We start from the raw sequence: 72089 nt of genomic DNA, 5'->3' as shown, positions 1-72089 counted from the left end.
TCCTGCACTGCAAATACATCCTAAAGCACAGCAAATGCATTAGAAAATGTGTAGGTGTTGTTACAACACTAACCCTAACCCTACCTCAGACACTTTTTGAACAGACTTCCAAATCCCTGCTTTAAAAACTGTGTTCAAAAAAGTCCACAAATGACTCCAAATTAGTCAGAATAATGTCACTGTCCAGTTCACAGTTATTGTTTAATGCATCTAGAGTGAAAGGGTTTCAATTCTGTGGCATTGCTTTTTTTACAAATCTGCTGCTGGAAAGACATTTCAAATATGCCATTATCGAGTGGTTTTCACGTGAGCATTACAATTACCAGAAAGGTTGGGCCAAAATTGTTCTTTCCTCTAGTTTTTAAAAATAGAAAAGAAGAAAGTTTAGCATGTTCATAGTGTGGATTGAGAATTTTGATTTTCGACAATTTTCGAACATTTTCGACAGCCGCTTAGCAAAAACGGCTTAGGCTTAGCAAAAACGGCAAAATTGGGTCAAATATGTTTTTTGAGGAAACAGCAAAACAACACTTTTCCTGCACTGCAAATACATCCTAAAGCACAGTAAATGCATTAGAAAATGTGTAGGTGTTGTTCCAACACTAACCCTAACCCTACCTCGGTCACTTTTGGAACAGACGTCCAAATCCCTGCTTTAAAAACTGTGTTCAAAAACGTCCAAAATGACTTCCAAATAGTAAGAATAATGTCAATTACCAGTTCAAAGTTATTGTTTAATGCATCTAGAGTGAAAGGGTTTCAATTCTGTGGCATTGCTTTTTTTACAAAACTGCTGCTGGAAAGACATTTCAAATATGCCATTATCGAGTGGTTTTCACGTGAGCATTAGAATTACAAGAAAGGTTGGGCTGAAATTGTTCTTTCCTCTAGTTTTACAAATAGAAAAGAAGAAAGTTTAGCATCTTCAAAGTGTGGATTGAGAATTTTGATTTTCGACCATTTTCGACAGCCGCGCAGCTTAGCAAAAAAGGCAAAATTGGGTCAAATTTGTTTTTTGAGGGAACAGCAAAACAACACCTTTCCTGCAATGCAAATACATCCTAAAGCACAGCAAATGCATTAGAAAATGTGTAGGTGTTGTTCCATCACTAACCCTAACCCTACCTCGGACATTTTTGGAACAGACTTCCAAATCCCTGCTTTAAAAACTGTGTTCAAAAAAGTCCACAAATGACTCCAAATTAGTCAGAATCATGTCAATTACCAGTTCACAGTTATTGTTTAATGCAGCTAGAATGAAAGGGTTTCAATTCTGTGGCATTGCTTTTTTTACAAAACTGCTGCTGGAAAGACATTTCAAATATGCCATTATCCATTGGTTTTCACTTGAGCATTACAATTACCAGAAAGGTTGGGCCAAAATTGTTCTTTCCTCTAGTTTTACAAATAGAAAAGAAGAAAGTTTAGCATGTTCAAAGTGTGGATTGAGAATTTTGATTTTCGACCATTTTCGACAGCCGCGCGGCTTAGCAAAAACGGCAAAATTGGGTCAAATTTGTTTTTCGAGGAAACAGCAAAACAACACTTTTCCTGCACTGCAAATACATCCTAAAGCACAGCAAATGCATTAGAAAATGTGTAGGTGTGTTCCAACACTAACCCTAACCCTACCTCGGACACTTTTGGAACAGACTTCCAAATCCCTGCTTTAAAAACTGTGTTCAAAAACGTCCAAAATGACTTCCAAATAGTAAGAATCATGTCAATTACCAGTTCAAAGTTATTGTTTACTGCATCTAGAGTGAAAGGGTTTCAATTCTGTGGCATTGCTTTTTTTACAAAACTGCTGCTGGAAAGACATTTCAAATATGCCATTATCGAGTGGTTTTCACGTGAGCATTACACTTACCAGAAAGGCTGGGCCAAAATTGTTCTTTACTCTAGTTTTAAAAATAGAAAGCAGAATGTTTAGCATGTTCAAAGTGTGGATTGAGAATTTTGATTTTCGACCATTTTCGACAGCCGCGCGGCTTAGCAAAAACGGCAAAATTGGGTCAAATTTGTTTTTCGAGGAAACAGCAAAACAACACTTTTCCTGCACTGCAAATACATCCTAAAGCACAGCAAATGCATTAGAAAATGTGTAGGTGTTGTTCCAACACTAACCCTAACCCTACCTCGGACACTTTTGGAACAGACTTCCAAATCCCTGCTTTAAAAACTGTGTTCAAAAAAGTCCACAAATAACTCCAAATTAGTCAGAATCATGTCAATCACCAGTTCACAGTTATTGTTTAATGCATCTAGAGTGAAAGGGTTTCAATTCTGTGGCATTGCTTTTTTTACAAAACTGCTGCTGGAAAGACATTTCAAATATGCCATTATTGAGTGGTTTTCACATGAGCATTACAATTACCAGAAAGGCTGTGCCAAAATTGTTCTTTCCTGTAGTTTTACAAATAGAAAAGAAGAAAGTTTAGCATCTTCATAGTGTGGATTGAGAATTTTGATTTTCGACCTTTTTCGACAGCCGCGCGGCTTAGCAAAAACGGCAAAATTGGGTCAAATTTGTTTTTCGAGGAAGAAGCAAAACAACACTTTTCCTGCACTGCAAATACATCCTAAAGCACAGCAAATGCATTAGAAAATGTGTAGGTGTTGTTCCAACACTAACCCTAACCCTAACCCTACCTCGGACACTTTTGGAACAGACTTCCAAATCCCTGCTTTAAAAACTGTGTTCAAAAAAGTCCAAAATAACTCCCAATTAGTCAGAATCATGTCAATTACCAGTTCACAGTTATTGTTTAATGCATCTAGAGTGAAAGGGTTTCAATTCTGTGGCATTGCTTTTTTTACAAAACTGCTGCTGGAAAGACATTTCAAATATGCCATTATCGACTGGTTTTCACGTGAGCATTACAATTACCAGAAAGGTTGGGCTGAAATTGTTCTTTCCTCTAGTTTTACAAATAGAAAAGAAGAAAGTTTAGCATGTTCAAACTGTGGATTGAGAATTTTGATTTTCGACCATTTTCGACAATTTTTGACAGCTGCGCGGCTTAGCAAAAACGGCAAAATTGGGTCAAATTTGTTTTTCGAGGAAACAGCAAAACAACACTTTTCCGGCACTGCAAATACATCCTATAGTACAACAAATGCATTAGAAAATGTGTAGGTGTTGTTCCAACACTAACCCTAACTCTACCTCAGACACTTTTGGAACAGACTTCCAAATCCCTGCTTTAAAAACTGTGTTCAAAAAAGTCCACAAATGACTCCAAATTAGTCAGAATAATGTCAATGTCCAGTTCACAGTTATTGTTTAATGCATCTAGAGTGAAAGGGTTTCAATTCTGTGGCATTGCTTTTTTTACAAATCTGCTGCTGGAAAGACATTTCAAATATGCCATTATCGACTGGTTTTCACGTGAGCATTACAATTACCAGAAAGGTTGGGCCAAAATTGTTCTTTCCTCTAGTTTTTAAAAATAGAAAAGAAGAAAGTTTAGCATGTTCATAGTGTGGATTGAGAATTTTGATTTTCGACAATTTTCGAACATTTTCGACAGCCGCGCGGCTTAGCAAAAACGGCAAAATTGGGTCAAATATGTTTTTTGAGGAAACAGCAAAACAACACTTTTCCTGCACTGCAAATACATCCTAAAGCACAGTAAATGCATTAGAAAATGTGTAGGTGTTGTTCCAACACTAACCCTAACCCTACCTCGGTCACTTTTGGAACAGACTTCCAAATCCCTGCTTTAAAAACTGTGTTCAAAAACGTCCAAAATGACTTCCAAATAGTAAGAATAATGTCAATTACCAGTTCAAAGTTATTGTTTAATGCATCTAGAGTGAAAGGGTTTCAATTCTGTGGCATTGCTTTTTTTACAAAACTGCTGCTGGAAAGACATTTCAAATATGCCATTATCGAGTGGTTTTCACGTGAGCATTACAATTACCAGAAAGGTTGGGCCAAAATTGTTCTTTCCTCTAGTTTTCAAAACAGAAAAGAAGAAAGTTTAGCATGTTCAAAGTGTGGAATGAGAATTTTGATTTTCGACCATTTTCGACAGCCGCGCAGCTTTGCAAAAACGGCAAAATTGGGTCAGATTTGTTTTTCGAGGAAACAGCAATACAACACCTTTCCTGCACTGCAAATACATCCTAAAGCACAGCATATGCATTAGAAAATGTGTAGGTGTTGTTACAACACTAACCCTAACCCTACCTCAGACACTTTTGGAACAGACTTCCAAATCCCTGCTTTAAAAACTGTGTTCAAAAAAGTCCACAAATGACTCCAAATTAGTCAGAATAATGTCAATGTCCAGTTCACAGTTATTGTTTAATGCATCTAGAGTGAAAGGGTTTCAATTCTGTGGCATTGCTTTTTTTACAAATCTGCTGCTGGAAAGACATTTCAAATATGCCATTATCGACTGGTTTTCACGTGAGCATTACAATTACCAGAAAGGTTGGGCCAAAATTGTTCTTTCCTCTAGTTTTTAAAAATAGAAAAGAAGAAAGTTTAGCATGTTCATAGTGTGGATTGAGAATTTTGATTTTCGACAATTTTCGAACATTTTCGACAGCCGCGCGGCTTAGCAAAAACGGCAAAATTGGGTCAAATATGTTTTTTGAGGAAACAGCAAAACAGCACTTTTCCTGCACTGCAAATACATCCTAAAGCACAGTAAATGCATTAGAAAATGTGTAGGTGTTGTTCCAACACTAACCCTAACCCTACCTCGGTCACTTTTGGAACAGACGTCCAAATCCCTGCTTTAAAAACTGTGTTCAAAAACGTCCAAAATGACTTCCAAATAGTAAGAATAATGTCAATTACCAGTTCAAAGTTATTGTTTAATGCATCTAGAGTGAAAGGGTTTCAATTCTGTGGCATTGCTTTTTTTACAAAACTGCTGCTGGAAAGACATTTCAAATATGCCATTATCGAGTGGTTTTCACGTGAGCATTAGAATTACAAGAAAGGTTGGGCTGAAATTGTTCTTTCCTCTAGTTTTACAAATAGAAAAGAAGAAAGTTTAGCATCTTCAAAGTGTGGATTGAGAATTTTGATTTTCGACCATTTTCGACCATTTTCGACAGCCGCGCGGCTTAGCAAAAACGGCAAAATTGGGTCAAATTTGTTTTTCGAGGAAGAAGCAAAACAACACTTTTCCTGCACTGCAAATACATCCTAAAGCACAGCAAATGCATTAGAAAATGTGTAGGTGTTGTTCCAACACTAACCCTAACCCTAACCCTACCTCGGACACTTTTGGAACAGACTTCCAAATCCCTGCTTTAAAAACTGTGTTCAAAAACGTCCAAAATGACTTCCAAATAGTAAGAATCATGTCAATTACCAGTTCAAAGTTATTGTTTACTGCATCTAGAGTGAAAGGGTTTCAATTCTGTGGCATTGCTTTTTTTACAAAACTGCTGCTGGAAAGACATTTCAAATATGCCATTATTGAGTGGTTTTCACATGAGCATTACAATTACCAGAAAGGCTGTGCCAAAATTGTTCTTTCCTGTAGTTTTACAAATAGAAAAGAAGAAAGTTTAGCATCTTCATAGTGTGGATTGAGAATTTTGATTTTCGACCTTTTTCGACAGCCGCGCGGCTTAGCAAAAACGGCAAAATTGGGTCAAATTTGTTTTTCGAGGAAGAAGCAAAACAACACTTTTCCTGCACTGCAAATACATCCTAAAGCACAGCAAATGCATTAGAAAATGTGTAGGTGTTGTTCCAACACTAACCCTAACCCTAACCCTACCTCGGACACTTTTGGAACAGACTTCCAAATCCCTGCTTTAAAAACTGTGTTCAAAAAAGTCCAAAATAACTCCCAATTAGTCAGAATCATGTCAATTACCAGTTCACAGTTATTGTTTAATGCATCTAGAGTGAAAGGGTTTCAATTCTGTGGCATTGCTTTTTTTACAAAACTGCTGCTGGAAAGACATTTCAAATATGCCATTATCGACTGGTTTTCACGTGAGCATTACAATTACCAGAAAGGTTGGGCTGAAATTGTTCTTTCCTCTAGTTTTACAAATAGAAAAGAAGAAAGTTTAGCATGTTCAAACTGTGGATTGAGAATTTTGATTTTCGACCATTTTCGACCGCCGCGCGGCTTACCAAAAACGGCAAAATTGGGTCAAATATGTTTTTTGAGGAAACAGCAAAACAACACTTTTCCTGCACTGCAAATACATCCTAAAGCACAGTAAATGCATTAGAAAATGTGTAGGTGTTGTTCCAACACTAACCCTAACCCTACCTCGGTCACTTTTGGAACAGACGTCCAAATCCCTGCTTTAAAAACTGTGTTCAAAAACGTCCAAAATGACTTCCAAATAGTAAGAATAATGTCAATTACCAGTTCAAAGTTATTGTTTAATGCATCTAGAGTGAAAGGGTTTCAATTCTGTGGCATTGCTTTTTTTACAAAACTGCTGCTGGAAAAACATTTCAAATATGCCATTATCGAGTGGTTTTCACGTGAGCATTACAATTACAAGAAAGGTTAGGCTGAAATTGTTCTTTCCTCTAGTTTTACAAATAGAAAAGAAGAAAGTTTAGCATGTTCAAAGTGTGGATTGAGAATTTTGATTTTCGACCATTTTCGACAATTTTTGACAGCTGCGCGGCTTAGCAAAAACGGCAAAATTGGGTCAAATTTGTTTTTCGAGGAAACAGCAAAACAACACTTTTCCGGCACTGCAAATACATCCTATAGTACAACAAATGCATTAGAAAATGTGTAGGTGTTGTTCCAACACTAACCCTAACTCTACCTCAGACACTTTTGGAACAGACTTCCAAATCCCTGCTTTAAAAACTGTGTTCAAAAAAGTCCACAAATGACTCCAAATTAGTCAGAATAATGTCAATGTCCAGTTCACAGTTATTGTTTAATGCATCTAGAGTGAAAGGGTTTCAATTCTGTGGCATTGCTTTTTTTACAAATCTGCTGCTGGAAAGACATTTCAAATATGCCATTATCGACTGGTTTTCACGTGAGCATTACAATTACCAGAAAGGTTGGGCCAAAATTGTTCTTTCCTCTAGTTTTTAAAAATAGAAAAGAAGAAAGTTTAGCATGTTCATAGTGTGGATTGAGAATTTTGATTTTCGACAATTTTCGAACATTTTCGACAGCCGCGCGGCTTAGCAAAAACGGCAAAATTGGGTCAAATATGTTTTTTGAGGAAACAGCAAAACAACACTTTTCCTGCACTGCAAATACATCCTAAAGCACAGTAAATGCATTAGAAAATGTGTAGGTGTTGTTCCATCACTAACCCTAACCCTACCTCGGACATTTTTGGAACAGACTTCCAAATCCCTGCTTTAAAAACTGTGTTCAAAAAAGTCCAAAATAACTCCCAATTAGTCAGAATCATGTCAATTACCAGTTCACAGTTATTGTTTAATGCAGCTAGAATGAAAGGGTTTCAATTCTGTGGCATTGCTTTTTTTACAAAACTGCTGCTGGAAAGACATTTCAAATATGCCATTATCCATTGGTTTTCACTTGAGCATTACAATTACCAGAAAGGTTGGGCCAAAATTGTTCTTTCCTCTAGTTTTCAAAACAGAAAAGAAGAAAGTTTAGCATGTTCAAAGTGTGGAATGAGAATTTTGATTTTCGACCATTTTCGACAGCCGCGCAGCTTTGCAAAAACGGCAAAATTGGGTCAGATTTGTTTTTCGAGGAAACAGCAATACAACACCTTTCCTGCACTGCAAATACATCCTAAAGCACAGCAAATGCATTAGAAAATGTGTAGGTGTTGTTACAACACTAACCCTAACCCTACCTCAGACACTTTTTGAACAGACTTCCAAATCCCTGCTTTAAAAACTGTGTTCAAAAAAGTCCACAAATGACTCCAAATTAGTCAGAATAATGTCACTGTCCAGTTCACAGTTATTGTTTAATGCATCTAGAGTGAAAGGGTTTCAATTCTGTGGCATTGCTTTTTTTACAAAACTGCTGCTGGAAAGACATTTAAAATATACCATTATCGAGTGGTTTTCACGTGAGCATTACAATTACCAGAAAGGTTGGGCCAAAATTGTTCTTTCCTCTAGTTTTCAAAATAGAAAAGAAGAAAGTTTAGCATGTTCATTGTGTGGATTGAGAATTTTGATTTGCGACAATTTTCGACAATTTTCGACCGCCGCGCGGCTTACCAAAAACGGCAAAATTGGGTCAAATTTGTTTTTCGAGGAAACAGCAAAACAACACTTTTCCGGCACTGCAAATACATCCTATAGTACAACAAATGCATTAGAAAATGTGTAGGTGTTGTTCCAACACTAACCCTAACTCTACCTCAGACACTTTTGGAACAGACTTCCAAATCCCTGCTTTAAAAACTGTGTTCAAAAAAGTCCACAAATGACTCCAAATTAGTCAGAATAATGTCAATGTCCAGTTCACAGTTATTGTTTAATGCATCTAGAGTGAAAGGGTTTCAATTCTGTGGCATTGCTTTTTTTACAAATCTGCTGCTGGAAAGACATTTCAAATATGCCATTATCGACTGGTTTTCACGTGAGCATTACAATTACCAGAAAGGTTGGGCCAAAATTGTTCTTTCCTCTAGTTTTTAAAAATAGAAAAGAAGAAAGTTTAGCATGTTCATAGTGTGGATTGAGAATTTTGATTTTCGACAATTTTCGAACATTTTCGACAGCCGCGCGGCTTAGCAAAAACGGCAAAATTGGGTCAAATATGTTTTTTGAGGAAACAGCAAAACAACACTTTTCCTGCACTGCAAATACATCCTAAAGCACAGTAAATGCATTAGAAAATGTGTAGGTGTTGTTCCAACACTAACCCTAACCCTACCTCGGTCACTTTTGGAACAGACGTCCAAATCCCTGCTTTAAAAACTGTGTTCAAAAACGTCCAAAATGACTTCCAAATAGTAAGAATAATGTCAATTACCAGTTCAAAGTTATTGTTTAATGCATCTAGAGTGAAAGGGTTTCAATTCTGTGGCATTGCTTTTTTTACAAAACTGCTGCTGGAAAGACATTTCAAATATGCCATTATCGAGTGGTTTTCACGTGAGCATTAGAATTACAAGAAAGGTTGGGCTGAAATTGTTCTTTCCTCTAGTTTTACAAATAGAAAAGAAGAAAGTTTAGCATCTTCAAAGTGTGGATTGAGAATTTTGATTTTCGACCATTTTCGACAGCCGCGCAGCTTTGCAAAAACGGCAAAATTGGGTCAGATTTGTTTTTCGAGGAAACAGCAATACAACACCTTTCCTGCACTGCAAATACATCCTAAAGCACAGCAAATGCATTAGAAAATGTGTAGGTGTTGTTACAACACTAACCCTAACCCTACCTCAGACACTTTTTGAACAGACTTCCAAATCCCTGCTTTAAAAACTGTGTTCAAAAAAGTCCACAAATGACTCCAAATTAGTCAGAATAATGTCACTGTCCAGTTCACAGTTATTGTTTAATGCATCTAGAGTGAAAGGGTTTCAATTCTGTGGCATTGCTTTTTTTACAAAACTGCTGCTGGAAAGACATTTAAAATATGCCATTATCGAGTGGTTTTCACGTGAGCATTACAATTACCAGAAAGGTTGGGCCAAAATTGTTCTTTCCTCTAGTTTTCAAAATAGAAAAGAAGAAAGTTTAGCATGTTCATTGTGTGGATTGAGAATTTTGATTTGCGACAATTTTCGACAATTTTCGACCGCCGCGCGGCTTACCAAAAACGGCAAAATTGGGTCAAATTTGTTTTTCGAGGAAACAGCAAAACAACACTTTTCCGGCACTGCAAATACATCCTATAGTACAACAAATGCATTAGAAAATGTGTAGGTGTTGTTCCAACACTAACCCTAACTCTACCTCAGACACTTTTGGAACAGACTTCCAAATCCCTGCTTTAAAAACTGTGTTCAAAAAAGTCCACAAATGACTCCAAATTAGTCAGAATAATGTCAATGTCCAGTTCACAGTTATTGTTTAATGCATCTAGAGTGAAAGGGTTTCAATTCTGTGGCATTGCTTTTTTTACAAATCTGCTGCTGGAAAGACATTTCAAATATGCCATTATCGACTGGTTTTCACGTGAGCATTACAATTACCAGAAAGGTTGGGCCAAAATTGTTCTTTCCTCTAGTTTTTAAAAATAGAAAAGAAGAAAGTTTAGCATGTTCATAGTGTGGATTGAGAATTTTGATTTTCGACAATTTTCGAACATTTTCGACAGCCGCGCGGCTTAGCAAAAACGGCAAAATTGGGTCAAATATGTTTTTTGAGGAAACAGCAAAACAACACTTTTCCTGCACTGCAAATACATCCTAAAGCACAGTAAATGCATTAGAAAATGTGTAGGTGTTGTTCCAACACTAACCCTATCCCTACCTCGGTCACTTTTGGAACAGACGTCCAAATCCCTGCTTTAAAAACTGTGTTCAAAAACGTCCAAAATGACTTCCAAATAGTAAGAATAATGTCAATTACCAGTTCAAAGTTATTGTTTAATGCATCTAGAGTGAAAGGGTTTCAATTCTGTGGCATTGCTTTTTTTACAAAACTGCTGCTGGAAAGACATTTCAAATATGCCATTATCGAGTGGTTTTCACGTGAGCATTAGAATTACAAGAAAGGTTGGGCTGAAATTGTTCTTTCCTCTAGTTTTACAAATAGAAAAGAAGAAAGTTTAGCATCTTCAAAGTGTGGATTGAGAATTTTGATTTTCGACCATTTTCGACAGCCGCGCAGCTTAGCAAAAAAGGCAAAATTGGGTCAAATTTGTTTTTTGAGGGAACAGCAAAACAACACCTTTCCTGCAATGCAAATACATCCTAAAGCACAGCAAATGCATTAGAAAATGTGTAGGTGTTGTTCCATCACTAACGCTAACCCTACCTCGGACATTTTTGGAACAGACTTCCAAATCCCTGCTTTAAAAACTGTGTTCAAAAAAGTCCACAAATGACTCCAAATTAGTCAGAATCATGTCAATTACCAGTTCACAGTTATTGTTTAATGCAGCTAGAATGAAAGGGTTTCAATTCTGTGGCATTGCTTTTTTTACAAAACTGCTGCTGGAAAGACATTTCAAATATGCCATTATCCATTGGTTTTCACTTGAGCATTACAATTACCAGAAAGGTTGGGCCAAAATTGTTCTTTCCTCTAGTTTTCAAAACAGAAAAGAAGAAAGTTTAGCATGTTCAAAGTGTGGAATGAGAATTTTGATTTTCGACCATTTTCGACAGCCGCGCAGCTTTGCAAAAACGGCAAAATTGGGTCAAATTTGTTTTTCGAGGAAACAGCAAAACAACACTTTTCCTGGACTGCAAATACATCCTAAAGCACAGCAAATGCATTAGAAAATGTGTAGGTGTTGTTTCAACACTAACCCTAACCCTACCTCGGACACATTTGGAACAGACTTCCAAATCCCTGCTTTAAAAACTGTGTTCAAAAACGTCCAAAATGACTTCCAAATAGTAAGAATCATGTCAATTACCAGTTCAAAGTTATTGTTTAATGCATCTAGAGTGAAAGGGTTTCAATTCTGTGGCATTGCTTTTTTTACAAAACTGCTGCTGGAAAGACATTTCAAATATGCCATTATCGACTGGTTTTCACGTGAGCATTACAATTACCAGAAAGGTTGGGCCAAAATTGTTCTTTCCTCTAGTTTTAAAAATAGAAAAGAAGAAAGTTTAGCATGTTCATAGTGTGGATTGAGAATTTTGATTTTCGACAATTATCGACAGCCGCGCGGCTTAGCAAAAACGGCAAAATTGGGTCAAATTTGTTTTTCGAGGAAGCAGCTAATCAACACTTTTCCTGCACTGCAAATACATCCTAATGCACAGCAAATGCATTAGAAAATGTGTAGGTGTTGTTCCAACACTAACCCTAACCCTACCTCGGACACTTTTGGAACAGACTTCCAAATCCCTGCTTTAAAAACTGTGTTCAAAAAAGTCCACAAATAACTCCAAATTAGTCAGAATCATGTCAATCACCAGTTCACAGTTATTGTTTAATGCATCTAGAGTGAAAGGGTTTCAATTCTGTGGCATTGCTTTTTTTACAAAACTGCTGCTGGAAAGACATTTCAAATATGCCATTATTGAGTGGTTTTCACATGAGCATTACAATTACCAGAAAGGCTGTGCCAAAATTGTTCTTTCCTGTAGTTTTACAAATAGAAAAGAAGAAAGTTTAGCATCTTCATAGTGTGGATTGAGAATTTTGATTTTCGACCTTTTTCGACAGCCGCGCGGCTTAGCAAAAACGGCAAAATTGGGTCAAATTTGTTTTTCGAGGAAGAAGCAAAACAACACTTTTCCTGCACTGCAAATACATCCTAAAGCACAGCAAATGCATTAGAAAATGTGTAGGTGTTGTTCCAACACTAACCCTAACCCTAACCCTACCTCGGACACTTTTGGAACAGACTTCCAAATCCCTGCTTTAAAAACTGTGTTCAAAAAAGTCCAAAATAACTCCCAATTAGTCAGAATCATGTCAATTACCAGTTCACAGTTATTGTTTAATGCAGCTAGAGTGAAAGGGTTTCAATTCTGTGGCATTGCTTTTTTTACAAAACTGCTGCTGGAAAGACATTTCAAATATGCCATTTTCGAGTGGTTTTCACTTGAGCATTACAATTACCAGAAAGGTTGGGCCGAAATTGTTATTTCCTCTAGTTTTACAAATAGAAAAGAAGAAAGTTTAGCATCTTCAAAGTGTGGATTGAGAATTTTGATTTTCGACCATTTTCGACAGCCGTGCGGCTTAGCAAAAACGGCAAAATTGGGTCAAATTTGTTTTTCGAGGAAGAAGCAAAACAACACTTTTCATTCAATGCAAATACATCCTAAAGCACAGCAAATGCATTAGAAAATGTGTAGGTATTGTTCCAACACTAACCCTAACCCTACCTCGGACACTTTTGGAACAGACTTCCCAATCCCTGCTTTAAAAACTGTGTTCAAAAAAGTCCAAAATGACTCCCAATAAGTCAGAATCATGTCAATTACCAGTTCACAGTTATTGTTTAATGCATCTAGAGTGAAAGGGTTTCAATTCTGTGGCATTGCTTTTTTTACAAAACTGCTGCTGGAAAGACATTTCAAATATGCCATTATCGAGTGGTTTTCACGTGAGCATTACAATTACCAGAAAGGTTGGGCCAAAATTGTTCTTTCCTCTAGTTTTAAAAACAGAAAAGAAGAAAGTTTAGCATGTTCATAGTGTGGATTGAGAATTTTGATTTTCGACCATTTTCGACTTGGGTCAAAAACAAATTGGGTCAAATTTGTTTTTCGAGGAAACAGCAAAACAACACTTTTCCTGCACTGCAAGTACATCCTAAAGCACAGCAAATGCATTAGAAAATGTGTAGGTGTTGTTCCAACACTAACCCTAACCCTACCTCGGACACTTTTGGAACAGACTTCCCAATCCCTGCTTTAAAAACTGTGTTCAAAAAAGTCCAAAATGACTCCCAATTAGTCAGAATCATGTCAATTACCAGTTCACAGTTATTGTTTAATGCATCTAGAGTGAAAGGGTTTCAATTCTGTGGCATTGCTTTTTTTACAAAACTGCTGCTGGAAAGACATTTCATATATGCCATTATCAAATATGCCTGTTTACTGTAATTAATTTTTATTTTTTTTATTTTTTTAATTAGACTCAACATCTTTCCCTATTATATGTAGGCCTAATGTTTAAAATATTTTAAGGGAAAAAAGATTGAATATGTTGAGTAGAAAATATTTAAACATTCACGTTTTCACGTGAGCATTACAATTACCAGAAAGGTTGGGCCAAAATTGTTCTTTCCTCTAGTTTTAAAAATAGAAAAGAAGAAAGTTTAGCATGTTCAAAGTGTGGATTGAGAATTTTGATTTTCGACCATTTTCGACAGCCGCGCGGCTTAGCAAAAACGGCAAAATTGGGTCAAATTTGTTTTTCGAGGAAACAGAAAAACACTTTTCCTGCACTGCAAATACATACAGCAAATGCATTAGAAAATGTGTAGGTGTTGTTTCAACACTAACCCTAACCCTACCTCGGACACTTTTGGAACAGACTTCCAAATCCCTGCTTTAAAAACTGTGTTCAAAAAAGTCCAAAATGACTCCCAATTAGTCAGAATCATGTCAATTACCAGTTCACAGTTATTGTTTAATGCATCTAAAGTGAAAGGGTTTCAATTCTGTGGCATTGCTTTTTTTACAAAACTGCTGCTGGAAAGACATTTCAAATATGCCATTTTCGAGTGGTTTTCAAGTGAGCATTACAATTACCAGAAAGGTTGGGCCAAAATTGTCTTTCCTCTAGTTTTACAAATAGAAAAGAAGAAAGTTTAGCATGTTCAAAGTGTGGATTGAGAATTTTGATTTTCGACCATTTTCGACAGCCGCGCGACTTAGTAAAAACGGCAAAATTGGGTCAAATTTGTTTTTCGAGGAAACAGCAAAACAACACCTTTCCGGCACTGCAAATACATCCTAAAGCACAGCAAATGCATTAGAAAATGTGTAGGTGTTGTTCCAACACTAACCCTAACCCTACCTTGGACACTTTTGGAATAGACTTCCAAATCCGTGCTTTAAAAACTGTGTTCAAAAAAGTCCAGAAATGACTCCAAATTAGTCAGAATCATGTCAATGTCCAGTTCACAGTTATTGTTTAATGCATCTAGAGTGAAAGGGTTTCAATTCTGTGGCATTGCTTTTTTTACAAAACTGCTGCTGGAAAGACATTTCAAATATGCCATTATCGAGTGATTTTCACGTGAGCATTACACTTACCAAAAAGGCAGGGCCAAAATTGTTCTTTCCTCTAGTTTTAAAAATAGAAAGCAGAAAGTTTAGCATGTTCAAAGTGTGGATTGAGAATTTTGATTTTCGACCATTTTCGACAACCGCGCGGCTTAGTAAAAACGGCAAAATTGGGTCAAATTTGTTTTTCGAGGAAACAGCAAAACAACACTTTTCCTGCACTGCAAATACATCCTAAAGCACAGCAAATGCATTAGAAAATGTGTAGGTGTTGTTCCATCACTAACCCTAACCCTACCTCGGACACTTTTGGAAAAGACTTCCAAATCCCTGCTTTAAAAACTGTGTTCAAAAACGTCCAAAATGACTCCCAATTAGTCAGAATCATGTCAATTACCAGTTCAAAGTTATTGTTTAATGCATCTAGAGTGAAAGGGTTTCAATTCTGTGGCATTGCTTTTTTTACAAAACTGCTGCTGGAAAGACATTTCAAATATGCCATTTTCGAGTGGTTTTCAAGTGAGCATTACAATTACCAGAAAGGTTGGGCCAAAATTGTCTTTCCTCTAGTTTTACAAATAGAAAAGAAGAAAGTTTAGCATGTTCAAAGTGTGGATTGAGAATTTTGATTTTCGACCATTTTCGACAACCGCGCGGCTTAGTAAAAACGGTAAAATTGGGTCAAATTTGTTTTTCGAGGAAACAGCAAAACAACACCTTTCCGGCACTGCAAATACATCCTAAAGCACAGCAAATGCATTAGAAAATGTGTAGGTGTTGTTCCAACACTAACCCTAACCCTACCTCGGACACTTTTGGAACAGACTTCCAAATCCCTGCTTTAAAAACTGTGTTCAAATAAGTCCAAAATGACTCCCAATTAGTCAGAATCATGTCAATTACCACTTCACAGTTATTGTTTAATGCATCTAGAGTGAAAGGGTTTCAATTCTGTGGCATTGCTTTTTTTACAAAACTGCTGCTGGAAAGACATTTCAAATATGCCATTATCGAGAGGTTTTCACGTGAGCATTACAATTACCAGAAAGGTTGGGCCAAAATTGTTCTTTCCTCTATTTTTAAAAATAGAAAACAAGAAAGTTTAGCAAGTTCAAAGTGTGGATTGAGAATTTTGATTTCTGACCATTTTCGACAGCCGCGCAGCTTAGCAAAAACGGCAAAATTGGGTCAAATTTGTTTTTCGAGGAAACAGCAAAACAACACTTTTCCTGCACTGCAAATACATCCTAAAGCACAGCAAATGCATTAGAAAATGTGTAGGTGTTGTTACAACACTGACCCTAACCCTACCTCGGACACTTTTGGAACAGACTTCCAAATCCCTGCTTTAAAAACTGTGTTAAAAAAAGTCCAAAATGACTCCCAATTAGTCAGAATCATGTCAATTACTAGTTCACAGTTATTGTTTAATACATCTAGAGTGAAAGGGTTTCAATTCTGTGGCATTGCTTTTTTTACAAAACTGCTGCTGGAAAGACATTTCAAATATGCCATTATCGAGTGGTTTTCACGTGAGCATTACAATTACCAGAAAGGTTGGGCCAAAATTGTTCTTTCCTCTAGTTTTAAAAACAGAAAAGAAGAAAGTTTAGCATGTTTAAACTGTGGATTGAGAATTTTGATTTTCGACCATTTTCGACAGCCGCGCGGCTTAGCAAAAACGGTAAAATTGGGTCAAATTTGTTTTTCGAGGAAACAGCAATACAACACTTTTCCTACACTGCAAATACATCCTAAAGCACAGCAAATGCATTAGAAAATGTGTAGGTGTTGTTCCAACACTAACCCTAACCCTACCTCGGACACTTTTGGAACAGACTTCCAAATCCCTGCTTTAAAAACTGTGTTCAAATAAGTCCAAAATGACTCCCAATTAGTCAGAATCATGTCAATTACCAGTTCACAGTTATTGTTTAATGCATCTAGAGTGAAAGGGTTTCAATTCTGTGGCATTGCTTTTTTTACAAAACTGCTGCTGGAAAGACATTTCAAATATGCCATTATCGAGTGGTTTTCACGTGAGCATTACACTTACCAGAAAGGCTGAGCCAAAATTGTTCTTTCCTCTAGTTTTACAAATAGAAAAGAACAAAGTTTAGCATGTACATAGTGTGGATTGAGAATTTTGATTTTCGACCATTTTCGACAGCCGCGCGGCTTAGCAAAAACGGTAAAATTGGGTCAAATTTGTTTTTCGAGGAAACAGCAAAACAACACTTTTCCTGCACTGCGAATACATCCTAAAGCACAGCAAATGCATTAGAAAATGTGTAGGTGTTGTTCCAACACTAACCCTAACCCTACCTCGGACACTTTTGGAACAGACTTCCAAATCCCTGCTTTAAAAACTGTGTTCAAATAAGTCCAAAATGACTCCCAATTAGTCAGAATCATGTCAATTACCAGTTCACAGTTATTGTTTAATGCATCTAGAGTGAAAGGGTTTCAATTCTGTGGCATTGCTTTTTTTACAAAACTGCTGCTGGAAAGACATTTCAAATATTCCATTATCGAGAGGTTTTCACGTGAGCATTACAAATACCAGAAAGGTTGGGCCAAAATTATTCTTTCCTCTATTTTTAAAAATAGAAAACAAGAAAGTTTAGCAAGTTCAAAGTGTGGATTGAGAATTTTGATTTCTGACCATTTTCGACAGCTGCGCAGCTTAGCAAAAACGGCAAAATTGGGTCAAATTTGTTTTTCGAGCAAACAGCGAAACAACACTTTTCCTGCACTGCAAATACATCCTAAAGCACAGCAAATGCATTAGAAAATGTGTAGGTGTTGTTCCAACACTAACCCTAACCCTACCTCGGACACTTTTGGAACAGACTTCCAAATCCCTGCTTTAAAAACTGTGTTCAAATAAGTCCAAAATGACTCCCAATTAGTCAGAATCATGTCAATTACCAGTTCACAGTTATTGTTTAATGCATCTAGAGTGAAAGGGTTTCAATTCTGTGGCATTGCTTTTTTTACAAAACTGCTGCTGGAAAGACATTTCAAATATGCCATTATCGAGAGGTTTTCACGTGAGCATTACAATTACCAGAAAGGTTGGGCCAAAATTGTTCTTTCCTCTAGTTTTAAAAATAGAAAACAAGAAAGTTTAGCAAGTTCAAAGTGTGGACTGAGAATTTTGATTTCTGACCATTTTCGACAGCTGCGCAGCTTAGCAAAAACGGCAAAATTGGGTCAAATTTGTTTTTCGAGGAAACAGCAAAAGAACACTTTTCCTGCACTGCAAATACATCCTAAAGCACAGCAAATGCATTAGAAAATGTGTAGGTGTTGTTACAACACTGACCCTAACCCTACCTCGGACACTTTTGGAACAGACTTCCAAATCCCTGCTTTAAAAACTGTGTTCAAAAAAGTCCAAAATGACTCCCAATTAGTCAGAATCATGTCAATTACCAGTTCACAGTTATTGTTTAATGCATCTAGAGTGAAAGGGTTTCATTTCTCTGGCATTGCTTTTTTTACAAAACTGCTGCTGGAAAGACATTTCAAATATGCCATTATCGAGTGGTTTTCACGTGAGCATTACACTTACCAGAAAGGCTGAGCCAAAATTGTTCTTTCCTCTAGTTTTACAAATAGAAAAGAACAAAGTTTAGCATGTACATAGTGTGGATTGAGAATTTTGATTTTCGACCATTTTCGACAGCCGCGCGGCTTAGCAAAAACGGTAAAATTGGGTCAAATTTGTTTTTCGAGGAAACAGCAAAACAACACTTTTCCTGCACTGCGAATACATCCTAAAGCACAGCAAATGCATTAGAAAATGTGTAGGTGTTGTTCCAACACTAACCCTAACCCTACCTCGGACACTTTTGGAACAGACTTCCAAATCCCTGCTTTAAAAACTGTGTTCAAATAAGTCCAAAATGACTCCCAATTAGTCAGAATCATGTCAATTACCAGTTCACAGTTATTGTTTAATGCATCTAGAGTGAAAGGGTTTCAATTCTGTGGCATTGCTTTTTTTACAAAACTGCTGCTGGAAAGACATTTCAAATATTCCATTATCGAGAGGTTTTCACGTGAGCATTACAAATACCAGAAAGGTTGGGCCAAAATTATTCTTTCCTCTATTTTTAAAAATAGAAAACAAGAAAGTTTAGCAAGTTCAAAGTGTGGATTGAGAATTTTGATTTCTGACCATTTTCGACAGCTGCGCAGCTTAGCAAAAACGGCAAAATTGGGTCAAATTTGTTTTTCGAGCAAACAGCGAAACAACACTTTTCCTGCACTGCAAATACATCCTAAAGCACAGCAAATGCATTAGAAAATGTGTAGGTGTTGTTCCAACACTAACCCTAACCCTACCTCGGACACTTTTGGAACAGACTTCCAAATCCCTGCTTTAAAAACTGTGTTCAAATAAGTCCAAAATGACTCCCAATTAGTCAGAATCATGTCAATTACCAGTTCACAGTTATTGTTTAATGCATCTAGAGTGAAAGGGTTTCAATTCTGTGGCATTGCTTTTTTTACAAAACTGCTGCTGGAAAGACATTTCAAATATGCCATTATCGAGAGGTTTTCACGTGAGCATTACAATTACCAGAAAGGTTGGGCCAAAATTGTTCTTTCCTCTAGTTTTAAAAATAGAAAACAAGAAAGTTTAGCAAGTTCAAAGTGTGGACTGAGAATTTTGATTTCTGACCATTTTCGACAGCTGCGCAGCTTAGCAAAAACGGCAAAATTGGGTCAAATTTGTTTTTCGAGGAAACAGCAAAAGAACACTTTTCCTGCACTGCAAATACATCCTAAAGCACAGCAAATGCATTAGAAAATGTGTAGGTGTTGTTACAACACTGACCCTAACCCTACCTCGGACACTTTTGGAACAGACTTCCAAATCCCTGCTTTAAAAACTGTGTTCAAAAAAGTCCAAAATGACTCCCAATTAGTCAGAATCATGTCAATTACCAGTTCACAGTTATTGTTTAATGCATCTAGAGTGAAAGGGTTTCATTTCTCTGGCATTGCTTTTTTTACAAAATTGCTGCTGGAAAGACATTTCAAATATGCCATTATCGAGTGGTTTTCACGTGAGCATTACACTTACCAGAAAGGCTGAGCCAAAATTGTTCTTTCCTCTAGTTTTACAAATAGAAAAGAACAAAGTTTAGCATGTACATAGTGTGGATTGAGAATTTTGATTTTCGACCATTTTCGACAGCCGCGCGGCTTAGCAAAAACGGTAAAATTGGGTCAAATTTGTTTTTCGAGGAAACAGCAAAACAACACTTTTCCTGCACTGCGAATACATCCTAACGCACAGCAAATGCATTAGAAAATGTGTAGGTGTTGTTCCAACACTAACCCTAACCCTACCTCGGACACTTTTGGAACAGACTTCCAAATCCCTGCTTTAAAAACTGTGTTCAAAAAAGTCCAAAATGACTCCCAATTAGTCAGAATCATGTCAATTACCAGTTCACAGTTATTGTTTAATGCATCTAGAGTGAAAGGGTTTCAATTCTGTGGCATTGCTTTTTTTACAAAACTGCTGCTGGAAAGACATTTCAAATATGCCATTACCGAGTGGTTTTCACGTGAGCATTACACTTACCAGAAAGGCTGGGCCAAAATTGTTCTTTCCTCTAGTTTTACAAATAGAAAAGAAGAAAGTTTAGCATGTTCATAGTGTGGATTGAGAATTTTGATTTTCGACCATTTTCGACAGCCGCGCGGCTTAGCAAAAACTGCAAAATTGGGTCAAATTTGTTTTTCGAGGAAACAGCAAAACAACACTTTTCCTGCACTGCAAATACATCCTAAAGCACAGCAAATGCATTAGAAAATGTGTAGGTGTTGTTCCAACACTAACCCTAACCCTACCTCGGACACTTTTGGAACAGACTTCCAAATCCCTGCTTTAAAAACTGTGTTCAAAAAAGTCCAAAATGACTCCCAATTAGTCAGAATCATGTCAATTAGCAGTTCACAGTTATTGTTTAATGCATCTAGAGTGAAAGGGTTTCAATTCTGTGGCATTGCTTTTTTTACAAAACTGCTGCTGGAAAGACATTTCAAATATGCCATTATCGAGTGGTTTTCACGTGAGCATTACAATTACCAGAATGGCTGGGCCAAAATTGTTCATTCCTCTAGTTTTAAAAACAGAAAAGAAGAAAGTTTAGCATGTTTAAACTGTGGATTGAGAATTTTGATTTTCGACCATTTTCGACAGCCGCGCGGCTTAGCAAAAACGGCAAAATTGGGTCAAATTTGTTTTTCGAGGAAACAGCAAAACAACACTTTTCCTGCACTGCAAATACATCCTAAAGCACAGCAAATGCATTAGAAAATGTGTAGGTGTTGTTCCAACACTAACCCTAACCCTACCTCGGACACTTTTGGAACAGACTTCCAAATCCCTGCTTTAAAAACTGTGTTCAAAAAAGTCCAAAATGACTCCCAATTAGTCAGAATCATGTCAATTACCAGTTCACAGTTATTGTTTAATGCATCTAGAGTGAAAGGGTTTCAATTCTGTGGCATTGCTTTTTTTACAAAACTGCTGCTGGAAAGACATTTCAAATATGCCATTATCGAGAGGTTTTCACGTGAGCATTACAATTACCAGAAAGGTTGGGCCAAAATTGTTCTTTCCTCTATTTTTAAAAATAGAAAACAATAAAGTTTAGCAAGTTCAAAGTGTGGACTGAGAATTTTGATTTCTGACCATTTTCGACAGCTGCGCAGCTTAGCAAAAACGGCAAAATTGGGTCAAATTTGTTTTTCGAGCAAACAGCGAAACAACACTTTTCCTGCACTGCAAATACATCCTAAAGCACAGCAAATGCATTAGAAAATGTGTAGGTGTTGTTCCAACACTAACCCTAACCCTACCTCGGACACTTTTGGAACAGACTTCCAAATCCCTGCTTTAAAAACTGTGTTCAAATAAGTCCAAAATGACTCCCAATTAGTCAGAATCATGTCAATTACCAGTTCACAGTTATTGTTTAATGCATCTAGAGTGAAAGGGTTTCAATTCTGTGGCATTGCTTTTTTTACAAAACTGCTGCTGGAAAGACATTTCAAATATGCCATTATCGAGTGGTTTTCACGTGAGCATTACAATTACCAGAAAGGTTGGGCCAAAATTGTTCTTTCCTCTAGTTTTAAAAACAGAAAAGAAGAAAGTTTAGCATGTTTAAACTGTGGATTGAGAATTTTGATTTTCGACCATTTTCGACAGCCGCGCGGCTTAGCAAAAACGGTAAAATTGGGTCAAATTTGTTTTTCGAGGAAACAGCAATACAACACTTTTCCTACACTGCAAATACATCCTAAAGCACAGCAAATGCATTAGAAAATGTGTAGGTGTTGTTCCAACACTAACCCTAACCCTACCTCGGACACTTTTGGAACAGACTTCCAAATCCCTGCTTTAAAAACTGTGTTCAAATAAGTCCAAAATGACTCCCAATTAGTCAGAATCATGTCAATTACCAGTTCACAGTTATTGTTTAATGCATCTAGAGTGAAAGGGTTTCAATTCTGTGGCATTGCTTTTTTTACAAAACTGCTGCTGGAAAGACATTTCAAATATGCCATTATCGAGTGGTTTTCACGTGAGCATTACACTTACCAGAAAGGCTGAGCCAAAATTGTTCTTTCCTCTAGTTTTACAAATAGAAAAGAACAAAGTTTAGCATGTACATAGTGTGGATTGAGAATTTTGATTTTCGACCATTTTCGACAGCCGCGCGGCTTAGCAAAAACGGTAAAATTGGGTCAAATTTGTTTTTCGAGGAAACAGCAAAACAACACTTTTCCTGCACTGCGAATACATCCTAAAGCACAGCAAATGCATTAGAAAATGTGTAGGTGTTGTTCCAACACTAACCCTAACCCTACCTCGGACACTTTTGGAACAGACTTCCAAATCCCTGCTTTAAAAACTGTGTTCAAATAAGTCCAAAATGACTCCCAATTAGTCAGAATCATGTCAATTACCAGTTCACAGTTATTGTTTAATGCATCTAGAGTGAAAGGGTTTCAATTCTGTGGCATTGCTTTTTTTACAAAACTGCTGCTGGAAAGACATTTCAAATATGCCATTATCGAGAGGTTTTCACGTGAGCATTACAATTACCAGAAAGGTTGGGCCAAAATTGTTCTTTCCTCTATTTTTAAAAATAGAAAACAAGAAAGTTTAGCAAGTTCAAAGTGTGGATTGAGAATTTTGATTTCTGACCATTTTCGACAGCTGCGCAGCTTAGCAAAAACGGCAAAATTGGGTCAAATTTGTTTTTCGAGCAAACAGCGAAACAACACTTTTCCTGCACTGCAAATACATCCTAAAGCACAGCAAATGCATTAGAAAATGTGTAGGTGTTGTTCCAACACTAACCCTAACCCTACCTCGGACACTTTTGGAACAGACTTCCAAATCCCTGCTTTAAAAACTGTGTTCAAATAAGTCCAAAATGACTCCCAATTAGTCAGAATCATGTCAATTACCAGTTCACAGTTATTGTTTAATGCATCTAGAGTGAAAGGGTTTCAATTCTGTGGCATTGCTTTTTTTACAAAACTGCTGCTGGAAAGACATTTCAAATATGCCATTATCGAGAGGTTTTCACGTGAGCATTACAAATACCAGAAAGGTTGGGCCAAAATTGTTCTTTCCTCTATTTTTAAAAATAGAAAACAAGAAAGTTTAGCAAGTTCAAAGTGTGGATTGAGAATTTTGATTTCTGACCATTTTCGACAGCTGCGCAGCTTAGCAAAAACGGCAAAATTGGGTCAAATTTGTTTTTCGAGCAAACAGCGAAACAACACTTTTCCTGCACTGCAAATACATCCTAAAGCACAGCAAATGCATTAGAAAATGTGTAGGTGTTGTTCCAACACTAACCCTAACCCTACCTCGGACACTTTTGGAACAGACTTCCAAATCCCTGCTTTAAAAACTGTGTTCAAATAAGTCCAAAATGACTCCCAATTAGTCAGAATCATGTCAATTACCAGTTCACAGTTATTGTTTAATGCATCTAGAGTGAAAGGGTTTCAATTCTGTGGCATTGCTTTTTTTACAAAACTGCTGCTGGAAAGACATTTCAAATATGCCATTATCGAGAGGTTTTCACGTGAGCATTACAATTACCAGAAAGGTTGGGCCAAAATTGTTCTTTCCTCTATTTTTAAAAATAGAAAACAAGAAAGTTTAGCAAGTTCAAAGTGTGGACTGAGAATTTTGATTTCTGACCATTTTCGACAGCTGCGCAGCTTAGCAAAAACGGCAAAATTGGGTCAAATTTGTTTTTCGAGCAAACAGCGAAACAACACTTTTCCTGCACTGCAAATACATCCTAAAGCACAGCAAATGCATTAGAAAATGTGTAGGTGTTGTTGCAACACTAACCCTAACCCTACCTCGGACACTTTTGGAACAGACTTCCAAATCCCTGCTTTAAAAACTGTGTTCAAATAAGTCCAAAATGACTCCCAATTAGTCAGAATCATGTCAATTACCAGTTCACAGTTATTGTTTAATGCATCTAGAGTGAAAGGGTTTCAATTCTGTGGCATTGCTTTTTTTACAAAACTGCTGCTGGAAAGACATTTCAAATATGCCATTATCGAGTGGTTTTCACGTGAGCATTACAATTACCAGAAAGGCTGGGACAAAATTGTTCTTTCCTCTAGTTTTACAAATAGAAAAGAAGAAAGTTTAGCATGTTCATAGTGTGGATTGAGAATTTTGATTTTCGACCATTTTCGACAACCGCGCGGCTTAGCAAAAACGGCAAAATTGGGTCAAATTTGTTTTTCGAGGAAACAGCAAGACAACACTTTTCCTGCAATGCAAATACATCCTAAAGCACAGCAAATGCATTAGAAAATGTGTAGGTGTTGTTCCAACACTAACCCTAACCCTACCTCGGACACTTTTGGAACAGACTTCCTAATCCCTGCTTTAAAAACTGTGTTCAAAAAAGTCAAAAAATGACTCCCAATTAGTCAGAATCATGTCAATTACCAGTTCACAGTTATTGTTTAATGCATCTAGAGTGAAAGGGTTTCAATTCTGTGGCATTGCTTTTTTTACAAAACTGCTGCTGGAAAGACATTTCAAATATGCCATTATCGAGTGGTTTTCACGTGAGCATTAAAATTACCAGAAAGGCTGGGCCAAAATTGTGCTTTCCTCTATTTTTAAAAATAGAAAACAAGAAAGTTTAGGAAGTTCAAAGTGTGGATTGAGAATTTTGATTTTTGACCATTTTCGACAGCTGCGCGGCTTAGCAAAAACGGCAAAATTGGGTCAAATTTGTTTTTCGAGGAAACAGCAAAAGAACACTTTTCCTGCACTGCAAATACATCCTAAAGCACAGCAAATGCATTAGAAAATGTGTAGGTGTTGTTACAACACTGACCCTAACCCTACCTCGGACACTTTTGGAACAGACTTCCAAATCCCTGCTTTAAAAACTGTGTTCAAAAAAGTCCAAAATGACTCCCAATTAGTCAGAATCATGTCAATTACCAGTTCACAGTTATTGTTTAATGCATCTAGAGTGAAAGGGTTTCATTTCTCTGGCATTGCTTTTTTTACAAAATTGCTGCTGGAAAGACATTTCAAATATGCCATTATCGAGTGGTTTTCACGTGAGCATTACACTTACCAGAAAGGCTGAGCCAAAATTGTTCTTTCCTCTAGTTTTACAAATAGAAAAGAACAAAGTTTAGCATGTACATAGTGTGGATTGAGAATTTTGATTTTCGACCATTTTCGACAGCCGCGCGGCTTAGCAAAAACGGTAAAATTGGGTCAAATTTGTTTTTCGAGGAAACAGCAAAACAACACTTTTCCTGCACTGCGAATACATCCTAACGCACAGCAAATGCATTAGAAAATGTGTAGGTGTTGTTCCAACACTAACCCTAACCCTACCTCGGACACTTTTGGAACAGACTTCCAAATCCCTGCTTTAAAAACTGTGTTCAAAAAAGTCCAAAATGACTCCCAATTAGTCAGAATCATGTCAATTACCAGTTCACAGTTATTGTTTAATGCATCTAGAGTGAAAGGGTTTCAATTCTGTGGCATTGCTTTTTTTACAAAACTGCTGCTGGAAAGACATTTCAAATATGCCATTATCGAGTGGTTTTCACGTGAGCATTACAATTAACAGAAAGGTTGGGCCAAAATTGTTCTTTCCTCTAGTTTTAAAAATAGAAAACAAGAAAGTTTAGCAAGTTCAAAGTGTCGATTGAGAATTTTGATTTCTGACCATTTTCGACAGCTGCGCAGCTTAGCAAAAACGGCAAAATTGGGTCAAATTTGTTTTTCGAGGAAACAGCTAAACAACACTTTTCCTGCACTGCAAATACATCCTAAAGCACAGCAAATGCATTAGAAAATGTGTAGGTGTTGTTCCAACACTAACCCTAACCCTACCTCGGACACTTTTGGAACAGACTTCCAAATCCCTGCTTTAAAAACTGTGCTCAAAAAAGTCCAAAATGACTCCCAATTAGTCAGAATCATGTCAATTACCAGTTCACAGTTATTGTTTAATGCATCTAGAGTGAAAGGGTTTCAATTCTGTGGCATTGCTTTTTTTACAAAACTGCTGCTGGAAAGACATTTCAAATATGCCATTATCGAGTGGTTTTCACGTGAGCATTACAATTACCAGAATGGCTGGGCCAAAATTGTTCATTCCTCTAGTTTTAAAAACAGAAAAGAAGAAAGTTTAGCATGTTTAAACTGTGGATTGAGAATTTTGATTTTCGACCATTTTCGACAGCCGCGCGGCTTAGCAAAAACGGCAAAATTGGGTCAAATTTGTTTTTCGAGGAAACAGCAAAACAACACTTTTCCTGCACTGCAAATACATCCTAAAGCACAGCAAATGCATTAGAAAATGTGTAGGTGTTGTTCCAACACTAACCCTAACCCTACCTCGGACACTTTTGGAACAGACTTCCAAATCCCTGCTTTAAAAACTGTGTTCAAAAAAGTCCAAAATGACTCCCAATTAGTCAGAATCATGTCAATTACCAGTTCACAGTTATTGTTTAATGCATCTAGAGTGAAAGGGTTTCAATTCTGTGGCATTGCTTTTTTTACAAAACTGCTGCTGGAAAGACTTTTCAAATATGCCATTATCGAGAGGTTTTCACGTGAGCATTACAATTACCAGAAAGGTTGGGCCAAAATTGTTCTTTCCTCTATTTTTAAAAATAGAAAACAATAAAGTTTAGCAAGTTCAAAGTGTGGACTGAGAATTTTGATTTCTGACCATTTTCGACAGCTGCGCAGCTTAGCAAAAACGGCAAAATTGGGTCAAATTTGTTTTTCGAGCAAACAGCGAAACAACACTTTTCCTGCACTGCAAATACATCCTAAAGCACAGCAAATGCATTAGAAAATGTGTAGGTGTTGTTCCAACACTAACCCTAACCCTACCTCGGACACTTTTGGAACAGACTTCCAAATCCCTGCTTTAAAAACTGTGTTCAAATAAGTCCAAAATGACTCCCAATTAGTCAGAATCATGTCAATTACCAGTTCACAGTTATTGTTTAATGCATCTAGAGTGAAAGGGTTTCAATTCTGTGGCATTGCTTTTTTTACAAAACTGCTGCTGGAAAGACATTTCAAATATGCCATTATCGAGTGGTTTTCACGTGAGCATTACAATTACCAGAAAGGCTGGGACAAAATTGTTCTTTCCTCTAGTTTTACAAATAGAAAAGAAGAAAGTTTAGCATGTTCATAGTGTGGATTGAGAATTTTGATTTTCGACCATTTTCGACAACCGCGCGGCTTAGCAAAAACGGCAAAATTGGGTCAAATTTGTTTTTCGAGGAAACAGCAAAACAACACTTTTCCTGCAATGCAAATACATCCTAAAGCACAGCAAATGCATTAGAAAATGTGTAGGTGTTGTTCCAACACTAACCCTAACCCTACCTCGGACACTTTTGGAACAGACTTCCTAATCCCTGCTTTAAAAACTGTGTTCAAAAAAGTCAAAAAATGATTCCCAATTAGTCAGAATCATGTCAATTACCAGTTCACAGTTATTGTTTAATGCATCTAGAGTGAAAGGGTTTCAATTCTGTGGCATTGCTTTTTTTACAAAACTGCTGCTGGAAAGACATTTCAAATATGCCATTATCGAGTGGTTTTCACGTGAGCATTAAAATTACCAGAAAGGCTGGGCCAAAATTGTGCTTTCCTCTATTTTTAAAAATAGAAAACAAGAAAGTTTAGGAAGTTCATAGTGTGGATTGAGAATTTTGATTTTCGACCATTTTCGACAGCCGCGCGGCTTAGCAAAAACTGCAAAATTGGGTCAAATTTGTTTTTCGAGGAAACAGCAAAACAACACTTTTCCTGCACTGCAAATACATCCTAAAGCACAGCAAATGCATTAGAAAATGTGTAGGTGTTGTTCCAACACTAACCCTAACCCTACCTCGGACACTTTTGGAACAGACTTCCAAATCCCTGCTTTAAAAACTGTGTTCAAAAAAGTCCAAAATGACTCCCAATTAGTCAGAATCATGTCAATTAGCAGTTCACAGTTATTGTTTAATGCATCTAGAGTGAAAGGGTTTCAATTCTGTGGCATTGCTTTTTTTACAAAACTGCTGCTGGAAAGACATTTCAAATATGCCATTATCGAGTGGTTTTCACGTGAGCATTACAATTACCAGAATGGCTGGGCCAAAATTGTTCATTCCTCTAGTTTTAAAAACAGAAAAGAAGAAAGTTTAGCATGTTTAAACTGTGGATTGAGAATTTTGATTTTCGACCATTTTCGACAGCCGCGCGGCTTAGCAAAAACGGCAAAATTGGGTCAAATTTGTTTTTCGAGGAAACAGCAAAACAACACTTTTCCTGCACTGCAAATACATCCTAAAGCACAGCAAATGCATTAGAAAATGTGTAGGTGTTGTTCCAACACTAACCCTAACCCTACCTCGGACACTTTTGGAACAGACTTCCAAATCCCTGCTTTAAAAACTGTGTTCAAAAAAGTCCAAAATGACTCCCAGTTAGTCAGAATCATGTCAATTACCAGTTCACAGTTATTGTTTAATGCATCTAGAGTGAAAGGGTTTCAATTCTGTGGCATTGCTTTTTTTACAAAACTGCTGCTGGAAAGACACTTCAAATATGCCATTATCGAGAGGTTTTCACGTGAGCATTACAATTACCAGAAAGGTTGGGCCAAAATTGTTCTTTCCTCTATTTTTAAAAATAGAAAACAAGAAAGTTTAGCAAGTTCAAAGTGTGAATTGAGAATTTTGATTTCTGACCATTTTCGACAGCTGCGCAGCTTAGCAAAAACGGCAAAATTGGGTCAAATTTGTTTTTCGAGCAAACAGCGAAACAACACTTTTCCTGCACTGCAAACACATCCTAAAGCACAGCAAATGCATTAGAAAATGTGTAGGTGTTGTTCCAACACTAACCATAACCCTACCTCGGACACTTCTGGAACAGACTTCCAAATCCCTGCTTTAAAAACTGTGTTCAAAAAAGTCCAAAATGACTCCCAATTAGTCAGAATCATGTCAATTACTAGTTCACAGTTATTGTTTAATGCATCTAGAGTGAAAGGGTTTCAATTCTGTGGCATTGCTTTTTTTACAAAACTGCTGCTGGAAAGACATTTCAAATATGCCATTATCGAGTGGTTTTCACGTGAGCATTACAATTACCAGAAAGGCTGGGCCAAAATTGTTCTTTCCTCTATTTTACAAATAGAAAAGAAGAAAGTTTAGCATGTTCATAGTGTGGATTGAGAATTTTGATTTTCGACCATTTTCGACAGCCGCGCGGCTTAGCAAAAACAGCAAAATTGGGTCAAATTTGTTTTTCGAGGAAACAGCAAAACAACACTTTTCCTACACTGCAAATACATCCTAAAGCACAGCAAATGCATTAGAAAATGTGTAGGTGTTGTTCCAACACTAACCCTAACCCTACCTCGGACACTTTTGGAACAGACTTCCAAATCCCTGCTTTAAAAACTGTGTTCAAAAAAGTCCAAAATGACTCCCAAGTAGTCAGAATCATGTCAATTACCAGTTCACAGTTATTGTTTAATGCATCTAGAGTGAAAGGGTTTCAATTCTGTGGCATTGCTTTTTTTACAAAACTGCTGCTGGAAAGACATTTCAAATATGCCATTATCGAGTGGTTTTCACGTGAGCATTAATATTACCAGAAAGGCTGGGCCAAAATTGTGCTTTCCTCTATTTTTAAAAATAGAAAACAAGAAAGTTTAGGAAGTTCAAAGTGTGGATTGAGAATTTTGATTTTTGACCATTTTCGACAGCTGCGCGGCTTAGCAAAAACGGCAATATTGGGTCAAATTTGTTTTTCGAGGAAACAGCAAAACAACACTTTTCCTGCACTGCAAATACATCCTAAAGCACAGCAAATGCATTAGAAAATGTGTAGGTGTTGTTCCAACACTAACCCTAACCCTACCTCGGACACTTTTGGAACAGACTTCCAAATCCCTGCTTTAAAAACTGTGTTAAAAAAAGTCCAAAATGACTCCCAATTAGTCAGAATCATGTCAATTACCACTTCACAGTTATTGTTTAATGCATCTAGAGTGAAAGGGTTTCAATTCTGTGGCATTGCTTTTTTTACAAAACTGCTGCTGGAAAGACATTTCAAATATGCCATTATCGAGTGGTTTTCACGTGAGCATTACAATTACCAGAAAGGTTGGGCCAAAATTGTTCTTTCCTCTAGTTTTAAAAACAGAAAAGATGAAAGTTTAGCATTTTCATAGTGTGGATTGAGAATTTTGATTTTCGACCATTTTCGACAGCCGCGCGGCTTAGCAAAAACGGCAAAATTGGGTCAAATTTGTTTTTCGAGCAAACAGCGAAACAACACTTTTCCTGCACTGCAAATACATCCTAAAGCACAGGAAATGCATTAGAAAATGTGTAGGTGTTGTTCCAACACTAACCCTAACCCTACCTCGGACACTTTTGGAACAGACTTCCAAATCCCTGCTTTAAAAACTGTGTTCAAAAAAGTCCAAAATGACTCCCAAGTAGTCAGAATCATGTCAATTACCAGTTCACAGTTATTGTTTAATGCATCTAGAGTGAAAGGGTTTCAATTCTGTGGCATTGCTTTTTTTACAAAACTGCTGCTGGAAAGACATTTCAAATATGCCATTATCGAGTGGTTTTCACGTGAGCATTACAATTACCAGAAAGGTTGGGCCAAAATTGTTCTTTCCTCTAGTTTTAAAAACAGAAAAGAAGAACGTTTAGCATGTTTAAACTGTGGATTGAGAATTTTGATTTTTGACCATTTTCGACAGCTGCGCGGCTTAGCAAAAACGGCAAAATTGGGTCAAATTTGTTTTTCGAGGAAACAGCAAAACAACACTTTTCCTGCACTGCAAATACATCCTAAAGCACAGCAAATGCATTAGAAAATGTGTAGGTGTTGTTCCAACACTAACCATAACCCTACCTCGGACACTTCTGGAACAGACTTCCAAATCCCTGCTTTAAAAACTGTTCAAAAAAGTCCAAAATGACTCCCAATTAGTCAGAATCATGTCAATTACTAGTTCACAGTTATTGTTTAATGCATCTAGAGTGAAAGGGTTTCAATTCTGTGGCATTGCTTTTTTTACAAAACTGCTGCTGGAAAGACATTTCAAATATGCCATTATCGAGTGGTTTTCACGTGAGCATTACAATTACCAGAAAGGCTGGGCCAAAATTGTTCTTTCCTCTATTTTACAAATAGAAAAGAAGAAAGTTTAGCATGTTCATAGTGTGGATTGAGAATTTTGATTTTCGACCATTTTCGACAGCCGCGCGGCTTAGTAAAAACGGCAAAATTGGGTCAAATTTGTTTTTCGAGGAAACAGCAAAACAACACTTTTCCTACACTGCAAATACATCCTAAAGCACAGCAAATGCATTAGAAAATGTGTAGGTGTTGTTCCAACACTAACCCTAACCCTACCTCGGACACTTTTGGAACAGACTTCCAAATCCCTGCTTTAAAAACTGTGTTCAAAAAAGTCCAAAATGACTCCCAAGTAGTCAGAATCATGTCAATTACCAGTTCACAGTTATTGTTTAATGCATCTAGAGTGAAAGGGTTTCAATTCTGTGGCATTGCTTTTTTTACAAAACTGCTGCTGGAAAGACATTTCAAATATGCCATTATCGAGTGGTTTTCACGTGAGCATTAATATTACCAGAAAGGCTGGGCCAAAATTGTGCTTTCCTCTATTTTTAAAAATAGAAAACAAGAAAGTTTAGGAAGTTCAAAGTGTGGATTGAGAATTTTGATTTTTGACCATTTTCGACAGCTGCGCGGCTTAGCAAAAACGGCAATATTGGGTCAAATTTGTTTTTCGAGGAAACAGCAAAACAACACTTTTCCTGCACTGCAAATACATCCTAAAGCACAGCAAATGCATTAGAAAATGTGTAGGTGTTGTTCCAACACTAACCCTAACCCTACCTCGGACACTTTTGGAACAGACTTCCAAATCCCTGCTTTAAAAACTGTGTTAAAAAAAGTCCAAAATGACTCCCAATTAGTCAGAATCATGTCAATTACCACTTCACAGTTATTGTTTAATGCATCTAGAGTGAAAGGGTTTCAATTCTGTGGCATTGCTTTTTTTACAAAACTGCTGCTGGAAAGACATTTCAAATATGCCATTATCGAGTGGTTTTCACGTGAGCATTACAATTACCAGAAAGGTTGGGCCAAAATTGTTCTTTCCTCTAGTTTTAAAAACAGAAAAGATGAAAGTTTAGCATTTTCATAGTGTGGATTGAGAATTTTGATTTTCGACCATTTTCGACAGCCGCGCGGCTTAGCAAAAACGGCAAAATTGGGTCAAATTTGTTTTTCGAGCAAACAGCGAAACAACACTTTTCCTGCACTGCAAATACATCCTAAAGCACAGGAAATGCATTAGAAAATGTGTAGGTGTTGTTCCAACACTAACCCTAACCCTACCTCGGACACTTTTGGAACAGACTTCCAAATCCCTGCTTTAAAAACTGTGTTCAAAAAAGTCCAAAATGACTCCCAAGTAGTCAGAATCATGTCAATTACCAGTTCACAGTTATTGTTTAATGCATCTAGAGTGAAAGGGTTTCAATTCTGTGGCATTGCTTTTTTTACAAAACTGCTGCTGGAAAGACATTTCAAATATGCCATTATCGAGTGGTTTTCACGTGAGCATTACAATTACCAGAAAGGTTGGGCCAAAATTGTTCTTTCCTCTAGTTTTAAAAACAGAAAAGAAGAACGTTTAGCATGTTTAAACTGTGGATTGAGAATTTTGATTTTTGACCATTTTCGACAGCTGCGCGGCTTAGCAAAAACGGCAAAATTGGGTCAAATTTGTTTTTCGAGGAAACAGCAAAACAACACTTTTCCTGCACTGCAAATACATCCTAAAGCACAGCAAATGCATTAGAAAATGTGTAGGTGTTGTTCCAACACTAACCATAACCCTACCTCGGACACTTCTGGAACAGACTTCCAAATCCCTGCTTTAAAAACTGTTCAAAAAAGTCCAAAATGACTCCCAATTAGTCAGAATCATGTCAATTACTAGTTCACAGTTATTGTTTAATGCATCTAGAGTGAAAGGGTTTCAATTCTGTGGCATTGCTTTTTTTACAAAACTGCTGCTGGAAAGACATTTCAAATATGCCATTATCGAGTGGTTTTCACGTGAGCATTACAATTACCAGAAAGGCTGGGCCAAAATTGTTCTTTCCTCTATTTTACAAATAGAAAAGAAGAAAGTTTAGCATGTTCATAGTGTGGATTGAGAATTTTGATTTTCGACCATTTTCGACAGCCGCGCGGCTTAGTAAAAACGGCAAAATTGGGTCAAATTTGTTTTTCGAGGAAACAGCAAAACAACACTTTTCCTACACTGCAAATACATCCTAAAGCACAGCAAATGCATTAGAAAATGTGTAGGTGTTGTTCCAACACTAACCCTAACCCTACCTCGGACACTTTTGGAACAGACTTCCAAATCCCTGCTTTAAAAACTGTGTTCAAAAAAGTCCAAAATGACTCCCAAGTAGTCAGAATCATGTCAATTACCAGTTCACAGTTATTGTTTAATGCATCTAGAGTGAAAGGGTTTCAATTCTGTGGCATTGCTTTTTTTACAAAACTGCTGCTGGAAAGACATTTCAAATATGCCATTATCGAGTGGTTTTCACGTGAGCATTAATATTACCAGAAAGGCTGGGCCAAAATTGTGCTTTCCTCTATTTTTAAAAATAGAAAACAAGAAAGTTTAGGAAGTTCAAAGTGTGGATTGAGAATTTTGATTTTTGACCATTTTCGACAGCTGCGCGGCTTAGCAAAAACGGCAATATTGGGTCAAATTTGTTTTTCGAGGAAACAGCAAAACAACACTTTTCCTGCACTGCAAATACATCCTAAAGCACAGCAAATGCATTAGAAAATGTGTAGGTGTTGTTCCAACACTAACCCTAACCCTACCTCGGACACTTTTGGAACAGACTTCCAAATCCCTGCTTTAAAAACTGTGTTAAAAAAAGTCCAAAATGACTCCCAATTAGTCAGAATCATGTCAATTACCACTTCACAGTTATTGTTTAATGCATCTAGAGTGAAAGGGTTTCAATTCTGTGGCATTGCTTTTTTTACAAAACTGCTGCTGGAAAGACATTTCAAATATGCCATTATCGAGTGGTTTTCACGTGAGCATTACAATTACCAGAAAGGTTGGGCCAAAATTGTTCTTTCCTCTAGTTTTAAAAACAGAAAAGATGAAAGTTTAGCATTTTCATAGTGTGGATTGAGAATTTTGATTTTCGACCATTTTCGACAGCCGCGCGGCTTAGCAAAAACGGCAAAATTGGGTCAAATTTGTTTTTCGAGCAAACAGCGAAACAACACTTTTCCTGCACTGCAAATACATCCTAAAGCACAGGAAATGCATTAGAAAATGTGTAGGTGTTGTTCCAACACTAACCCTAACCCTACCTCGGACACTTTTGGAACAGACTTCCAAATCCCTGCTTTAAAAACTGTGTTCAAAAAAGTCCAAAATGACTCCCAAGTAGTCAGAATCATGTCAATTACCAGTTCACAGTTATTGTTTAATGCATCTAGAGTGAAAGGGTTTCAATTCTGTGGCATTGCTTTTTTTACAAAACTGCTGCTGGAAAGACATTTCAAATATGCCATTATCGAGTGGTTTTCACGTGAGCATTACAATTACCAGAAAGGTTGGGCCAAAATTGTTCTTTCCTCTAGTTTTAAAAACAGAAAAGAAGAACGTTTAGCATGTTTAAACTGTGGATTGAGAATTTTGATTTTTGACCATTTTCGACAGCTGCGCGGCTTAGCAAAAACGGCAAAATTGGGTCAAATTTGTTTTTCGAGGAAACAGCAAAACAACACTTTTCCTGCACTGCAAATACATCCTAAAGCACAGCAAATGCATTAGAAAATGTGTAGGTGTTGTTCCAACACTAACCATAACCCTACCTCGGACACTTCTGGAACAGACTTCCAAATCCCTGCTTTAAAAATTGTTCAAAAAAGTCCAAAATGACTCCCAATTAGTCAGAATCATGTCAATTACTAGTTCACAGTTATTGTTTAATACATCTAGAGTGAAAGGGTTTCAATTCTGTGGCATTGCTTTTTTTACAAAACTGCTGCTGGAAAGACATTTCAAATATGCCATTATCGCGTGGTTTTCACGTGAGCATTACAATTACCAGAAAGGTTGGGCCAAAATTGTTCTTTCCTCTAGTTTTAAAAACAGAAAAGAAGAAAGTTTAGCATGTTTAAACTGTGGATTGAGAATTTTGATTTTCGACCATTTTCGACAGCCGCGCGGCTTAGCAAAAACGGCAAAATTGGGTCAAATTTGTTTTTCGAGGAAACAGCAAAACAACACTTTTCCTGCACTGCAAATACATCCTAAAGCACAGCAAATGCATTAGAAAATGTGTAGGTGTTGTTCCAACACTAACCCTAACCCTACCTCGGACACTTTTGGAACAGACTTCCAAATCCCTGCTTTAAAAACTGTGTTCAAAAAAGTCCAAAATGACTCCCAATTAGTCAGAATCATGTCAATTAGCAGTTCACAGTTATTGTTTAATGCATCTAGAGTGAAAGGGTTTCAATTCTGTGGCATTGCTTTTTTTACAAAACTGCTGCTGGAAAGACATTTCAAATATGCCATTATCGAGTGGTTTTCACGTGAGCATTAAAATTACCAGAAAGGCTGGGCCAAAATTGTGCTTTCCTCTATTTTTAAAAATAGAAAACAAGAAAGTTTAGGAAGTTCATAGTGTGGATTGAGAATTTTGATTTTCGACCATTTTCGACAGCCGCGCGGCTTAGCAAAAACGGCAAAATTGGGTCAAATTTGTTTTTCGAGCAAACAGCGAAACAACACTTTTCCTGCACTGCAAACACATCCTAAAGCACAGCAAATGCATTAGAAAATGTGTAGGTGTTGTTCCAACACTAACCATAACCCTACCTCGGACACTTCTGGAACAGACTTCCAAATCCCTGCTTTAAAAACTGTTCAAAAAAGTCCAAAATGACTCCCAATTAGTCAGAATCATGTCAATTACTAGTTCACAGTTATTGTTTAATGCATCTAGAGTGAAAGGGTTTCAATTCTGTGGCATTGCTTTTTTTACAAAACTGCTGCTGGAAAGACATTTCAAATATGCCATTATCGAGTGGTTTTCACGTGAGCATTACAATTACCAGAAAGGCTGGGCCAAAATTGTTCTTTCCTCTATTTTACAAATAGAAAAGAAGAAAGTTTAGCATGTTCATAGTGTGGATTGAGAATTTTGATTTTCGACCATTTTCCACAGCCGCGCGGCTTAGCAAAAACAGCAAAATTGGGTCAAATTTGTTTTTCGAGGAAACAGCAAAACAACACTTTTCCTACACTGCAAATACATCCTAAAGCACAGCAAATGCATTAGAAAATGTGTAGGTGTTGTTCCAACACTAACCCTAACCCTACCTCGGACACTTTTGGAACAGACTTCCAAATCCCTGCTTTAAAAACTGTGTTCAAAAAAGTCCAAAATGACTCCCAAGTAGTCAGAATCATGTCAATTACCAGTTCACAGTTATTGTTTAATGCATCTAGAGTGAAAGGGTTTCAATTCTGTGGCATTGCTTTTTTTACAAAACTGCTGCTGGAAAGACATTTCAAATATGCCATTATCGAGTGGTTTTCACGTGAGCATTAATATTACCAGAAAGGCTGGGCCAAAATTGTGCTTTCCTCTATTTTTAAAAATAGAAAACAAGAAAGTTTAGGAAGTTCAAAGTGTGGATTGAGAATTTTGATTTTTGACCATTTTCGACAGCTGCGCGGCTTAGCAAAAACGGCAATATTGGGTCAAATTTGTTTTTCGAGGAAACAGCAAAACAACACTTTTCCTGCACTGCAAATACATCCTAAAGCACAGCAAATGCATTAGAAAATGTGTACAGATGCAGCCATTCAAAGTGCGCGTTACAGACACGTACCGCAGGTGACGTCGCTCAGTATGACGCAAGATGACGCGGGGCACCGCAGTACGTGATTGGTTGACCGACAGGGGCACTCGTGGTCCGTTGGTCTGTCGTAGAAAGACAGTAAACGTCTTTGCTGTGCCCGTTGTAGGTATTGAATTTTACCACTGAAGGGAAATCTTAGTAGCTGAGCATAAAAAGAATAGGAGCATACTGTAACGCGTGTGAAGGTCATAAACGATATTAATTTTGGAACATAAACATACAGTGTATAGCTGGTCTTGGTACTTTAAAGAAAAAAATACACACCAGTATTCCATTTCTCCCTAAACATTTTAAGCTTCGAAGTCTTTAACTAACGCGATACCGGAGTCAACAAGCATACTTTTAGAATTTGATTAAAAGGGAATATAATATGGAATCGCGTATCTAAAGAATTTAATAATGGTATTCGTGTGCTGCGACAGGGCTGTGTAGGGCTGTTTCGCCTGCCTGTTCATGTGAGCTGTCTTGTAGACGTGACTACCAGCTGACAGGTTGTGTTTTCGAATCCAGCTGGTGCTGGTCTTTTCTTTTAACAAACATTTCTTCGAAAAAATAGAATAGCGATATTATGGACAATCAATTGACTTTTATATTTCAAAATATCGCAACATGATCGATATTTGCGATATTTTGAACATATCTTCCCTTCTGACAGCGGTGCCTGCTTCTATTGTGTGTGTGTGTGCAACAGAGTAAATTTTTAATAGCGTTTTAAGCGAATAGGTAATTAGATTGCTCGTAAACCTAATCGCTTTTTCTACATAAACACAGCATGATTACTCTCTGAAAATGCTTTTCCTTTATTTTTAAAGTAGGCTCAGATTTCAACTATAGATCGTATTATTATAAACTTTCTTGGAAAAATGTATTTTATGTAAACCATGTTTGCTATTAATTCATTTAGGGCTAAAATACGTTCATTGTCTTCCAATCGAGTCGAGTTGACATTGGAAGCCTGCCACACCCGGACTGTTAAACCAACGCATTAGCACGTCAAAGCCCATTGAGGGTATTGAGCCAGTATTGGCTTTAGTATTCCCCCCCTCTCCCCTCAATTCAATTCAATTCAAGGTGTTTTATTTGCATGACAGATGGGTACAAGCAGTGTTGGGTATGTATATTGTAACGCTTACGGCAGACAGGCACTGTGTAACAGCCGGCGCACCAGAGCAGCGCACCGAGGGAGCGTCTGCATTTATAACTTGGTTTTTAAAATTAGTCAAGCAATATGAAGCATCTTCTTTTACTTTTGAGTCCCTTAAATACATTGAACACAGCTTTCTCACCACTTAAGATTGCTCTTGATACCATCCTTACACAAAGCAGAAGGGAGATTTTAGTGCCTGAGCATAAAAAGAATAGGAGCATACTGCAACGCGTGTGAAGTCCATAAACGATATTAATTTTGGAACTTAAACGTTCAGTATATGGCTGGTCTCGGTACTTTAAAGAAAACATACACACCAGTATTCCATTTCTCCCTAAACATTTTAAGCATCGAAGTCTTTAAGTAACGCGATACCGGAGTCAACAAGCATACTTTTAGAATTTGATTAAAAGGGAATATAATATGGAATCGCGTATCTCAAGAAATTAATATGCAATAACTGAGTCAAGGGACTCAGAGGATCCAAGGCTAGACTGAGTATAATAGGCTTCGGGCTTCTATTGTGACATCTACTGTAAATTACAGAAATGTTAAAAGTAAACAAAATAAAGTAACTAAAATGTGGTCTAAAATCACCCCTTTAGACACCCCTTTTACTTCACTGGTGTCAGATATGAAAGGCAATAGTCTCCCGTTCTGTCTGCTGTGTGTTGCAGCAGAGGGACTCCCTGCCGCTGAAAGGGGCAGAGTAACTTGCATGCCCTCTAGTACAGTTTACACATGCACGACTTTAAAAGCTAGCAAGACAGGTTTCGATTCACATTAGCTGGCGAGCCTTGTTAAAAAAACGAATGATAATGTAACATGCCACTGTTCATGAACAAAGTTATACTGAGATTTCCTAAGATACGCGATTAAAAAATAAATAAATAAAAATTTGAATCTCCCGCGGAACACATTCCATAAGAATCAGTGGTTTTACAGTATATATCGCCTTTAAAGGTGGCTTCTCAAAACGCTTTACGGGATAAAAACAACCAGAACAGCAGCAACAACAATATTGTATTTCGTTGCACTTTGAAAACCAAGTAATAACTTAACTATACAGTACGTGCAAACGTTTCGTATGTTGCTGTCGTGAATGTCTGCGTACCCATAAGTATCTTATTTGCCTTGAGTCTGTCTACAGTATCTCTGTCCCACTACCCCCATCTCTCCCTCAATTCAATTCAAGGTGTTTTATTTGCATGACAGATGGGTACAATTCTTGTTGGGAATGTATACTTTGATATTTACACCCGGCGCGGCACCGAGGGAGCGTCTGCATTTATAACTTGGTTTTTAAAATTAGTCAAGCAATATGAAGCATCTTCTTTTACATTTGAGTCCCTTAAATACATTGAACACAGCTTTCTCACCACTTAAGATTGCTCTTGATACCATCCTTACACAAAGCAGAAGGGAGATTTTAGTGCCTGAGCATAAAAAGAATAGGAGCATACTGCAACGCGTGTGAAGTCCATAAACGATATTAATTTTGGAACTTAAACGTTCAGTATATGGCTGGTCTCGGTACTTTAAAGAAAACATACACACCAGTATTCCATTTCTCCCTAAACATTTTAAGCATCGAAGTCTTTAAGTAACGCGATACCGGAGTCAACAAGCATACTTTTAGAATTTGATTAAAAGGGAATATAATATGGAATCGCGTATCTCAAGAAATTAATATGCAATAACTGAGTCAAGGGACTCAGAGGATCCAAGGCTAGACTGAGTATAATAGGCTTCGGGCTTCTATTGTGACATCTACTGTAAATTACAGAAATGTTAAAAGTAAACAAAATAAAGTAACTAAAATGTGGTCTAAAATCACCCCTTTAGACACCCCTTTTACTTCACTGGTGTCAGATATGAAAGGCAATAGTCTCCCGTTCTGTCTGCTGTGTGTTGCAGCAGAGGGACTCCCTGCCGCTGAAAGGGGCAGAGTAACTTGCATGCCCTCTAGTACAGTTTACACATGCACGACTTTAAAAGCTAGCAAGACAGGTTTCGATTCACATTAGCTGGCGAGCCTTGTTAAAAAAACGAATGATAATGTAACATGCCACTGTTCATGAACAAAGTTATACTGAGATTTCCTAAGATACGCGATTAAAAAATAAATAAATACAAATTTGAATCTCCTGCGGAGCACATTCCATAAGAATCAGTGGTTTTACAGTATATATCGCCTTTAAAGGTGGCTTCTCAAAACGCTTTACGGGATAAAAACAACCAGAACAGCAGCAACAACAATATTGTATTTCGTTGCACTTTGAAAACCAAGTAATAACTTAACTATACAGTACGTGCAAACGTTTCGTATGTTGCTGTCGTGAATGCCTGCGTACCCATAAGTATCTTATTTGCCTTGAGTCTGTCTACAGTATCTCTGTCCCACTACCCCCATCTCTCCCTCAATTCAATTCAAGGTGTTTTATTTGTTTGACAGATGGGTACAATTCTTGTTGGGAATGTATACTTTGATATTTACACCCGGCGCGGCACCGAGGGAGCGTCTGCATTTATAACTTGGTTTTTAAAATTAGTCACGCAATATGAAGCATCTTCTTTTACTTCTGAGTCCCTTAAATACATTGAACACAGCTTTCTCACCATCCTTACACAAAGCAGAAACTGTCCGATGACTCACAGTACAAGTGGAAAGATTACAGATTTTAATCGTCTTTAATTTTGTCTTTAATTTTGCCTGTGGAGTGTATCTTATTAAGCTCTAAATTGCATTTTGAGCGCGGTTTTTTACTTTTTTTTAATTGCATTTTGGGCGCGGACAGCACATACAAGGGTTAATGAACTGCGCCAAGAAATTTAAAATAGTATTCTTTAGGTGTGAGGGTAGGAGTGGACCGCAGCAGGCATAATCAGCAAACCAGGAAAACAAAGAACAGGACAGGTGAGATGTGTATCCAGAAAGCGAGTGATCAGAAAAAGGAAATGGAAAACGCAGAAAAAGAAAACGCTTTACAGGATAAAAACAATAACAACAGTAGTGGCTGGGCAAACGATTTTTTTTATCGAAATACAAATTGAGATACTGTACTGTATAATGATGTGCATGAACAAAGGTATACTGCAATTTTCCTTAGATACGCGATTAATGCTTCGTAGGAGGAGGCGGTCTTTTCCTCTTGTCTAACAGTTTGTCCACAAACAAAACATTCCTGATAAACAAAAGGAATTGAAAAAAAACAATTTTGTCAATGAAAACCGGTGTGTGTGTCTCTCCCTGCTGGATGTTCCTCTCACAAACTGCTGAATGAATAAAATAATTTTATTGAAAATGCGTTTGCGATTGTCTGGTATTTAATCTGGTCCCTTTTAACTGTTTTTCGATCTACTGTATTGCTTTGAGATGCCACTTTTAAAGGCGATATGTAAAATAAAGTTTTTTTTATTATTGTTATAGAGAAACATGATCAGATTTTCCCTGGTTCAGAAAAAAGATCTAAAGTGCTACACATAACTTTCTTAATTCGATGTATTTAAAGCAGTGAACTACTGTAGGTGTCACATAACATTCAGAAATACAATCACGTATTTGACAAATAAAAACGATTATAATCTAATCCTTCCACGTTTGATCCCAAAATCCCAAGAAATATAAATCTTGACGGGTAGAAAGCTATGCTGAAAGTTTATTAAGATGCTTAGAAGACAAAGATACTGTATCAATTTATGTTGCATTAGCCTGATTATGATTAAAAAACACATATAATTAAACACGCGTTTGCGATTTAAATCAGAACACGATTTAAATCAATATCGATTCCATATTATATTAGCAGAAAAGCTTAAAACTACCACTTTTTCACACGCTATTTCACATGCTAGTTAAATACTTCGATGCTTAAAATCGTTAGGGAGAAATGGAATACCGGTGTGTATTTTTCCTTTAAAGTGCCGAATCCTGGAATCTGACTGGCTGACACCCCTCTGAAGTGGTTCCATAAAATCTGGTATACGGAAAAGAAAGCGTTGATAAATACAAGTGTCTTTTAATACACTCTTTGCTGTGCTCTTGAGGATCCTTGTGATATTTTAAGCTCTAGTTGAATGATAAGTGTCGCATTTTAAATCATTTTCGTAGTTAGAAATTATGAAACGCCCTGTTAAAAGCAAGGAAGTTTTTATGCCCGTTGAAGTAAAACAAAATGCCTGACAAAGTATGGCTTGGACAGATTCCAAGTGCTTGTACAAATGTGCTAAAGAAATTATACTTTGAGTATACAGCTTGTCTAAAGTCATCCATTATTAATACTATTAGTAATATCTTCAGTAAAGGCTTTGATGCATAAATATTTATGATAAAGGTAGGCTGTGTACTTTTGTCCAACTGAGCAATCTTGCTTTCATAAAATATACCAACATTTTAATGACTGATGATTAACATGCTGTAATACACAGTTCAAAATTAAAGGCTCAAATGCTGTACATGAGAGGTTAAGCTCCCCCTGGCGGTTTTACAAGGCGACGCCGGAAAGGGTTTCAATTCTGTGGCATTGCTTTTTTTACAAAACTGCTGCTGGAAAGACATTTCAAATATGCCATTATCGAGTGGTTTTCACGTGAGCATTACAATTACCAGAAAGGTTGGGCCAAAATTGTTCTTTCCTCTAGTTTTAAAAACAGAAAAGATGAAAGTTTAGCATTTTCATAGTGTGGATTGAGAATTTTGATTTTCGACCATTTTCGACAGCCGCGCGGCTTAGCAAAAACGGCAAAATTGGGTCAAATTTGTTTTTCGAGCAAACAGCGAAACAACACTTTTCCTGCACTGCAAATACATCCTAAACCACAGGAAATGCATTAGAAAATGTGTAGGTGTTGTTCCAACACTAACCCTAACCCTACCTCGGACACTTTTGGAACAGACTTCCAAATCCCTGCTTTAAAAACTGTGTTCAAAAAAGTCCAAAATGACTCCCAAGTAGTCAGAATCATGTCAATTACCAGTTCACAGTTATTGTTTAATGCATCTAGAGTGAAAGGGTTTCAATTCTGTGGCATTGCTTTTTTTACAAAACTGCTGCTGGAAAGACATTTCAAATATGCCATTATCGAGTGGTTTTCACGTGAGCATTACAATTACCAGAAAGGTTGGGCCAAAATTGTTCTTTCCTCTAGTTTTAAAAACAGAAAAGAAGAACGTTTAGCATGTTTAAACTGTGGATTGAGAATTTTGATTTTTGACCATTTTCGACAGCTGCGCGGCTTAGCAAAAACGGCAAAATTGGGTCAAATTTGTTTTTCGAGGAAACAGCAAAACAACACTTTTCCTGCACTGCAAATACATCCTAAAGCACAGCAAATGCATTAGAAAATGTGTAGGTGTTGTTCCAACACTAACCATAACCCTACCTCGGACACTTCTGGAACAGACTTCCAAATCCCTGCTTTAAAAACTGTTAAAAAAAGTCCAAAATGACTCCCAATTAGTCAGAATCATGTCAATTACTAGTTCACAGTTATTGTTTAATACATCTAGAGTGAAAGGGTTTCAATTCTGTGGCATTGCTTTTTTTACAAAACTGCTGCTGGAAAGACATTTCAAATATGCCATTATCGCGTGGTTTTCACGTGAGCATTACAATTACCAGAAAGGTTGGGCCAAAATTGTTCTTTCCTCTAGTTTTAAAAACAGAAAAGAAGAAAGTTTAGCATGTTTAAACTGTGGATTGAGAATTTTGATTTTCGACCATTTTCGACAGCCGCGCGGCTTAGCAAAAACGGCAAAATTGGGTCAAATTTGTTTTTCGAGGAAACAGCAAAACAACACTTTTCCTGCACTGCAAATACATCCTAAAGCACAGCAAATGCATTAGAAAATGTGTAGGTGTTGTTCCAACACTAACCCTAACCCTACCTCGGACACTTTTGGAACAGACTTCCAAATCCCTGCTTTAAAAACTGTGTTCAAAAAAGTCCAAAATGACTCCCAATTAGTCAGAATCATGTCAATTAGCAGTTCACAGTTATTGTTTAATGCATCTAGAGTGAAAGGGTTTCAATTCTGTGGCATTGCTTTTTTTACAAAACTGCTGCTGAAAAGACATTTCAAATATGCCATTATCGAGTGGTTTTCACGTAAGCATTACAATTACCAGAAAGGTTGGGCCAAAATTGTTCTTTCCTCTAGTTTTAAAAATAGAAAACAAGAAAGTTTAGGAAGTTCAAAGTGTGGATTGAGAATTTTGATTTTTGACCATTTTCGACAGCTGCGCGGCTTAGCAAAAACGGCAAAATTGGGTCAAATTTGTTTTTCGAGGAAACAGCAAAACAACACTTTTCCTGCACTGCAAATACATCCTAAAGCACAGCAAATGCATTAGAAAATGTGTAGGTGTTGTTACAACACTGACCCTAACCCTACCTCGGACACTTTTGGAACAGACTTCCAAATCCCTGCTTTAAAAACTGTGTTCAAAAAAGTCCAAAATGACTCCCAATTAGTCAGAATCATGTCAATTACCAGTTCACAGTTATTGTTTAATGCATCTAGAGTGAAAGGGTTTCATTTCTCTGGCATTGCTTTTTTTACAAAATTGCTGCTGGAAAGACATTTCAAATATGCCATTATCGAGTGGTTTTCACGTGAGCATTACACTTACCAGAAAGGCTGGGCCAAAATTGTTCTTTCCTCTAGTTTTACAAATAGAAAAGAACAAAGTTTAGCATGTACATAGTGTGGATTGAGAATTTTGATTTTCGACCATTTTCGACAGCCGCGCGGCTTAGCAAAAACTGCAAAATTGGGTCAAATTTGTTTTTCGAGGAAACAGCAAAACAACACTTTTCCTGCACTGCAAATACATCCTAAAGCACAGCAAATGCATTAGAAAATGTGTAGGTGTTGTTCCAACACTAACCCTAACCCTACCTCGGACACTTTTGGAACAGACTTCCAAATCCCTGCTTTAAAAACTGTGTTCAAAAAAGTCCAAAATGACTCCCAATTAGTCAGAATCATGTCAATTACCAGTTCACAGTTATTGTTTAATGCATCTAGAGTGAAAGGGTTTCAATTCTGTGGCATTGCTTTTTTTACAAAACTGCTGCTGGAAAGACATTTCAAATATGCCATTATCGTGTGGTTTCACGTCAGCATTACAATTACCAGAAAGGCTGGGCCAAAATTGTTTTTTCCTCTATTTTACAAATAGAAAAGAAGAAAGTTTAGCATGTTCATAGTGTGGATTGAGAATTTTGATTTCGACCATTTTCGACAGCTGCGCGGCTTAGCAAAAATGGCAAAATTGGGTCAAATTGTTTTTCGAGGAAACAGCAAAACAACACTTTTCCTGCACTGCAAATACATCCTAAAGCACAGCAAATGCATTAGAAAATGTGTAGGTGTTGTTCCAACACTAACCCTAACCCTACCTCGGACACTTTTGGAACAGACTTCCAAATCCCTGCTTTAAAAACTGTGTTCAAAAAAGTCCAAAATGACTCCCAATTAGTCAGAATCATGTCAATTACCAGTTCACAGTTATTGTTTAATGCATCTAGAGTGAAAGGGTTTCAATTCTGTGGCATTGCTTTTTTTACAAAATTGCTGCTGGAAAGACATTTCAAATATGCCATTATCGAGTGGTTTTCACGTGAGCATTACAATTACCTGAAAGGTTGGGCCAAAATTGTTCTTTCCTCTAATTTTAAAAACAGAAAAGAAGAAAGTTTAGCATGTTCATAGTGTGGATTGAGAATTTTGATTTTCGACCATTTTCGACAGCCGCGCGGCTTAGCAAAAACTGCAAAATTGGGTCAAATTTGTTTTTCGAGGAAACAGCAAAACAACACTTTTCCTGCACTGCAAATACATCCTAAAGCACAGCAAATGCATTAGAAAATGTGTAGGTGTTGTTCCAACACTAACCCTAACCGTACCTCGGACACTTTTGGAACAGACTTCCAAATCCCTGCTTTAAAAACTGTGTTCAAAAAAGTCCAAAATGACTCCCAGTTAGTCAGAATCATGTCAATTACCAGTTCACAGTTATTGTTTAATGCATCTAGAGTGAAAGGGTTTCAATTCTGTGGCATTGCTTTTTTTACAAAACTGCTGCTGGAAAGACACTTCAAATATGCCATTATCGAGAGGTTTTCACGTGAGCATTACAATTACCAGAAAGGTTGGGCCAAAATTGTTCTTTCCTCTATTTTTAAAAATAGAAAACAAGAAAGTTTAGCAAGTTCAAAGTGTGAATTGAGAATTTTGATTTCTGACCATTTTCGACAGCTGCGCAGCTTAGCAAAAACGGCAAAATTGGGTCAAATTTGTTTTTCGAGCAAACAGCGAAACAACACTTTTCCTGCACTGCAAACACATCCTAAAGCACAGCAAATGCATTAGAAAATGTGTAGGTGTTGTTCCAACACTAACCATAACCCTACCTCGGACACTTCTGGAACAGACTTCCAAATCCCTGCTTTAAAAACTGTTCAAAAAAGTCCAAAATGACTCCCAATTAGTCAGAATCATGTCAATTACTAGTTCACAGTTATTGTTTAATGCATCTAGAGTGAAAGGGTTTCAATTCTGTGGCATTGCTTTTTTTACAAAACTGCTGCTGGAAAGACATTTCAAATATGCCATTATCGAGTGGTTTTCACGTGAGCATTACAATTACCAGAAAGGCTGGGCCAAAATTGTTCTTTCCTCTATTTTACAAATAGAAAAGAAGAAAGTTTAGCATGTTCATAGTGTGGATTGAGAATTTTGATTTTCGACCATTTTCGACAGCCGCGCGGCTTAGCAAAAACAGCAAAATTGGGTCAAATTTGTTTTTCGAGGAAACAGCAAAACAACACTTTTCCTACACTGCAAATACATCCTAAAGCACAGCAAATGCATTAGAAAATGTGTAGGTGTTGTTCCAACACTAACCCTAACCCTACCTCGGACACTTTTGGAACAGACTTCCAAATCCCTGCTTTAAAAACTGTGTTCAAAAAAGTCCAAAATGACTCCCAAGTAGTCAGAATCATGTCAATTACCAGTTCACAGTTATTGTTTAATGCATCTAGAGTGAAAGGGTTTCAATTCTGTGGCATTGCTTTTTTTACAAAACTGCTGCTGGAAAGACATTTCAAATATGCCATTATCGAGTGGTTTTCACGTGAGCATTAATATTACCAGAAAGGCTGGGCCAAAATTGTGCTTTCCTCTATTTTTAAAAATAGAAAACAAGAAAGTTTAGGAAGTTCAAAGTGTGGATTGAGAATTTTGATTTTTGACCATTTTCGACAGCTGCGCGGCTTAGCAAAAACGGCAATATTGGGTCAAATTTGTTTTTCGAGGAAACAGCAAAACAACACTTTTCCTGCACTGCAAATACATCCTAAAGCACAGCAAATGCATTAGAAAATGTGTACAGATGCAGCCATTCAAAGTGCGCGTTACAGACACGTACCGCAGGTGACGTCGCTCAGTATGACGCAAGATGACGCGGGGCACCGCAGTACGTGATTGGTTGACCGACAGGGGCACTCGTGGTCCGTTGGTCTGTCGTAGAAAGACAGTAAACGTCTTTGCTGTGCCCGTTGTAGGTATTGAATTTTACCACTGAAGGGAAATCTTAGTAGCTGAGCATAAAAAGAATAGGAGCATACTGTAACGCGTGTGAAGGTCATAAACGATATTAATTTTGGAACATAAACATACAGTGTATAGCTGGTCTTGGTACTTTAAAGAAAAAAATACACACCAGTATTCCATTTCTCCCTAAACATTTTAAGCTTCGAAGTCTTTAACTAACGCGATACCGGAGTCAACAAGCATACTTTTAGAATTTGATTAAAAGGGAATATAATATGGAATCGCGTATCTAAAGAATTTAATAATGGTATTCGTGTGCTGCGACAGGGCTGTGTAGGGCTGTTTCGCCTGCCTGTTCATGTGAGCTGTCTTGTAGACGTGACTACCAGCTGACAGGTTGTGTTTTCGAATCCAGCTGGTGCTGGTCTTTTCTTTTAACAAACATTTCTTCGAAAAAATAGAATAGCGATATTATGGACAATCAATTGACTTTTATATTTCAAAATATCGCAACATGATCGATATTTGCGATATTTTGAACATATCTTCCCTTCTGACAGCGGTGCCTGCTTCTATTGTGTGTGTGTGTGCAACAGAGTAAATTTTTAATAGCGTTTTAAGCGAATAGGTAATTAGATTGCTCGTAAACCTAATCGCTTTTTCTACATAAACACAGCATGATTACTCTCTGAAAATGCTTTTCCTTTATTTTTAAAGTAGGCTCAGATTTCAACTATAGATCGTATTATTATAAACTTTCTTGGAAAAATGTATTTTATGTAAACCATGTTTGCTATTAATTCATTTAGGGCTAAAATACGTTCATTGTCTTCCAATCGAGTCGAGTTGACATTGGAAGCCTGCCACACCCGGACTGTTAAACCAACGCATTAGCACGTCAAAGCCCATTGAGGGTATTGAGCCAGTATTGGCTTTAGTATTCCCCCCCTCTCCCCTCAATTCAATTCAATTCAAGGTGTTTTATTTGCATGACAGATGGGTACAAGCAGTGTTGGGTATGTATATTGTAACGCTTACGGCAGACAGGCACTGTGTAACAGCCGGCGCACCAGAGCAGCGCACCGAGGGAGCGTCTGCATTTATAACTTGGTTTTTAAAATTAGTCAAGCAATATGAAGCATCTTCTTTTACTTTTGAGTCCCTTAAATACATTGAACACAGCTTTCTCACCACTTAAGATTGCTCTTGATACCATCCTTACACAAAGCAGAAGGGAGATTTTAGTGCCTGAGCATAAAAAGAATAGGAGCATACTGCAACGCGTGTGAAGTCCATAAACGATATTAATTTTGGAACTTAAACGTTCAGTATATGGCTGGTCTCGGTACTTTAAAGAAAACATACACACCAGTATTCCATTTCTCCCTAAACATTTTAAGCATCGAAGTCTTTAAGTAACGCGATACCGGAGTCAACAAGCATACTTTTAGAATTTGATTAAAAGGGAATATAATATGGAATCGCGTATCTCAAGAAATTAATATGCAATAACTGAGTCAAGGGACTCAGAGGATCCAAGGCTAGACTGAGTATAATAGGCTTCGGGCTTCTATTGTGACATCTACTGTAAATTACAGAAATGTTAAAAGTAAACAAAATAAAGTAACTAAAATGTGGTCTAAAATCACCCCTTTAGACACCCCTTTTACTTCACTGGTGTCAGATATGAAAGGCAATAGTCTCCCGTTCTGTCTGCTGTGTGTTGCAGCAGAGGGACTCCCTGCCGCTGAAAGGGGCAGAGTAACTTGCATGCCCTCTAGTACAGTTTACACATGCACGACTTTAAAAGCTAGCAAGACAGGTTTCGATTCACATTAGCTGGCGAGCCTTGTTAAAAAAACGAATGATAATGTAACATGCCACTGTTCATGAACAAAGTTATACTGAGATTTCCTAAGATACGCGATTAAAAAATAAATAAATAAAAATTTGAATCTCCCGCGGAACACATTCCATAAGAATCAGTGGTTTTACAGTATATATCGCCTTTAAAGGTGGCTTCTCAAAACGCTTTACGGGATAAAAACAACCAGAACAGCAGCAACAACAATATTGTATTTCGTTGCACTTTGAAAACCAAGTAATAACTTAACTATACAGTACGTGCAAACGTTTCGTATGTTGCTGTCGTGAATGTCTGCGTACCCATAAGTATCTTATTTGCCTTGAGTCTGTCTACAGTATCTCTGTCCCACTACCCCCATCTCTCCCTCAATTCAATTCAAGGTGTTTTATTTGCATGACAGATGGGTACAATTCTTGTTGGGAATGTATACTTTGATATTTACACCCGGCGCGGCACCGAGGGAGCGTCTGCATTTATAACTTGGTTTTTAAAATTAGTCAAGCAATATGAAGCATCTTCTTTTACATTTGAGTCCCTTAAATACATTGAACACAGCTTTCTCACCACTTAAGATTGCTCTTGATACCATCCTTACACAAAGCAGAAGGGAGATTTTAGTGCCTGAGCATAAAAAGAATAGGAGCATACTGCAACGCGTGTGAAGTCCATAAACGATATTAATTTTGGAACTTAAACGTTCAGTATATGGCTGGTCTCGGTACTTTAAAGAAAACATACACACCAGTATTCCATTTCTCCCTAAACATTTTAAGCATCGAAGTCTTTAAGTAACGCGATACCGGAGTCAACAAGCATACTTTTAGAATTTGATTAAAAGGGAATATAATATGGAATCGCGTATCTCAAGAAATTAATATGCAATAACTGAGTCAAGGGACTCAGAGGATCCAAGGCTAGACTGAGTATAATAGGCTTCGGGCTTCTATTGTGACATCTACTGTAAATTACAGAAATGTTAAAAGTAAACAAAATAAAGTAACTAAAATGTGGTCTAAAATCACCCCTTTAGACACCCCTTTTACTTCACTGGTGTCAGATATGAAAGGCAATAGTCTCCCGTTCTGTCTGCTGTGTGTTGCAGCAGAGGGACTCCCTGCCGCTGAAAGGGGCAGAGTAACTTGCATGCCCTCTAGTACAGTTTACACATGCACGACTTTAAAAGCTAGCAAGACAGGTTTCGATTCACATTAGCTGGCGAGCCTTGTTAAAAAAACGAATGATAATGTAACATGCCACTGTTCATGAACAAAGTTATACTGAGATTTCCTAAGATACGCGATTAAAAAATAAATAAATAAAAATTTGAATCTCCTGCGGAGCACATTCCATAAGAATCAGTGGTTTTACAGTATATATCGCCTTTAAAGGTGGCTTCTCAAAACGCTTTACGGGATAAAAACAACCAGAACAGCAGCAACAACAATATTGTATTTCGTTGCACTTTGAAAACCAAGTAATAACTTAACTATACAGTACGTGCAAACGTTTCGTATGTTGCTGTCGTGAATGCCTGCGTACCCATAAGTATCTTATTTGCCTTGAGTCTGTCTACAGTATCTCTGTCCCACTACCCCCATCTCTCCCTCAATTCAATTCAAGGTGTTTTATTTGTTTGACAGATGGGTACAATTCTTGTTGGGAATGTATACTTTGATATTTACACCCGGCGCGGCACCGAGGGAGCGTCTGCATTTATAACTTGGTTTTTAAAATTAGTCACGCAATATGAAGCATCTTCTTTTACTTCTGAGTCCCTTAAATACATTGAACACAGCTTTCTCACCATCCTTACACAAAGCAGAAACTGTCCGATGACTCACAGTACAAGTGGAAAGATTACAGATTTTAATCGTCTTTAATTTTGTCTTTAATTTTGCCTGTGGAGTGTATCTTATTAAGCTCTAAATTGCATTTTGAGCGCGGTTTTTTACTTTTTTTTAATTGCATTTTGGGCGCGGACAGCACATACAAGGGTTAATGAACTGCGCCAAGAAATTTAAAATAGTATTCTTTAGGTGTGAGGGTAGGAGTGGACCGCAGCAGGCATAATCAGCAAACCAGGAAAACAAAGAACAGGACAGGTGAGATGTGTATCCAGAAAGCGAGTGATCAGAAAAAGGAAATGGAAAACGCAGAAAAAGAAAACGCTTTACAGGATAAAAACAATAACAACAGTAGTGGCTGGGCAAACGATTTTTTTTATCGAAATACAAATTGAGATACTGTACTGTATAATGATGTGCATGAACAAAGGTATACTGCAATTTTCCTTAGATACGCGATTAATGCTTCGTAGGAGGAGGCGGTCTTTTCCTCTTGTCTAACAGTTTGTCCACAAACAAAACATTCCTGATAAACAAAAGGAATTGAAAAAAAACAATTTTGTCAATGAAAACCGGTGTGTGTGTCTCTCCCTGCTGGATGTTCCTCTCACAAACTGCTGAATGAATAAAATAATTTTATTGAAAATGCGTTTGCGATTGTCTGGTATTTAATCTGGTCCCTTTTAACTGTTTTTCGATCTACTGTATTGCTTTGAGATGCCACTTTTAAAGGCGATATGTAAAATAAAGTTTTTTTTATTATTGTTATAGAGAAACATGATCAGATTTTCCCTGGTTCAGAAAAAAGATCTAAAGTGCTACACATAACTTTCTTAATTCGATGTATTTAAAGCAGTGAACTACTGTAGGTGTCACATAACATTCAGAAATACAATCACGTATTTGACAAATAAAAACGATTATAATCTAATCCTTCCACGTTTGATCCCAAAATCCCAAGAAATATAAATCTTGACGGGTAGAAAGCTATGCTGAAAGTTTATTAAGATGCTTAGAAGACAAAGATACTGTATCAATTTATGTTGCATTAGCCTGATTATGATTAAAAAACACATATAATTAAACACGCGTTTGCGATTTAAATCAGAACACGATTTAAATCAATATCGATTCCATATTATATTAGCAGAAAAGCTTAAAACTACCACTTTTTCACACGCTATTTCACATGCTAGTTAAATACTTCGATGCTTAAAATCGTTAGGGAGAAATGGAATACCGGTGTGTATTTTTCCTTTAAAGTGCCGAATCCTGGAATCTGACTGGCTGACACCCCTCTGAAGTGGTTCCATAAAATCTGGTATACGGAAAAGAAAGCGTTGATAAATACAAGTGTCTTTTAATACACTCTTTGCTGTGCTCTTGAGGATCCTTGTGATATTTTAAGCTCTAGTTGAATGATAAGTGTCGCATTTTAAATCATTTTCGTAGTTAGAAATTATGAAGCCCTGTTAAAAGCAAGGAAGTTTTTATGCCCGTTGAAGTAAAACAAAATGCCTGACAAAGTATGGCTTGGACAGATTCCAAGTGCTTGTACAAATGTGCTAAAGAAATTATACTTTGAGTATACAGCTTGTCTAAAGTCATCCATTATTAATACTATTAGTAATATCTTCAGTAAAGGCTTTGATGCATAAATATTTATGATAAAGGTAGGCTGTGTACTTTTGTCCAACTGAGCAATCTTGCTTTCATAAAATATACCAACATTTTAATGACTGATGATTAACATGCTGTAATACACAGTTCAAAATTAAAGGCTCAAATGCTGTACATGAGAGGTTAAGCTCCCCCTGGCGGTTTTACAAGGCGACGCCGGATAGTTAACCACGTGACACCACGTTAACTGCGTCATACCGCGTGATACTGTGACACGCCCACCGGGGTATGCCGCGAAATACCTCACGCATTTTGAATGGCTGCATCTGTAGGTGTTGTTCCAACACTAACCCTAACCCTACCTCGGACACTTTTGGAACAGACTTCCAAATCCCTGCTTTAAAAACTGTGTTCAAAAAAGTCCAAAATGACTCCCAATTAGTCAGAATCATGTCAATTACCAGTTCACAGTTATTGTTTAATGCATCTAGAGTGAAAGGGTTTCAATTCTGTGGCATTGCTTTTTTTACAAAACTGCTGCTGGAAAGACATTTCAAATATGCCATTATCGAGTGGTTTTCACGTGAGCATTACAATTACCAGAAAGGTTGGGCCAAAATTGTTCTTTCCTCTAGTTTTAAAAACAGAAAAGATGAAAGTTTAGCATTTTCATAGTGTGGATTGAGAATTTTGATTTTCGACCATTTTCGACAGCCGCGCGGCTTAGCAAAAACGGCAAAATTGGGTCAAATTTGTTTTTCGAGCAAACAGCGAAACAACACTTTTCCTGCACTGCAAATACATCCTAAAGCACAGGAAATGCATTAGAAAATGTGTAGGTGTTGTTCCAACACTAACCCTAACCCTACCTCGGACACTTTTGGAACAGACTTCCAAATCCCTGCTTTAAAAACTGTGTTCAAAAAAGTCCAAAATGACTCCCAAGTAGTCAGAATCATGTCAATTACCAGTTCACAGTTATTGTTTAATGCATCTAGAGTGAAAGGGTTTCAATTCTGTGGCATTGCTTTTTTTACAAAACTGCTGCTGGAAAGACATTTCAAATATGCCATTATCGAGTGGTTTTCACGTGAGCATTACAATTACCAGAAAGGTTGGGCCAAAATTGTTCTTTCCTCTAGTTTTAAAAACAGAAAAGAAGAACGTTTAGCATGTTTAAACTGTGGATTGAGAATTTTGATTTTTGACCATTTTCGACAGCTGCGCGGCTTAGCAAAAACGGCAAAATTGGGTCAAATTTGTTTTTCGAGGAAACAGCAAAACAACACTTTTCATGCACTGCAAATACATCCTAAAGCACAGCAAATGCATTAGAAAATGTGTAGGTGTTGTTCCAACACTAACCATAACCCTACCTCGGACACTTCTGGAACAGACTTCCAAATCCCTGCTTTAAAAACTGTTCAAAAAAGTCCAAAATGACTCCCAATTAGTCAGAATCATGTCAATTACTAGTTCACAGTTATTGTTTAATACATCTAGAGTGAAAGGGTTTCAATTCTGTGGCATTGCTTTTTTTACAAAACTGCTGCTGGAAAGACATTTCAAATATGCCATTATCGCGTGGTTTTCACGTGAGCATTACAATTACCAGAAAGGTTGGGCCAAAATTGTTCTTTCCTCTAGTTTTAAAAACAGAAAAGAAGAAAGTTTAGCATGTTTAAACTGTGGATTGAGAATTTTGATTTTCGACCATTTTCGACAGCCGCGCGGCTTAGCAAAAACGGCAAAATTGGGTCAAATTTGTTTTTCGAGGAAACAGCAAAACAACACTTTTCCTGCACTGCAAATACATCCTAAAGCACAGCAAATGCATTAGAAAATGTGTAGGTGTTGTTCCAACACTAACCCTAACCCTACCTCGGACACTTTTGGAACAGACTTCCAAATCCCTGCTTTAAAAACTGTGTTCAAAAAAGTCCAAAATGACTCCCAATTAGTCAGAATCATGTCAATTAGCAGTTCACAGTTATTGTTTAATGCATCTAGAGTGAAAGGGTTTCAATTCTGTGGCATTGCTTTTTTTACAAAACTGCTGCTGAAAAGACATTTCAAATATGCCATTATCGAGTGGTTTTCACGTAAGCATTACAATTACCAGAAAGGTTGGGCCAAAATTGTTCTTTCCTCTAGTTTTAAAAATAGAAAACAAGAAAGTTTAGGAAGTTCAAAGTGTGGATTGAGAATTTTGATTTTTGACCATTTTCGACAGCTGCGCGGCTTAGCAAAAACGGCAAAATTGGGTCAAATTTGTTTTTCGAGGAAACAGCAAAACAACACTTTTCCTGCACTGCAAATACATCCTAAAGCACAGCAAATGCATTAGAAAATGTGTAGGTGTTGTTACAACACTGACCCTAACCCTACCTCGGACACTTTTGGAACAGACTTCCAAATCCCTGCTTTAAAAACTGTGTTCAAAAAAGTCCAAAATGACTCCCAATTAGTCAGAATCATGTCAATTACCAGTTCACAGTTATTGTTTAATGCATCTAGAGTGAAAGGGTTTCATTTCTCTGGCATTGCTTTTTTTACAAAATTGCTGCTGGAAAGACATTTCAAATATGCCATTATCGAGTGGTTTTCACGTGAGCATTACACTTACCAGAAAGGCTGGGCCAAAATTGTTCTTTCCTCTAGTTTTACAAATAGAAAAGAACAAAGTTTAGCATGTACATAGTGTGGATTGAGAATTTTGATTTTCGACCATTTTCGACAGCCGCGCGGCTTAGCAAAAACGGTAAAATTGGGTCAAATTTGTTTTTCGAGGAAACAGCAAAACAACACTTTTCCTGCACTGCGAATAAATCCTAAAGCACAGCAAATGCATTAGAAAATGTGTAGGTGTTGTTCCAACACTAACCCTAACCCTACCTCGGACACTTTTGGAACAGACTTCCAAATCCCTGCTTTAAAAACTGTGTTCAAAAAAGTCCAAAATGACTCCCAATTAGTCAGAATCATGTCAATTACCAGTTCACAGTTATTGTTTAATGCATCTAGAGTGAAAGGGTTTCAATTCTGTGGCATTGCTTTTTTTACAAAACTGCTGCTGGAAAGACATTTCAAATATGCCATTACCGAGTGGTTTTCACGTGAGCATTACACTTACCAGAAAGGCTGGGCCAAAATTGTTCTTTCCTCTAGTTTTACAAATAGAAAACAAGAAAGTTTAGCATGTTCATAGTGTGGATTGAGAATTTTGATTTTCGACCATTTTCGACAGCCGCGCGGCTTAGCAAAAACTGCAAAATTGGGTCAAATTTGTTTTTCGAGGAAACAGCAAAACAACACTTTTCCTGCACTGCAAATACATCCTAAAGCACAGCAAATGCATTAGAAAATGTGTAGGTGTTGTTCCAACACTAACCCTAACCCTACCTCGGACACTTTTGGAACAGACTTCCAAATCCCTGCTTTAAAAACTGTGTTCAAAAAAGTCCAAAATGACTCCCAATTAGTCAGAATCATGTCAATTAGCAGTTCACAGTTATTGTTTAATGCATCTAGAGTGAAAGGGTTTCAATTCTGTGGCATTGCTTTTTTTACAAAAGTGCTGCTGGAAAGACATTTCAAATATGCCATTATCGAGTGGTTTTCACGTGAGCATTACAATTACCAGAAAGGCTGGGACAAAATTGTTCTTTCCTCTATTTTTAAAAATAGAAAACAAGAAAGTTTAGCAAGTTCAAAGTGTGAATTGAGAATTTTGATTTCTGACCATTTTCGACAGCTGCGCAGCTTAGCAAAAACGGGAAAATTGGGTCAAATTTGTTTTTCGAGCAAACAGCGAAACAACACTTTTCCTGCACTGCAAACACATCCTAAAGCACAGCAAATGCATTAGAAAATGTGTAGGTGTTGTTCCAACACTAACCATAACCCTACCTCGGACACTTCTGGAACAGACTTCCAAATCCCTGCTTTAAAAACTGTTCAAAAAAGTCCAAAATGACTCCCAATTAGTCAGAATCATGTCAATTACTAGTTCACAGTTATTGTTTAATGCATCTAGAGTGAAAGGGTTTCAATTCTGTGGCATTGCTTTTTTTACAAAACTGCTGCTGGAAAGACATTTCAAATATGCCATTATCGAGTGGTTTTCACGTGAGCATTACAATTACCAGAAAGGTTGGGCCAAAATTGTTCTTTCCTCTAGTTTTAAAAACAGAAAAGATGAAAGTTTAGCATTTTCATAGTGTGGATTGAGAATTTTGATTTTCGACCATTTTCGACAGCCGCGCGGCTTAGCAAAAACGGCAAAATTGGGTCAAATTTGTTTTTCGAGCAAACAGCGAAACAACACTTTTCCTGCACTGCAAATACATCCTAAAGCACAGGAAATGCATTAGAAAATGTGTAGGTGTTGTTCCAACACTAACCCTAACCCTACCTCGGACACTTTTGGAACAGACTTCCAAATCCCTGCTTTAAAAACTGTGTTCAAAAAAGTCCAAAATGACTCCCAAGTAGTCAGAATCATGTCAATTACCAGTTCACAGTTATTGTTTAATGCATCTAGAGTGAAAGGGTTTCAATTCTGTGGCATTGCTTTTTTTACAAAACTGCTGCTGGAAAGACATTTCAAATATGCCATTATCGAGTGGTTTTCACGTGAGCATTACAATTACCAGAAAGGTTGGGCCAAAATTGTTCTTTCCTCTAGTTTTAAAAACAGAAAAGAAGAACGTTTAGCATGTTTAAACTGTGGATTGAGAATTTTGATTTTTGACCATTTTCGACAGCTGCGCGGCTTAGCAAAAACGGCAAAATTGGGTCAAATTTGTTTTTCGAGGAAACAGCAAAACAACACTTTTCCTGCACTGCAAATACATCCTAAAGCACAGCAAATGCATTAGAAAATGTGTAGGTGTTGTTCCAACACTAACCCTAACCCTACCTCGGACACTTTTGGAACAGACTTCCAAATCCCTGCTTTAAAAACTGTGTTCAAAAAAGTCCAAAATGACTCCCAATTAGTCAGAATCATGTCAATTAGCAGTTCACAGTTATTGTTTAATGCATCTAGAGTGAAAGGGTTTCAATTCTGTGGCATTGCTTTTTTTACAAAACTGCTGCTGAAAAGACATTTCAAATATGCCATTATCGAGTGGTTTTCACGTAAGCATTACAATTACCAGAAAGGTTGGGCCAAAATTGTTCTTTCCTCTAGTTTTAAAAATAGAAAACAAGAAAGTTTAGGAAGTTCAAAGTGTGGATTGAGAATTTTGATTTTTGACCATTTTCGACAGCTGCGCGGCTTAGCAAAAACGGCAAAATTGGGTCAAATTTGTTTTTCGAGGAAACAGCAAAACAACACTTTTCCTGCACTGCAAATACATCCTAAAGCACAGCAAATGCATTAGAAAATGTGTAGGTGTTGTTACAACACTGACCCTAACCCTACCTCGGACACTTTTGGAACAGACTTCCAAATCCCTGCTTTAAAAACTGTGTTCAAAAAAGTCCAAAATGACTCCCAATTAGTCAGAATCATGTCAATTACCAGTTCACAGTTATTGTTTAATGCATCTAGAGTGAAAGGGTTTCATTTCTCTGGCATTGCTTTTTTTACAAAATTGCTGCTGGAAAGACATTTCAAATATGCCATTATCGAGTGGTTTTCACGTGAGCATTACACTTACCAGAAAGGCTGGGCCAAAATTGTTCTTTCCTCTAGTTTTACAAATAGAAAAGAACAAAGTTTAGCATGTACATAGTGTGGATTGAGAATTTTGATTTTCGACCATTTTCGACAGCCGCGCGGCTTAGCAAAAACGGTAAAATTGGGTCAAAATTGTTTTTCGAGGAAACAGCAAAACAACACTTTTCCTGCACTGCGAATAAATCCTAAAGCACAGCAAATGCATTAGAAAATGTGTAGGTGTTGTTCCAACACTAACCCTAACCCTACCTCGGACACTTTTGGAACAGACTTCCAAATCCCTGCTTTAAAAACTGTGTTCAAAAAAGTCCAAAATGACTCCCAATTAGTCAGAATCATGTCAATTACCAGTTCACAGTTATTGTTTAATGCATCTAGAGTGAAAGGGTTTCAATTCTGTGGCATTGCTTTTTTTACAAAACTGCTGCTGGAAAGACATTTCAAATATGCCATTACCGAGTGGTTTTCACGTGAGCATTACACTTACCAGAAAGGCTGGGCCAAAATTGTTCTTTCCTCTAGTTTTACAAATAGAAAACAAGAAAGTTTAGCATGTTCATAGTGTGGATTGAGAATTTTGATTTTCGACCATTTTCGACAGCCGCGCGGCTTAGCAAAAACTGCAAAATTGGGTCAAATTTGTTTTTCGAGGAAACAGCAAAACAACACTTTTCCTGCACTGCAAATACATCCTAAAGCACAGCAAATGCATTAGAAAATGTGTAGGTGTTGTTCCAACACTAACCATAACCCTACCTCGGACACTTCTGGAACAGACTTCCAAATCCCTGCTTTAAAAACTGTTCAAAAAAGTCCAAAATGACTCCCAATTAGTTAGAATCATGTCAATTACTAGTTCACAGTTATTGTTTAATACATCTAGAGTGAAAGGGTTTCAATTCTGTGGCACTGCTTTTTTTACAAAACTGCTGCTGGAAAGACATTTCAAATATGCCATTATCGAGTGGTTTTCACGTGAGCATTACAATTACCAGAAAGGTTGGGCCAAAATTGTTCTTTCCTCTAGTTTTAAAAACAGAAAAGAAGAACGTTTAGCATGTTTAAACTGTGGATTGAGAATTTTGATTTTTGACCATTTTCGACAGCTGCGCGGCTTAGCAAAAACGGCAAAATTGGGTCAAATTTGTTTTTCGAGGAAACAGCAAAACAACACTTTTCCTGCACTGCAAATACATCCTAAAGCACAGCAAATGCATTAGAAAATGTGTAGGTGTTGTTCCAACACTAACCATAACCCTACCTCGGACACTTCTGGAACAGACTTCCAAATCCCTGCTTTAAAAACTGTTCAAAAAAGTCCAAAATGACTCCCAATTAGTCAGAATCATGTCAATTAGCAGTTCACAGTTATTGTTTAATGCATCTAGAGTGAAAGGGTTTCAATTCTGTGGCATTGCTTTTTTTACAAAACTGCTGCTGAAAAGACATTTCAAATATGCCATTATCGAGTGGTTTTCACGTAAGCATTACAATTACCAGAAAGGTTGGGCCAAAATTGTTCTTTCCTCTAGTTTTAAAAACAGAAAAGAAGAAAGTTTAGCATGTTTAAACTGTGGATTGAGAATTTTGATTTTCGACCATTTTCGACAGCCGCGCGGCTTAGCAAAAACGGCAAAATTGGGTCAAATTTGTTTTTCGAGGAAACAGCAAAACAACACTTTTCCTGCACTGCAAATACATCCAAAAGCACAGCAAATGCATTAGAAAATGTGTAGGTGTTGTTCCAACACTAACCCTAACCCTACCTCGGACACTTTTGGTACAGACTTCCAAATCCCTGCTTTAAAAACTGTGTTCAAAAAAGTCCAAAATGACTCCCAATTAGTCAGAATCATGTCAATTACCAGTTCACAGTTATTGTTTAATGCATCTAGAATGAAAGGGTTTCAATTCTGTGGCATTGCTTTTTTTACAAAATTGCTGCTGGAAAGACATTTCAAATATGCCATTATCGAGTGGTTTTCACGTGAGCATTACAACTACTAGAAAGGTTGGGCCAAAATTGTTCTTTCCTCTAATTTTAAAAACAGAAAAGATGAAAGTTTAGCATTTTCATAGTGTGGATTGAGAATTTTGATTTTCGACCATTTTCGACAGCCGCGTGGCTTAGCAAAAACGGTAAAATTGGGTCAAATTTGTTTTTCGAGGAAACAGCAAAACAACACTTTTCCTACACTGCAAATACATCCTAAAGCACAGCAAATGCATTAGAAAATGTGTAGGTGTTGTTCCAAAACTAACCCTAACCCTACCTCGGACACTTTTGGAACAGACTTCCAAATCCCTGCTTTAAAAACTGTGTTCAAAAAAGTCCAAAATGACTCCCAAGTAGTCAGAATCATGTCAATTACCAGTTCACAGTTATTGTTTAATGCATCTAGAGTGAAAGGGTTTCAATTCTGTGGCATTGCTTTTTTTACAAAACTGCTGCTGGAAAGACATTTCAAATATGCCATTATCGAGTGGTTTTCACGTGAGCATTAAAATTACCAGAAAGGCTAGGCCAAAATTGTTATTTCCTCTATTTTTAAAAATAGAAAACAAGAAAGTTTAGGAAGTTCAAAGTGTGGATTGAGAATTTTGATTTTTGACCATTTTCGACAGCTGCGCGGCTTAGCAAAAACGGCAAAATTGGGTCAAATTTGTTTTTCGAGGAAACAGCAAAACAACACTTTTCCTGCACTGCAAATACATCCTAAAGCACAGCAAATGCATTAGAAAATGTGTAGGTGTTGTTCCAACACTAACCATAACCCTACCTCGGACACTTCTGGAACAGACTTCCAAATCCCTGCTTTAAAAACTGTTCAAAAAAGTCCAAAATGACTCCCAATTAGTCAGAATCATGTCAATTACCAGTTCACAGTTATTGTTTAATGCATCTAGAGTGAAAGGGTTTCAATTCTGTGGCATTACTTTTTTTACAAAACTGCTGCTGAAAAGACACTTCAAATATGCCATTATCGAGAGGTTTTCACGTGAGCATTAAAATTACCAGAAAGGTTGGGCCAAAATTGTTCTTTCCTCTAGTTTTAAAAATAGAAAACAAGAAAGTTTAGCAAGTTCAAAGTGTGGATTGAGAATGTTGATTTTTGACCATTTTCGACAGCTGCGCGGTTTAGCAAAAACGGCAAAATTGGGTCAAATTTGTTTTTCGATGAAACAGCAAAACAACACTTTTCCTGCACTGCAAATACATCCTAAAACACAGCAAATGCATTAGAAAATGTGTAGGTGTTGTTCCAACACTAACCCTAACCCTACCTCGGACACTTTTGGAACAGACTTCCAAATCCCTGCTTTAAAAACTGTGTTCAAAAAAGTCCAAAATGACTCCCAATTAGTCAGAATCATGTCAATTACCAGTTCACAGTTATTGTTTAATACATCTAGAGTGAAAGGGTTTCAATTCTGTGGCATTGCTTTTTTTACAAAACTGCTGCTGGAAAGACATTTCAAATATGCCATTATCGAGTGGTTTTCACGTGAGCATTACACTTACCAGAAAGGCTGGGCCAAAATTGTTCTTTCCTCTAGTTTTACAAATAGAAAAGAAGAAAGTTTAGCATGTTCAAAGTGTGGATTGAGAATTTTGATTTTCGACCATTTTCGACAGCCGCGCGGTTTAGCAAAAACGGCAAAATTGGGTCAAATTTGTTTTTCGAGGAAACAGCAAAACAACACTTTTCCTGGACTGCAAATACATCCTAAAGCACAGCAAATGCATTATAAAATGTGTAGGTGTTGTTCCAACACTAACCCTAACCCTACCTCGGACACTTTTGGAACAGACTTCCAAATCCCTGCTTTAAAAACTGAGTTCAAAAAAGTCCAAAATGACTCCCAATTAGTCAGAATCATGTCAATTACCAGTTCACAGTTATTGTTTAATGCATCTAGAGTGAAAGGGTTTCAATTCTGTGGCATTGCTTTTTTTACAAACCTGCTGCTGGAAAGACATATCAAATATGCCATTTTCGAGTGGTTTTCACGTGAGCATTACAATTACCAGAAAGGTTGGGCCAAAATTGTTCTTTCCTCTAGTTTTACAAATAGAAAACAAGAAAGTTTAGCAAGTTCAAAGTGTGGATTGAGAATTTTGCTTTTTGACCATTTTCGACAGCTGCGCGGTTTAGCAAAAACGGCAAAATTGGGTCAAATTTGTTTTTCGAGGAAACAGCAAAACAACACTTTTCCTGCACTGCAAATACATCCTAAAGCCCAGCAAATCCATTAGAAAATGTGTAGGTGTTGTTCCAACACTAACCCTAACCCTACCTCGGACACTTTTGGAACAGACTTCCAAATCCCTGCTTTAAAAACTGAGTTCAAAAAAGTCCAAAATGACTCCCAATTAGTCAGAATCATGTCAATTACCAGTTCACAGTTATTATTTAATGCATCTAGAGTGAAACGGTTTCAATTCTGTGGCATTGCTTTTTTTACAAAACTGCTGCTGGAAAGACACTTCAAATATGCCATTATCGAGTGGTTTTCACATGAGCATTACACTTACCAGAAAGGCTGGGCCAAAATTGTTCTTTCCTCTAGTTTTACAAATAGAAAAGAAGAAAGTTTAGCATGTTAAAGTGTGGATTGAGAATTTTGATTTTCGACCATTTTCGACAGCTGCGCGGTTTAGCAAAAACGGCAAAATTGGGTCAAATTTGTTTTTCGAGGAAACAGCAAAACAACACTTTTCCTGCACTGCAAATACATCCTAAAACACAGCAAATGCATTAGAAAATGTGTAGGTGTTGTTCCAACACTAACCCTAACCCTACCTCGGACACTTTTGGAACAGACTTCCAAATCCCTGCTTTAAAAACTGTGTTCAAAAAAGTCCAAAATGACTCCCAATTAGTCAGAATCATGTCAATTACCAATTCACAGTTATTGTTTAATGCATCTAGAGTGAAAGGGTTTCAATTCTGTGGCATTGCTTTTTTTACAAAACTGCTGCTGGAAAGACATTTCAAATATGCCATTATCGAGTGGTTTTCACGTGAGCATTACAATTACCAGAAAGGTTGTGCCAAAATTGTTCTTTCCTCTAGTTTTACAAATAGAAAAGAAGAAAGTTTAGCATGTTCAAAGTGTGGATTGAGAATTGTGATTTTCGACCATTTTCGACAGCCGCGCGGCTTAGCAAAAACGGCAAAATTGGGTCAAATTTGTTTTTCGAGGAAACAGCAAAACAACACTTTTCCTGCACTGCAAATACATCCTAAAGCACAGCAAATGCATTAGAAAATGTGTAGGTGTTGTTCCAACACTAACCCTAACCCTACCTCGGACACTTTTGGAACAGACTTCCAAATCCCTGCTTTAAAAACTGTGTTCAAAAAAGTCCAAAATGACTCCCAATTAGTCAGAATCATGTCAATTACCAGTTCACAGTTATTGTTTAATGCATCTAGAGTGAAAGGGTTTCAATTCTGTGGCATTGCTTTTTTTACAAAACTGCTGCTGAAAAGACATTTCAAATATGCCATTATCGAGTGGTTTTCACGTGAGCATTACACTTACCAGAAAGGCTGGGCCAAAATTGTTCTTTCCTCTATTTTTAAAAATAGAAAACAAGAAAGTTTACCATGTTCAAAGTGTGGATTGAGAATTTTGATTTTCGACCATTTTCGACCATTTTCGACAGCCGCGCGGTTTAGCAAAAACGGCAAAATTGGGTCAAATTTGTTTTTCGAGGAAACAGCAAAACAACACTTTTCCTGGACTGCAAATACATCCTAAAGCACAGCAAATGCATTAGAAAATGTGTAGGTGTTGTTCCAACACTAACCCTAACCCTACCTCGGACACTTTTGGAACAGACTTCCAAATCCCTGCTTTAAAAACTGTGTTCAAAAAAGTCCAAAATGACTCCCAATTAGTCAGAATCATGTCAATTACCACTTCACAGTTATTGTTTAATGCATCTAGAGTGAAAGGGTTTCAATTCTGTGGCATTACTTTTTTTACAAAACTGCTGCTGAAAAGACACTTCAAATATGCCATTATCGAGAGGTTTTCACGTGAGCATTAAAATTACCAGAAAGGTTGGGCCAAAATTGTTCTTTACTCTATTTTTAAAAATAGAAAACAAGAAAGTTTAGCAAGTTCAAAGTGTGGATTGAGAATGTTGATTTTTGACCATTTTCGACAGCTGCGCGGTTTAGCAAAAACGGCAAAATTGGGTCAAATTTGTTTTTCGATGAAACAGCAAAACAACACTTTTCCTGCACTGCAAATACATCCTAAAACACAGCAAATGCATTAGAAAATGTGTAGGTGTTGTTCCAACACTAACCCTAACCCTACCTCGGACACTTTTGGAACAGACTTCCAAATCCCTGCTTTAAAAACTGTGTTCAAAAAAGTCCAAAATGACTCCCAATTAGTCAGAATCATGTCAATTACCAGTTCACAGTTATTGTTTAATACATCTAGAGTGAAAGGGTTTCAATTCTGTGGCATTGCTTTTTTTACAAAACTGCTGCTGGAAAGACATTTCAAATATGCCATTATCGAGTGGTTTTCACGTGAGCATTACACTTACCAGAAAGGCTGGGCCAAAATTGTTCTTTCCTCTAGGTTTACAAATAGAAAAGAAGAAAGTTTAGCATGTTCAAAGTGTGGATTGAGAATTTTGATTTTCGACCATTTTCGACAGCCGCGCGGCTTAGCAAAAACGGCAAAATTGGGTCAAATTTGTTTTTCGAGGAAACAGCAAAACAACACTTTTCCTGCACTGCAAATACATCCTAAAGCACAGCAAATGCATTAGAAAATGTGTAGGTGTTGTTCCAACACTAACCCTAACCCTACCTCGGACACTTTTGGAACAGACTTCCAAATCCCTGCTTTAAAAACTGTGTTCAAAAAAGTCCAAAATGACTCCCAATTAGTCAGAATCATGTCAATTACCAATTCACAGTTATTGTTTAATGCATCTAGAGTGAAAGGGTTTCAATTCTGTGGCATTGCTTTTTTTACAAAACTGCTGCTGGAAAGACATTTCAAATATGCCATTATCGAGTGGTTTTCACGTGAGCATTACAATTACCAGAAAGGTTGGGCCAAAATTGTTCTTTCCTCTATTTTTAAAAATAGAAAACACGAAAGTTTAGCAAGTTCAAAGTGTGGATTGAGAATGTTGATTTTTGACCATTTTCGACAGCTGCGCTGTTTAGCAAAAACGGCAAAATTGGGTCAAATTTGTTTTTCGAGGAAACAGCAAAACAACACTTTTCCTGCACTGCAAATACATCCTAAAGCACAGCAAATCCATTAGAAAATGTGTAGGTGTTGTTCCAACACTAACCCTAACCCTACCTCGGACACTTTTGGAACAGACTTCCAAATCCCTGCTTTAAAAACTGTGTTCAAAAAAGTCCAAAATGACTCCCAATTAGTCAGAATCATGTCAATTACCAGTTCACAGTTATTGTTTAATGCATCTAGAGTGAAAGGGTTTTAATTCTGTGGCATTGCTTTTTTTACAAAACTGCTACTGGAAAGACATTTCAAATATGCCATTATCGAGTGGTTTTCACGTGAGCATTACACTTACCAGAAAGGCTGGGCCAAAATTGTTCTTTCCTCTAGTTTTACAAATAGAAAAGAAGAAAGTTTAGCATGTTCAAAGTGTGGATTGAGAATTTTGATTTTCGACCATTTTCGACAGCCGCGCGGTTTAGCAAAAACGGCAAAATTGGGTCAAATTTGTTTTTCGAGGAAACAGCAAAACAACACTTTTCCTGCACTGCAAATACATCCTAAAGCACAGCAAATGCATTATAAAATGTGTAGGTGTTGTTCCAACACTAACCCTAACCCTACCTCGGACACTTTTGGAACAGACTTCCAAATCCCTGCTTTAAAAACTGTGTTCAAAAAAGTCCAAAATGACTCCCAATTAGTCAGAATCATGTCAATTACCAGTTCACAGTTATTGTTTAATACATCTAGAGTGAAAGGGTTTCAATTCTGTGGCATTGCTTTTTTTACAAAACTGCTGCTGGAAAGACATTTCAAATATGCCATTATCGAGTGGTTTTCACGTGAGCATTACACTTACCAGAAAGGCTGGGCCAAAATTGTTCTTTCCTCTAGGTTTACAAATAGAAAAGAAGAAAGTTTAGCATGTTCAAAGTGTGGATTGAGAATTTTGATTTTCGACCATTGTCGACAGCCGCGCGGCTTAGCAAAAACGGCAAAATTGGGTCAAATTTGTTTTTCGAGGAAACAGCAAAACAACACTTTTCCTGCACTGCAAATACATCCTAAAGCACAGCAAATGCATTAGAAAATGTGTAGGTGTTGTTCCAACACTAACCCTAACCCTACCTCGGACACTTTTGGAACAGACTTCCAAATCCCTGCTTTAAAAACTGTGTTCAAAAAAGTCCAAAATGACTCCCAATTAGTCAGAATCATGTCAATTACCAATTCACAGTTATTGTTTAATGCATCTAGAGTGAAAGGGTTTCAATTCTGTGGCATTGCTTTTTTTACAAAACTGCTGCTGGAAAGACATTTCAAATATGCCATTATCGAGTGGTTTTCACGTGAGCATTACAATTACCAGAAAGGTTGGGCCAAAATTGTTCTTTCCTCTATTTTTAAAAATAGAAAACAAGAAAGTTTAGCAAGTTCAAAGTGTGGATTGAGAATGTTGATTTTTGACCATTTTCGACAGCTGCGCTGTTTAGCAAAAACGGCAAAATTGGGTCAAATTTGTTTTTCGAGGAAACAGCAAAACAACACTTTTCCTGCACTGCAAATACATCCTAAAGCACAGCAAATCCATTAGAAAATGTGTAGGTGTTGTTCCAACACTAACCCTAACCCTACCTCGGACACTTTTGGAACAGACTTCCAAATCCCTGCTTTAAAAACTGTGTTCAAAAAAGTCCAAAATGACTCCCAATTAGTCAGAATCATGTCAATTACCAGTTCACAGTTATTGTTTAATGCATCTAGAGTGAAAGGGTTTTAATTCTGTGGCATTGCTTTTTTTACAAAACTGCTACTGGAAAGACATTTCAAATATGCCATTATCGAGTGGTTTTCACGTGAGCATTACACTTACCAGAAAGGCTGGGCCAAAATTGTTCTTTCCTCTAGTTTTACAAATAGAAAAGAAGAAAGTTTAGCATGTTAAAGTGTGGATTGAGAATTTTGATTTTCGACCATTTTCGACAGCTGCGCGGTTTAGCAAAAACGGCAAAATTGGGTCAAATTTGTTTTTCGAGGAAACAGCACAACAACACTTTTCCTGCACTGCAAATACATCCTAAAGCACTGCAAATCCATTAGAAAATGTGTAGGTGTTGTTCCAACACTAACCCTAACCCTACCTCGGACACTTTTGGAACAGACTTCCAAATCCCTGCTTTAAAAACTGTGTTAAAAAAAGTCCAAAATGACTCCCAATTAGTCAGAATCATGTCAATTACCACTTCACAGTTATTGTTTAATGCATCTAGAGTGAAAGGGTTTCAATTCTGTGGCATTGCTTTTTTTACAAAACTGCTGCTGGAAAGACATTTCAAATATGCCATTATCGAGTGGTTGTCACGTGAGCATTACAATTACCAGAAAGATTGGGCCAAAATTGTTCTTTCCTCTAGTTTCACAAATAGAAAAGAAGAAAGTTTAGCATGTTCAAAGTGTGAATTGAGAATGTTGATTTTTGACCATTTTCGACAGCTGCGCGGTTTAGCAAAAACGGCAGAATTGGGTCAAATTTGTTTTTCGAGGAAACAGCAAAACAACACTTTTCCTGCACTGCAAATACATCCTAAAGCACAGCAACTGCATTAGAAAATGTGTAGGTGTTGTTCCAACACTAACCCTAACCCTACCTCGGACACTTTTGGAACAGACTTCCAAATCCCTGCTTTAAAAACTGTGTTCAAAAAAGTCCAAAATGACTCCCAATTAGTCAGAATCATGTCAATTACCAGTTCACAGTTAGTGTTTAATGCATCTAGAGTGAAAGGGTTTCAATTCTGTGGCATTGCTTTTTTACAAAACTGCTGCTGGAAAGACATTTCAAATATGCCATTTTCGAGTGGTTTTCACGTGAGCATTACAATTACCAGAAGGGTTGGGCCGAAATTGTTCTTTCCTCTAGTTTTAAAAATAGAAAAGAAGAAAGTTTAGCATGTTCAAAGTGTGGATTGAGAATTTTGATTTTCGACCATTTTCGACTGCCGCGCGGCTTCGCAAAAACGGCAAAATTGGGTCAAATTTGTTTTTCGAGGAAACAGCAAAACAACACTTTTCCTGCACTGCAAATACATCCTAAAGCACAGCAAATGCATTAGAAAATGTGTAGGTGTTGTTCCAACACTAACCCTAACCCTACCTCGGACACTTTTGGAACAGACTTCCAAATCCCTGCTTTATAAACTGTGTTCAAAAAAGTCCAAAATGACTCCCAATTAGTCAGAATCATGTCAATTACCAGTTCACAGTTATTGTTTAATGCATCTAGAGTGAAAGGGTTTCAATTCTGTGGCATTGCTTTTTTACAAAACTGCTGCTGGAAAGACATTTCAAATATGCCATTTTCGAGTGGTTTTCATGTGAGCATTACAATTACCAGAAAGGTTGGGCCAAAATTGTTCTTTCCTCTAGTTTTACAAATAGAAAAGAAGAAAGTTTAGCATGTTCATAGTGTGGATTGAGAATTTTGATTTTCGACCATTTTCGACAGCCGCGCGGCTTCGCAAAAACGGCAAAATTGGGTCAAATTTGTTTTTCGAGGAAACAGCAAAACAACACTTTTCCTGCACTGCAAATACATCCTAAAACACAGCAAATGCATTAGAAAATGTGTAGGTGTTGTTCCAACACTAACCCTAACCCTACCTCGGACACTTTTGGAACAGACTTCCAAATCCCTGCTTTAAAAACTGTGTTCAAAGAAGTCCAAAATGACTCCCAATTAGTCAGAATCATGTCAATTACCACTTCACAGTTATTGTTTAATGCATCTAGAGTGAAAGGGTTTCAATTCTGTGGCATTGCTTTTTTACAAAACTGCTGCTGGAAAGACATTTCAAATATGCCATTATCGAGTGGTTTTCACGTGAGCATTACAATTACCAGAAAGGATGGGCCGAAATTGTTCTTTCCTCTAGTTTTAAAACTAGAAAAGAAGAATGTTTAGGATGTTCAAAGTGTGGATTGAGAATTTTGATTTTCGACAGCCGCGCGGCTTAGCAAAAACGGCAAAATTGGGTCAAATTTGTTTTTCGAGGAAACAGCAAAACAACACTTTTCCTGCACTGCAAATACATCCTAAAGCACAGCAAATGCATTAGAAAATGTGTAGGTGTTGTTCCAACACTAACCCTAACCCTACCTCGGACACTTTTGGAACAGACTTCCAAATCCCTGCTTTATAAACTGTGTTCAAAAAAGTCCAAAATGACTCCCAATTAGTCAGAATCATGTCAATTACCAGTTCACAGTTATTGTTTAATGCATCTAGAGTGAAAGGGTTTCAATTCTGTGGCATTGCTTTTTTTACAAAACTGCTGCTGGAAAGACATTTCAAATATGCCATTATCGAGTGGTTTTCACGTGAGCATTACAATTACCAGAAAGGCTGGGCCAAAATTGTTCTTTCCTCTAGTTTTAAAAATAGAAAACAAGAAAGTTTAGCATGTTCAAAGTGTGGATTGAGAATTTTGATTTTCAACCATTTTCGACAGCCGCGCGGCTTAGCAAAAATGGCAAAATTGGGTCAAATTTGTTTTTCGAGGAAACAGCAAAACAACACTTTTCCTGCACTGCAAATACATCCTAAAGCACAACAAAAACATTAGAAAATGTGTAGGTGTTGTTCCAACACTAACCCTAACCCTACCTCGGACACTTTAGGAACAGACTTCCAAATCCCTGCTTTATAAACTGTGTTCAAAAAAGTCCAAAATGACTCCCAATTAGTCAGAATCATGTCAATTACCAGTTCACAGTTATTGTTTAATGCATCTAGAGTGAAAGGGTTTCAATTCTGTGGCATTGCTTTTTTTACAAAACTGCTGCTGGAAAGTCATTTCAAATATGCCATTATCGAGTGGTTTTCACGTGAGCATTACAATTACCAGAAAGGTTGGGCCAAAATTGTTCTTTCCTCTAGTTTTACAAATAGAAAAGAAGAAAGTTTAGCATGTTCAAAGTGTGGATTGAGAATTTTGATTTTCGACCATTTTCGACAGCCGCGCGGATTAGCAAAAACGGCAAAATTGGGTCAAATTTGTTTTTCGAGGAAACAGCAAAACAACACTTTTCCTGCACTGCAAATACATCCTAAAGCACAGCAACTGCATTAGAAAATGTGTAGGTGTTGTTCCAACACTAACCCTAACCCTACCTCAGACACTTTTGGAACAGACTTCCAAATCCCTGCTTTAAAAACTGTGTTCAAAAAAGTCCAAAATGACTCCCAATTAGTCAGAATGATGTCAATTACCAGTTCACAGTTATTGTTTAATGCATCTAGAGTGAAAGGGTTTCAATTCTGTGGCATTGCTTTTTTACAAAACTGCTGCTGGAAAGACATTTCAAATATGCCATTATCGAGTGGTTTTCACGTGAGCATTACAATTACCAGAAAGGCTGGGCCGAAATTGTTCTTTCCTCTAGTTTTACAAATAGAAAAGAAGAACGTTTAGCATGTTCATAGTGTGGATTGAGAATTTTGATTTTTGACCATTTTCGACAGCCTTAGCAAAAATGGCAAAATTGGGTCAAATTTGTTTTTCAAGGAAACAGCAAAACAACACTTTTCCTGCAGTGCAAATACATCCTAAAGCACAGCAAATGCATTAGAAAATGTGTACGTGTTGTTCCAACACTAACCCTAACCCTACCTCGGACACTTTTGGAAAAGACTTCCAAATCCCTGCTTTAAAAACTGTGT

Source organism: Atractosteus spatula, chromosome 6, assembly GCF_055471065.1.
Source record: "Atractosteus spatula isolate fAtrSpa1 chromosome 6, fAtrSpa1.hap1, whole genome shotgun sequence".
Classification (NCBI taxonomy): domain Eukaryota; kingdom Metazoa; phylum Chordata; class Actinopteri; order Semionotiformes; family Lepisosteidae; genus Atractosteus; species Atractosteus spatula.
This window is presented reverse-complemented; position numbering follows the sequence as displayed.